Raw genomic sequence first — 72,089 nt, 5'->3', positions numbered from 1 at the left:
CATCTCGCCTCAAGATCGCCATCCTAAAATTTCAATTTCCTCTGGGATCATATTATATACTTTCATTTTGTTCATTTTTCTGTTTATCTTTTCACTAATTCATCTAACAGTAACCAAGTACCAAATTTGTGTTGAAAAGAGTGAAATTAATAAGGTAGGTCTTGTCTTTCAGAAGATTATAATTGATAAGGATGGGCACCCAAAGACATTAATAAGTAATTATAACATCATATGATGAGTTAAATGAGAGAGGTAAATATGGAACTAACTTATAGGAAAAAAGGAACAGAGAGTGGGAGATACTGGGGAAAAACACAGTCGTAGGAGAAGTTCCTGATAGATGTTAAAACTAAATCAAAAACTAAAAAGCAAAACAAAGAATTAGTAAAAATTAGATGCAGAGGTGGGGAGTTAGCATTTTATGGCTGCATAAAAAGGCATCCCATTCACCTAGACACATAAGGAAACAAATTTCCCTTCCTTCTTCACAAAGCACTTAAACTTGCAGGCTATAGACCCAAAGTCTTGGCCAGCACTCTCTCTAGTGGTGGACCTATGAACTACCCCTCTACCATTTTCTAAATTATAAGAACACCAGTAAGATCATGCGCATGAAGATACCGAGGACCTAAACAAGTAGGTAATTGTTGAATCTGGGTAAGAATAAACACTTTAACACTATAGAAATATATTCTCCAAGTAATTCCAATGAATAAAACACACTATCAATGAGATTTCACCAACTAAAAAGCAAACTTCCACAGATATTCTGGGACCTTAGCAATTCACACAAAAGTAAAGGATCTGACACGGGAGAAGTCTGAGTTGAATCCCAGCTAATTTACTAGTCATGGATGCTGATAAGTCATTTCAACAATCTACACCTTATTCTCCTTAACTGATATAGCTGCGTTGACTGTATACCCCGGTTGGCCTGGGACTGTTTTGGTTTATGTCAGTTGTCCCAGGTAATTGTTAATAGCATCTTATTTCACTTCCTAAAGTGCCCCATTTGGGTTATAAATTACACAGTCACCCTTAGTCCATGATCTAAGGGTAATGTTCCTTTACCTTTATGGGGAGAATAACATGAGCCTGGGGGAAAGGCAGTATAGTGATGACTTAGGTGCTGGGTTCTTGCTTAGTGTTTTTTTTTACACTGAAACTGTCCCTTTGGGGATAATGTCTCACAAATGACTCTGATGAGTGTTTCTTTCTGTCTTCATTGCGTCACATTAGGAATGAATGGAGACAGTGTGGGCTGTCTTCTCAGAAAATTAATAAAGTAAGCTGGCTACCCAGGAAATAGGAAAGCCCTCCTGAATCACGTATTTCTGTGTAAACTGTGGCCTCTTGGAATCTTTTTAAAAAAAACTTACATCGTTCACAACTAATTGGGAAATAGGGACATTTCCACTAAAATCTGGAATGGCATGGAACATGGAATAAAAACAGGATGATGAAGGCCCTGTATTTTACGTTTGTGTTAAGCTGGACTTCCCCACAGCTGCGCATTCAGTTCTTCTAAAAACACAGATATGAAACGACCTTAAAATTTTAATAGTGAGTGACTAGTGGAGTAAATTATAGAGCATCCGTCCAATGGGACACGCTGCAGTCCCCAAAAATGATGGTATGGAGCTATATTTATTGGCATGGAAAATTGCTCGTAGCCTATTATCAGCTGAACAATACAGTTACTGAGAAACAGGTGCAATATTCTTGTAAAATCATATAACATATAGTTTAGGTGTTTATGTGGATATAGAAATGTCTGAGATGCTCATCAAAATATTAATAGTGGTTTTCTCCGGGTGGAGTGGTTTCTGAGAGCTTTTATCTCCTTTCCATTTTTTTTAAGCAGTATTTCCCCTCTTAATAAAAACAAAATATGTGCTTTGTAGGAACTTATTAAAGAGATATCTCTTAGATTATAGTCTCAGAAGCTGGAGTGACTGGTATGTAGATGATGCAAAGAAGTGTTGACATAAAATAGGTAATTAATTAAACCTACACAGACCTACAGCTCTTTCCTCCATCAGGACTGAGCCTTCTTGCAGTCCCAGTTTTTATAGCCACCCCTGCCCCCAACCAGGAAGCAAACAGGACACTCTAAGCACTAACACCACAGTTCCTGTGACTGCCGGCCTCAAAGATGATCCCCATGGCCCCTTCCTTCTTGGTGGGAATGTCCTTGCGTAATCCCGTTCCACTGAGTGTGGGCTGGACGTGGGGAGGAGAATAGAATGAGACGAAAGGGATGAGACCGGGTCGTCAAAAGCGGTATGGGATTGCCTTCTATCTCAGTACCACTCACTCTGTGGGAGGCCAGCTGTCCTGCCATGAAAACACTTAGTAGCCTAGAGAGAGGCCGAGGGGGTGAGGAGCTGGTCTCCCACCAACAGCCAGAGAGGGCCTGAGGCGTGTCAACAACCAGATGACTGGCCAACTGCCTGACGGCAGTCTCATGAGAGACCCCGAGCCAGAAACCACCCAGCTGAACCATTCCTGGATTTCTGACCCTCAGAAGCAAAGCGGGGTAATAAGTGCGTGTTGTTAAAAGCTGGTACTTTTTTTTTGTTTGTTTGTTTTTTACATAATTTGTTACAAAGCAATGGATAAAAAATATAACTCCAAACACACTTGACAGGACTTCTGCCTTGGAAGCGTGTGGTTCGGGAACCCCAGTCTCAGCCAGCTTGGACTTCCATGCCAGGCTCACTCCTTCCTCTCCTGATAAGATTCCTTGAATTGGCCATTTTACATGGGTTTTTTTTTCAATATCAATTAAATTTCTTGTTCCCGGCACTGGATATCTAAGTCAGATAGTGCAAAAACATGTGACCGGTTGATTTTAGGTTGAAAGCTTGCCTGGAATTGGGATTCTAGATGCGTTGCTTGTTCTGACCTTTGACCCGGGTTCCCTCAGGGCCCCTTCTTTCAGAGCAGGTCCATAATCCAAGTTTCTTTTCCACAGGTTCTCCTAACAGCTGATAATTCAGAATGTAAAGCACATCTCTTCCTGGGATAAAAGCCCAAAGATTATGGGGTACTTTGTCATTGGAAATGTTGATGATTTACTATTAAATTTCAAAACAAATAGGAAAGCGCTTCCATTTGGGTTATGATGGATAATGGATATCTAAGTTATTCTTTGTTTGTAAAAGCAACAACAATGACAAAAAACTGGATAAAATATATGAAAATGTTTTTAGGACTTGGCAACAGAGATCCCAGGCAGTGGTTCCTAAGTGAAGCAAAACACAACAAAGACGCAAAAACAGATGAAACAGATAATGAACAAATAGCAATGTGAAAGACTTAAATCCAATGGTATTAATATCTACATTTTATGTAAATGGATTACACATTCCAGTAAAAGGCAGTAAGTTAGCCGACCGGATAAAGAAACAAGACCTAATATTGTGCTGTCATGTGAAACCTACTTTAAATAGAAAGATACAAATAGGTGGAAAGTGAAATGATGGGAAAAGATATACTTTGTAAAAATTAATCATCAGAAAACTGAGTGATATAGTAATATCGGACAATGGAGACTTCAAAACAAGGAATGCTACCAGAGATAAAGCAGAGGATTTTATGCTAATAAAAGTGTCAGTTTTTCAGAGAGATATAAGAAGCCTAAAATGCATCTAATCGTAGAGCTTTAAAATTCTGGATTAGGGACGCCTGGGTGACAGTCGGTTAAGAGCCGGACTTCAGCTCAGATCATGATCTCACGGTTCATGGGTTCAAGCCTGTTGTCAGGCTCTGTGCTGACAGCTCAGAGTTTGGAGCCTGCTTCGGATTCTGGGTCTCCCGCTCTCTGCCCCTCCCCCGCTGGCACTCTGTCTCTCTGTCTCTCTCTCTCTCTCTCCCCCACAAAAATAAATAAACATTAAAAAAATTAAATTCTGGATTAAAAGCTGCTAGAACTAAAGTCAGAAATTAAAGAAAAAATTGGGGCGCCCCGGTGGCTCAGTCAGTTAAGGGGTCGACTTCGGCTCAGGTCATGATCTCAAGGTTTATTTGTTCGAGCCCCACATCGGGCTCTGTGCTGACAGCTCAGAGCCTGGAGCCTGCTGGGGATTCTGTGTCTCCTCCTCTGTCTGCCCCTCCCATGCTCATGCTCTGTCTCTCTCTGTCTCTCAATAATAATAAATAAAGGTTAAAAAAAATTTTTTAAAAAAGAAATTAAAGAAAAAATCAACAATTACAGTTTGAATTTTTAACATCTATCTCAGAAATTGAAAGCAGACAAAATATCAGTAAAGATATAGCAGAACTGAGAAATATTATTGGCTAACTTCATCTAATTGATATTTATGGAATAACCAAAAGTATACTATGTATGGTGTTTTCAACTGTTATAAAAATTCACCAAGTTAGTTTATATGATGGACCCTAAAACAACTCCCCACACATTTGATAAGTAGATGAAAAGTCTTTAAAAGAACCTATGAGATCAAAGAAATACCTTTTAATGTTTAGTACTATTTACTATTAAGTAATACTGAAAACAATACATGATAAAAATAATTTTAAAATAATAAATATGGCATAATGTATATTGTACAATGAATGTTTATAACATTAAGACACAATGTGTGGGGGACGCAGCTAAGCATTGGTTAAAGGAAAATCTGGAGCTTCCAATAATTCTATTATAAAAGAACATCGGTCTAAAATTAATGATCTAAGCTTAACCACCAAGAAGCTAGAAAAGTAAAAGTAAATCAAATGCAAATGAGCTAGAAGGAAGGAAATAATACAGATAAGAGTTGAAATACATGAAAAAGGAACAAATAACAAAGTGAACAAAAATAAAAAGTGATTATTTGAAAGGGGCAGTAAGATTAACGGCCCATTAGCTAGACTGAGCAAGAAAGACAAGAAGTGAAACAGAAAGTTCTAGTTTCAGGAATGAAGGATTGGGCCTCACTAAGAATCCAAACAATAAGAAACTAGACTTAAGAGATGATTATAAAGCCCTTTATGCCAGTAAATATTACTATTCAAATAAAGTAGGATTCATTGAAGACACATCTTGCCAGAACTATCTCAAGAGTAGATCTGAATAGCCCTATCTCTGCGAGAGAAGGTTAATTGGCTTTAAGTGTATTTCCACAAAGGAAATTCCATGTATAAATGGCTTCATTAGCGAGCACTAGCGAATCCTGAAAGTATCATACAAATTCTTTCAGGAAATAAAGAAAGAAGCACTTCCCGACCCATTTTCTGAGGCATGGTTAACTGGGACATCCCAACCAAACATACCTTGCAAGAAATAAAAGCTCAAGACTGATCTCTCTACTGCATGGACATAAAAATCTCTAACAAAATAATTATTCACAAATAATTTCTGATAATATATAAAAATTATAATACAACCTGATCAGGTCAGATTTATCAAAACCATGCAGGACCCATTTAACATTACAGAATAAATCAATATGCTTCACCATTACTGACAAATAGAACAGGAGAAAAAACAGAACTAAATAATCATCTCAATAAATGCCAAAAAAATTGATACAAACTCTCAGCAAATATAGAATATGCCATTAAAAGAACAATGGGTGGGGTACCTGGGTGGCTCTGTCGATTAAGCATCTGACTCTTGATTTTCTCTCTCTCTCTCTTTCTTTCTTTCCCTCTCTCTCTGCACCTCCCCTGCTTGCTTTTTATCTCAAAATAAATAAATAGACTTAAAAAAAAAGAAAAGAACAATGGATAAATTGTGATACATTTTTACAGAGAGATACGATTCAGATATAAATATGTATATACATATGTATTTCTGAGTGATTTCACTGTGTGTGTATATACATATATATATGATTGACAAACTACTGATACATGAGATAACATGGATGAATCTTAACAACATTATGTTGAGCTAACGAATTCAGACAAAAAGGAGTACATATTGTAAGATCCCAGTCTATTATAGGCACAACTTACTCTATACTGATGGAAATCAGACCAGTGGTTGCCTCAGAGTGGGGGTTCAGGTTAGATTTTCTCAGGAAGCGGTAGCTGAGAATTTTCTGGGTTGTTTCATATGTGCTCTGTCCTGATTAGGCAGGGGTTACATGCATATGCGTATGTTAAGAAATATTGCAATGTCCCTCTAAGCTTCTGTATGTCATTGTATGTCATTGTATTAGTTAGCTCAGGCTGCCATAACAGAATACCACAGACTATGTGGCTTAATCAACATAAAAGTTGTTTTTGTTTGTTTGTTTGTTTGTTTGTTTGTTTTATTTGTCACATTTCCGGAGGCTAGAAGTCCAAGATTAAGGTGTCTCCAGAGTTGATTTCCGGTGAAACCTCTCCCTGTTTGTAGACAGCTGCCTTCTCCATGTGTCCTCACATGGCCTTTGCTCTCTGAACGTGGAGAGACAGAGCTCTGGTGTCTCTTTCTTTCCTCTGAAGGAGACCAGTGCTATTCGATTAGGACCCCATTCTTATGACCTCATTTAACCTTAATGACTTCCTTAAAGGACTTATCTCCAAATGTAGTCACATTGGAGATAAAGGCTTTCACGTATGAATTTGGGACAGTTGTCACAATTCAGTCCACAACAGTGGCTTATAGACTTAAGAAGCAACTAAACCATAAGATTGGGAAAAGATACATTTATATTCTTTGGGAATTTGTGTTTCTAGGGATATAAAGACTTTATAATATTCAGGGTCACGTTTTTATAAATGTGTAAAAAATTACTATCTGAAGTATCGATCAAACGAAGCAGATTTAATGCCTGAAATTCAACACAATTGAGTTATGTCACTACACTGGCCGTACCAGCAGTAATATTTAGTTGGGGAAGGAGTCAGGTATGAGGTAACTTCCCTTTAAATAAGGCTTTGATTTGGCTGGGTTAATGCAAAGCCACCTTCACCAGTATAAATAATAATTCGCGCTAATCCATTTGTCCTTCTGACAAGTTAGAGTGATTTTTCAAATTCCACATCCATCACATACCTCCACGTACTACACATGTGAAAAATTACTATTTGATAAAATCGAACTCAATTCTTTAGAGTCAAAGGTGCACAGGACATCGGCTCTTGAGGGCTGGGCAAATTAGTGAAGTTCAAAATATTAGTACTTATTATTATTTTTTTTTCCTTCATCGGGATCATTGTGTAGAGGTCCATGAGAAATGCCTTCCCAGGCCTCCTACCGCGAATAGGTCCTGTGCTTCCACAAGACAGGCAAGATCCTTTCTTCTAGTCTCGCACTAAACATATCTGGAGCCTACCTTCTGTTTCTAAGCATTATGGTGGGTGATGGAGGGGATAATGAGTATGTTCTCTGCCATGACAATCCTCCATGTGAACAGATCATGCCATGAGGTGTGTGGGACTCTGCCTCGGCCTGACAAGGAGAAGGTATGTGTGACTTCCTACTGTTCCCGTAAACTGTAGTTTGCTTGGTGGGGATAGACTGAAGAATGGTAAGAGAATTCCAGGGGTGGGGGAGAACATGAAATACTGCAAGGTTTCGAAAGAGCACGGCCCATGTTCTAGAACTCAGCAGATCAGGAAGCCTCACTGGCAGACAAGAGAAGGGAAGACGAGGAAAGTTAGGCAGAAGACACTCTATGTTATCAGTGTTGAATATCACGCTAAGGAATTTGAGCTTTTTGTTTTTGTTTTGTTTTGTTTCGTTTTTCCTTTAGACTTTAGGGAGCTCAATGGAATTTTAAGCAGAATCCTGTAACAAGGTTTATCTCTCGGAAAGCCTGGGGTGTCACCTATGTGGAGGGTAAGTTGAAAAAGATCTAGCTATGAAATCATTGTCATTGTGCAGTTGGGTTATAAGGAGGCCAACTCTAGAGTTGTTTGCAATTATTCCATTAATTGATTCAATACTTCACAGAATATAGGGACCAGCTAATGAGATAGATACAGAAGGTATATCAGAGAATGTGTTAATATCTCTGTCCTTCAAGAATTTATAATCCAGCAGAGGGAGGCAGACAGGTGATGGGTGCTTATACAGGTCAAGGGCTCCCTGGCATTTTTCACGGTGACGCCCATCTTCAGTATCTTTAATGAGCAAAATAATCAAAATAATAATAACTTCTCACCTTTATTAGGCATTTTGTAATTTCCAAATACGCATATCCTTACATGTATGTGAGCCGCACAAAAGCTGCTGTAAAGGGGGAAGACATCCTAGGAAGAGGCTGGAATTTAGCCAGAGATCCAGGTCATTGCACAGCTTCTGTTATTAACTGCTCTCCGGTGTCTTTATTTTCTGTGAATCTTCAGATCCTGAATCTTTACCCAGCAGGAGGTCCATCTGACTTCTTTCCCATGGACGTTCTGGTGACCGCCAGCCTCCTGGTTGTTAAACAGCTCCCTTGTCTGTCTCACCAGTCTCTGACCCATAGTGGGTGTGCCCCAATCCTGGGGGCCCTCTTCTGCTCCTTTCGATGATCTTCCTGTGACAACTGCACTTGAACTAACTGGAGAAGACTGTATAACAGATTGGAGGATTTCTTCTCAAAACCAATATTCCATTTAACTCTGAGCATAGGTCCTTGGATTATACTTATGTCTTCTGTTTCTTTTTATTTTTTAATGGGCCTCAAGTGCAATTGTATTACTTATAATCCTTGGCCATGGACTTTGTCATTGGTCCATGGATTACTCTCTAAATCTAAAAAAAATTATAATAATAATTAAGTTTATTTATTTATCTTGAAAGAAACAGAGACAGCGTGAGTAGGGGAGGGGCAGAGAGAGAGGGAGAGAGAGAATCCCAAGCAGCCTCTGTATTGTCAGTGCAGAGCCTGCTGAGGGGCTTGAACTCACAAAACTGGAAGAGCATGACCTGAGCCGAAACCAAGAGTCAGACGCTTAACCAACTAAGCTACACAGGTGACCCTCTCCTAAAAGTTTTAAAAAAGTAGTTAGTTACCTTGAAATAGTGTTGTAAGCATCTATGAATCCATAAGTCAATGCAAGACCTTCACGATAACTTTAAGGAATCTTCTTGACTCCTTTTCTTACTTCACCCCATACAGAGTAACCACCATCCAAAGTCTCTTACGTATCATTTCTTTACTTGCCCATTTTATTTTTTATGTATTCAAGAGATTACTTACTTTTAATTATTTTCAACGTTCTAATAAAGAATTTATTTATGCTATACACAAGATTGTGCAACTAGTTTCTCATTTAGACGTATTGCTATAGTTCCTCTATATTGTTTTTGTTGCTGTACTACATTTATTTTTAGGGATATGGCGCCATTAACTAAATATACAACAATTTATTCGCCTGTTACCCTGTCTATGGGCACTGGGTTGTTTCCAGTTTTTGTCAATTTCAAAGATGCTATTGCGAATAATATCAGACATGTTTAAAATGTTCCCTTGATTCTGCATGGAGAACTAAAACTGCTATTTTGCATGGTATTTAAATGTACAAATTTAACATAATTTCCAACTATTTTTAAGTGATTGAACCAATTTATACACCCATCGGCACTGTATAAGAGATCTTGTTGTTTGTTTGTTTGTTTGTTTGTTTTTACTTTCCAACAACTGACGTTGTCAGAGTTTTTAACACTTGCTAATCAAATGAGCATAAAATAATAGCATATTCTGGTCTTGAACTAATGGGATTGAATATCTCCTTGAATTCTATAAACATATGAGTTTGCTATTTTATTACAAACCTCTTTAAATGGCCCATATTTCTGTTGGGCTGTTGGGCTTTTCTTATTAACTCGTACAGGTACCTGGTATATTTTTTGTTGCTCATACCAAACATAGCTTCTCTCAACTTGTAGCTGATCTTAAGGGGTCAGAATGGTATAGTGTAACCCGCATGAGTTTGGAGACAGACCGACCTGGTAAAGTCTGGTGTTGTCACTTAACTCATTGTGTGAAACAACTAGGCTGTGGTTAATCTGCCTGTCCGAGCTGCTCATCACGCACAACGTGTTCATATCATAAACAAAGCCTTTCTTATCACACGCAAAGGCATCATGACATCATGCTGATAATGACAACTAGGAATCAGAGCATATAACTGATTATATATCAGATACTGTCCCAGGCTCTTGGGAGACAGAGACGACACACCCTTGACCTCACAGTGAATACAGTATAGTGTGAGGAGGACGAATTGACAGTTATTATCAGGTGTAACAGTAACGGATAAGCCTGGGTGCTTAGACATTCTCAGAGAGGCATCCAACCTAAAATGGCCTTTGCCAAGAAAGGCTGGCATTCCAGTCATTCAGTTATTCAATCATACGTTCATTCATTCATCAAATATATAATGAATGCCAACTATAAACCAGTACTTTGCTAAGTACTATATTACTAGTGTTATAGATGGAATTGACACGACTTAGTAAACGTTTTGCCTTGGGGAAGAGAGAAAATAAAGAGTCAAAGGACCCCAAAGTTTACAACTGCATCAACTGGATTTACCAGGAGGATTGCCACTGGCGAGGCTTCACTTTCATCTCCCTTAATTCAGAGAACCTAGCCCTAGCAAATTGTGTGCGCTTGATTAAAATACTATGGCGGATTTTTATTCTCAAGTCTCCACTCTCTTCCTGAAATGGGATTGTATGTCCCACTGACTGTCACATGACTTCGCCGTGGCAGGACTATACGTCCATGGCTTTCTGACATGGGCTTGTCCACGTGACCTGCTTTGATCAATGGGATGTGAGTGGACTTGACGTTTCCATGTCAGAGGAAGCATGTTAGGTTCCATCTTCATTTTTTGGTTCAGTCCTCTTTGCTTTTCTGTCCACAGTCCAGGTAGGGAATGTTCCTGTGATCTGCGGGACGGGTGGAACAGATATATGGAGAAGAGCTGAGCAGAACTGTGGCCAGCCTACAGCCAACTGGCGGAAGATCCTGAAACCCTAATGGACCCCTACTCGTTCTTCATAGCAGCTCAAATATCACCTCCTCCAGAAAGTCTTTGCCACACTTCCTCTACTCTCTCATCTCACGGTATTCTCCTTAAAGTCAGTAACCCATCACTTTCACTTTCCTACCATTGTCCCTTAGCATGATGTTTGTTACGGAGGTAGTTCTCAGCGAAAGTTTGCTCACAAATGGATCGGTGAGTGGATGAGAGGCAGGGTTGCCCATAAGAGAAGACGTGGATTCTCACGGACAAATGTTCCAGTGTTGTTTTTTTATACATATTTAACTCTAAGTGTTGAGTTTCCTAAACGACTCAGTGATCCACAGGAGAAAAGCAAATGGAGACTGGGCTGACCGAGGCAGTATAAATATTTACATAACAGAGTTTGTTCTAAAAAAATGTACACTCCCAACAATTTTGTCATAACAGATGCACATCGTGGCGTGCTGGTTTCTTATACTTTTACTTTATGATCATTCATTGGGTCAGCCACCAAATATTCATGAAGTGACTCAGGTACCGTAACCCAAGTTCCTCTTAGAGCGGAGGTAACCAATTACCCGAAAGGAAGAAAGTCTGGTCTTGTTCAAAATTAACGACCCATGACCAGCAGATCAATGATCTTCAGGGGATAGAGACTTCCTGGAAACAAAAGAAGTGGTTGCTTGTCTGGAAGGTCCTGGCTTTTATTCTTTTGGGTTCAACATTGACAAAAGAGAGCAATTTCTGCACTGGGAAGGATCAGAAGTTTTCTAGAGTGTTTGGACATGTGTGTGATTGTGTATGTGCGTGCAGCTGTGTGTGTTTGTGCCTGAGAAGGGTATGTGGGAGTGTATCCATGTGTGTGAGGGAGAGAGATCCCAGACCCAGGAATTTCACCTTGTGAACCAAAATCACACTTCACCAGTATCGACGGACACACACCAGTGATATCTGAGGGGTCCTTTGAGGTTGGCAATGTCTTGTAAAATCTATTATTTTATGCTGCCACATATTCATCCTTTTTCGAAAATGTAAGCGAGGTAAATATGACGGACAGGGATTGAGGAATTTCAGCGCGACCGCCTCTGATCAAAGTGCTTTATAGATTTTTAACTTGGTTAATCCCGACATCAATTACATAGTGTAAACTCTTTTAGTACCTATCAATATTATTTCATCAATATTACCATCAATTAATATCATCAGCATTAAAGAGCTGAGGAAATTGAACCATTGGGTATTTGAGTGACCCACATAGGGGCCACACACACCTGGCGATTTGTGGCCTTAGGGTTTGAACCTCGGCACTTTGGATCCAGAGCCGAACTCTTACTTACTCCAAGATACTGATGCTGTCTCATCCACTATCACCCAAGCTGTAAGTGGAAAATAGAATTTTTACTTCTCAGTCAAAATCTGGCTGATTTTTATCATTCTTGTTTTTAAGACTCACATCCCTGGCAACGGCTGTAGGTTACGAAAGTGCATGTATCGTTATTTCCTTATTTGCAGCCCAACAGCTGGGCCAAACAAGTAAAATTACCATCCTCCACTTCGCAGACCGAAAACTGGGGCTCAGGCTCGGACTGTTCAAGAGATTCACCCAGGGTTACACCAACAGTTAGCAACAGACCCGGGGCTGGAAACCGAGACTCCAGACTCTTAAGTTGGTACGAGATCTATGGGTCAGGAGTTCATGCGATGCTTAGCGAGCTCTATCTACGGACACAGTGTCATTTCTAACCTCATCTTAACAAAATGGTCAATTAGATAAACCAAGGCGACCCAAAGTTCCTCTACAAACCAGCCACGATCACAGCCCCACTTACAGTGCTGGGTGCAGACAGCTCAGAAACGGACAAGATTTGGGGATACGAAGGTGAGAATTTCACCTGGTGCCCACGTGGGTCAATACGTTGATACATCGAAGCAAATGGAAACAACGGAGTGTTGACCGTGCCGGGAGCCAGGGAGATGAAAGTCCACAGAGGGAAATGTGCAGCCCTTGTTGGAATTAAGTGAGAAAGACACCGATAGGTGCCATTTAATTACAAGTGCTGTCTCAACCTCATGCTTGTTAACTCTTTCATAAGTTAGCCTCACTTCTGTGTCTGGATAAATACAGCCCTCCTTTGCACTGAGGTCCCAGACTGATCCATTTCACATGTAAATGATATACGGTGGACTTTCACCGGGCTGAGCTCTGCTTTTGCCGAGTTGTCTCAAGTTGAGGGCCTATTATATAGCCTTGCTGAAGGGGCACAGAACAACTTAGGGGCCGACTTCAATAGCTGATGAGTTCAGTTCCTTCTTTTCTTTTCAGTCAGTTTTCGCTCACGCTATTAGCCTTCCAACTGTTCCAACTACAAATCCCAAAGCTGGATCTGCTGGTTGTCTGGCATTTTCTAGAGCTCACCCACACATATTTTTTTTTTCCCCTGGTTCCCTACAAAAGTAATAGAATTAGTATTACTGTTTCTGTTTCGGGGAGGAAGATACCAAGGCTGAGAGAATTTTAGATACTTGCCTGAGGTCACACAGTGAGGCTGTAGGCCGTGCCAATGAGAGGGCAGGAAATTGGAGGCGTTCTCTTCTGCAGGCTACTGGGTCTCGGTAAGAAAGCTGCAGATATGGTAGCGAAAACGCTGAATTTACAAGGGTCTGAAGTAGGATTCCACGCTGTCGTGCACAGGTTATTTCAGAGCCAACTCTCCTAATGCCGTCACCTCCTGGTAAAATCAAGCTGACTCTCCTCAAGATGTGCTCTCCAACCTTTGCCCATTCCAACAATCTCATCCCCTACCTTTTCCCTGTATGCACCGGACCTTCTGTCACATGGAACAACTTGTAATTCCAAGCCACGGCCATGTTCTCTTTGGCCTCTGCATTTACTGTTCCTCCTGACTTCCCTACCATCCCTATGTCCTATGCGTGGTGAAAATCTTCTGTTTGTGGTTATTCAGATTGTATGTCAACTAATCAAATACGCCCTCTTGATTTTTGCTGTCCAGGTGTAGCACTATGTTCTGGAGGCGAGATGGAGTGACCGGTTGACCCAGTCTGCCAGGGACTGAAGTGTTTCCCAGGTTTTGAGACTCTCAGTGCTAAAAAATGGGATGCTCCTGGGCAAATGGTAGCTCATCTAAGATCTAGAGGAATAAGTTGACTCCACAGGGACAACCTCTCATCCCCAGGCATTTAAACATAGCGTCTTCTGGGTTTCCTGGTTCTTACCTCCACATTTATCTCATTCCTCTAATTGCTTATAAAAGTGTTTCCTTGAAAATTTTCCATCTCCTAAAAAGACTGTGAAACCTTGTTGGGGAGGGTGGAAGGTATGGAACATGTTTTACTCAACCTAGGTCCTGGCTCTGAGCCCAGTACATAGTGAGTGTTCTGTGAATGCTTACAAATGATTTTATAGGAGAGACCATACATCCCCCCCCCGCCCACTAGGGACTCAGGAATTAGACAGTGGATGTTTTAATAAGACAGGAGCATTCAGAGTCCTGTGACTACTGAAGGACTATTTCCTGAATTCGTATATGCTCCATTCTCTAAGGTCCCAGAAATTTCTTTTGGAAAGCAAATTGGGACAGAATCAGATTGGACAGTAATATAAAAAAGATAATACCTAAAAGACACAAGAGGAAGGACTGTCAAGAGAGTAATTCTAATGCATAGAGACAGAAGGTATGTGTGGAGGGGTATAGAATAAAGAAGGGTCTCATTAATGCATTTTTAAATTTAAATGCTTCACTATTACAGCAAGGATATAGTGATTATCAGTAAAGGAATGGCTATAACTAGACACAAAAAAGAAAAAAAGAAGGCACCCTGCTCCGATTTTACAGGCAAGTTTCAGCAAAATATCAAGAGTTGGTTTCAAGCTAACATGAACTGTCCCAGAGAACTGGTAAACGGGTCATCCCCCTAATTTATTTCATGAGACTGAGATACTCCTGGCATCAATCAGGCACAGACAGATGATAAATAGAAATTATGTGGCAATTTCACTTATGAATGGAGATATACACATTTTAAACAAAATATTAGCAAGTCGCAATTTGGTCTTTTCTCAGCCCGCTGCCCATTGGAAATAAATTCTTCACTCCCATCACAGAACTTAGATATGCACATCTGGGCTGTTGGATAAATTTGCAGAACTTCACCTTCATTTACCCAGGAGCTTGGAAACTTGAATCTGGACCCCTATTAACCTGAGCTGACAGGCAGGAATTATGCAAACCTAAGTAAAGGGTTTAGATGCTGGGCAACCAACAAAATGCCAGATGTCCACTACATAGCCCTTCATCTTTTGACCGCTGAGACTTTCTTTTTTTTCTAGGTCTAAGGGTGTAGTTTGGAGAAGAGAAAGATGTTCTCAGATTCCTCTTTAGAATCTGGCCTCAGCAGCAACAGGCTCAAAGCCCAGAGGTTCTTGAGATGGATGGTAATTCCTCTGCAGGAAGCATTTGGAAATGTGTGAAGACTTGTTTCAATCCATCGTGAGAACTTACTAGAATTTGACAGCAGGAGAAAGCTAAGTGAAAGGACCCTCAGTGCACGGAACAAACAAGTGGAAAAAATTGTCCTACTTTATGCCCACCCTGTCTTGAGGAATTGTTGGACCTCACCATCCGTGAGGGGACATCTGTCAGTGCAGCTGGTGCCACACTCAACAAGGGGGCCCAGAGCCAGGCCAACCGGGCCCTTGGGGGATGTCAGGGACACACTTTATCTGCCCCGGACAAGATGAAGGGAGAAGAGATTGAAAATATTCCCACTACAGAGACAAATGTGGACCTGGAATCTTGTCTATTGCAGTTAAATTTCTCCTGAATTAAAGGGGCCCTTAGAGGGTAGACTAGGCCTCAGTCTAGAAGAAGGCCTGAGGCTCCCCAGTGTCTGACCCATCCCCCTGTGTTGGGGGAAGTCTTACCCTTAGCTGAACTCGTAAGCGACTGCATTTTCTGTTCTTTTTAATGATATTTCCTGTGCGTGTGTTAACACAATACTCTCTAGGTATTATGTAGCTAGGAAGATTTTATTTCATACAGTTCCTTTGCATACTGGGCTGATATGTGCTGTATAACAGTAATAGTCATTGTGTTTACAATTGTGGCCAATTTTAATGACCATATTATTGGCTCCAAACAATATACATAGATATATGTATATATATATATCTTATTATATATATATATATATATATATGTATATATATATAAATATATATATATATATATGAGTGTGTGTGTGTATTAAACATAAATATAAACTCTCTTGAATATGTATGATCCTTATTCTTAGCATTTAAGGCTTTTCATGATATTGTTTATGGGACTGTAAAGTAACTAGAATTCGTAGTTATAACTTTCAGCACTCTTTTCCCTCTAGATGTAATAAAAAAGTCATAACAATAATAACGAATGTTTGCATTGTGCTTGATGCTTTATGGAACATTTTCAAATCTTACACACCAATGAAGTAGGCATTACTAATAATGCCACTGCAGTTCAGAAAAAGAGCCCTCGGGAATATTTACTTTTTATCCATTGACTATCTCTAAACTGGAAGAGAAAACACAATAAAAGCCTCACGTAGTTACATTAGAAACCTTGTGATTTCTCTCCTCCCCGTTTACACAGTCACTTGTTGGAGAACAGGAGTCCAGTGTGAGATGACAACATTGAACCTGAAACAGCATGAATAGGTACAAAAACGGTCAAAGGGCAGCAGTGGACACATTAATGTGTGCAGTGGCCATTCTCCGATGTTCGATGGTTTTCTGAGCTGCTGGTGACTTGAACAGCACTTAGGAAGAACAGGCTGGAAGAAAACACAATAGCTATGTTGACCTAACTTCCAATAAAGGGATTTTCAGAATCCTTCAAGAAAGGCTGCAGTAGATGATGGGCATAAAATTAAATATTGTTCTGATGAAGGCAACACACGAGTTGTGGCTTTTCCCAATCTAAGGGGCATATCTGGAATCTCTTTGTTTTTTTTTTTTTTTAATTTTTTATTAAAATTTTTTTGTGTCTTTCTTATTTTTTATATTTGAGAGAGAGACAGAGAGTGAGGAGGGGAGGGACGGAGAGACAAGAGACAGAATCCGAAGCAGGCTCCAGGCTCTGAGCTGTCCGCGCAGAGCCCAAAGTGGGGCTTGAACTCACAAACCGTGAGATCATGACCTGAGCCGAAGTCAGACGCTTAACCCACTGAGCCACCTAGGCGTGGAATCTCTTAATGCTTAGATCTGGTCTAGTTTGCATCACCAATGGTTGACATTCTCAATGGGTTTATTATATGTTTAAATGGTGGCCTTCTCTACAGAGTTTCTATGTGTAAAACATTAGTATTAAAAAAAAAAAGGTCAGCCATATGTGATTCATCACTGTTTAGTGCTTATGTTTATTTGTGTCCACATTCTTTAGATACCAAGCAATTTTTATGCCTTTGATCCTAAAATAATCATTGAGGCAATTTTATACATAATATTATTTATACATATACTATACTATACTATACCATACTATACTATAATATAATATTATATATACATATATATAATATTACATATATATACATATATGTATGTACATATATATGTATATATATGATAGCAGTTATACATTAGTTCCTTCATTCTTTATGTTATATATATATATATATACACATATATATAATTTATTATTATTACTCTCACTTATGCATATCATTGAGCCTAGTGGCAGTTAATTGTCTGCCTAATATAACTCAGCTTGTAAGGAGGAAAGCTGGGCTTCAACCCCACCTCTTTGACTCCATATCCGAGATTTGCAGAATTATTGGTGTTGCCTATTTTCAACATATCAGGATTTGGTCACAATACAAGGCAATCCATCTGCAACCTTTCTTGTCAGTTTTCCTTTGCATCCTAAATACACTGCTTCCAGAAATGCAGAGCCCCTCCCTGCCACCCCCTCCTATAGGTTTGGGTCCAAACAAATCATAAATATCATTCCTGGGGAATATCGGAGAAAGGGATTAGGTATATAAATATCTTAAAACTACAAAGAGAGGGCTAAGTCGATTTCAGAATTTTCTCAAATGTAGGATCTTCTCCCCTAATTTCTTTTAAAAAAATTTTTTTTTAATTTTTGAGAGAGGGAGAATGAGCAGGAGAGGGGGGACCGAGAGAGGGAGAGAGAGGATCCAAAGCAGTCTCTGTGTTGACAGCGAGAACCCAATGTGGGGCTCAAACTCACTAACCATGGGATCATGACCTGAGCCCTAAGTCAGGCGCTCAACCAACTCAACCACCCAGGTGCCCCTCCCCTCATTTCTTTCTAATAAGTTATCTCCTGTTAAGTCTCAACAAAGGCTAACTGAATGCATATAGAGTAACGTAAGCAGACATCAACAACTGCAGAAACAAAAAGAGTAAAATCATCCCCCTAACTAACTTGTCCCTCGATCCCATTATAATGGCATGACTTTCATATTGCATTCATGTATCATAATCACATTTTCTGATAGTCAACACTTTCCTATTTTAGGTGATGAATTTAGATGTGTTATAAAATCATTACATCACAGAGTTCTATAAAGAGACCTTGACTTCCAGGAGCGTTATCTCATAAATGAGTTCCTGATGCACTGAACTAGATATGAAAGGTCTCCCGTGGCGGTAATGGTTTATAGTATGCAATGTGTTTTCTGAAATCAGGACTGGCCTAGCAAATCAGTCAGATATGATAATCTCCCTGTGCATAAATTGAAAGCGTCGAAGAATAAAGACGCACGGAATATATTCAGCAAGACAAACCTCAGGAGCCGAGAAGTGGCTCCTGAAACATGCCTGTACTTTTTTTTTGCAAACAGCGGAACTCCAAAGCATCTACGTTTCTGGGCATATGGTGAACGCTTATGAGAAGGTGGTAACACTCCACCTGCTGCTCCAGAGTGAGTTACGGAGTCTGTGTTCTGTGCCACACAAGGTGCAAAGCACAGCACGGATCCCTAGGAGCATCTGTGGTCCTGGGTCGTGTGCCTGTGTGGCACACGTCCTCTCACAGGCGCTGCGACACGAGCACCCTGTACTCCATCCTGTGCGTGTATTCGTCAGCTCAAAGCTCCAAGGGAAGAGGAGGAGACTGAAAAGTCAGGGTGGGTGAAAGTGTGGGGACTGGAAGCCGAGAAGCCAGATAGAGACTCTTGTAATAGTGAAGGTGAGATACGTTAAGTGTCTTGACAGAATCAGTGGTAGTGGGTTTGAAAAGTTTGAAAGTGGGTTTGAAACTGAATCAGTTTTAGATGATAACACGACATACTTTCTGTCAGATAAACTATGGGCAATTAATGGAAACACGCACTTTAGTACAATTTTCATAAGAAGGAAGGAAGTATCGTAACGGAGAGTTTGTGGCAAAGCAAAGCTGGTTTGAGATTCTTGACCGGAGGCGCTTGAGGGACAGAGGAGGTGAGAACTATGTGAGCAGAAGGGTGTCTCCCCTGGAGGGTGCCGGTCAGAAGTGTTAGGATCCCTCTCTCCCCTGCACTCCCCTTCTGCTCTCTTTCCAAGTCAGGATTTTCTCCAATCGGCCACGTTCCTGGAAAGGGTAATAAATTCTCCCTCTCCCACCCTAGACTGAGGTATGGTGCTTGGAAATTAAACACGTGAAATAGAATGCTTCAGAAGGATGGCCATGGTTGTATGTCCATTCTGTGTAGAGCCATCCTGGCTTAAAGAGTTGTCCCAATGTAATTATTAACACCCACCTTCTTGCTCTTTCACAAATGTCCTGAGTTGGTCATCTTTGCCATTATCATTATCATCGTCATCATTATCATTATAATGATCCTGGGTACCTTACATGGTCTCTATTAGCTCAAGAGCGTGTTCACTGGCATCATCTACCTTGATCCTTACAACAACCTTGTGGTGAGATGGTGGCAGAATTTGCCCCCATTTTCCAATAAAAGTGGGCTTATATGGCATTTCAACAGCTGATCATTGCATTGGATCTTTGGTGTAAAAGCAGGGCTTGAGTCTGTTTTCTGAGTGTATGTCTAAGTGAGTTTTTCCAACTATATCACATTGTTTTCCTAACTTGATAATCTCATAACCTTTTGACTTTATGATTGATGGGGAAAAAAATCCAAAAACAAACAAACAAAAAAAACCAAACCAATGGGAGATTACCTGGCAATGCAAGGCAAATACTAACAGGAACATCTAAGAGGCCTGCCCTTAATTCACAAATCACATGTCTGTGCCCAGATGTTTCCTTTTGCTTACCCTGCCCTCTTCCTTCTTATCGGCCGAAAGGCTGAAGTCAGCAAACTGTCTTAGGGCAATAGGAAATTAAAAAAAAAAAAAATTCAAAGAGGTGTCAAAGTTAAAAGGAAATCCTATGACAGGGAACGAATTGTCTAGCAAAGAAACAAAACTTTGAGTTGGCACTGAACGACCTTACAAACACGTATCTGTGTTTCTTGCCCAGTTTGTGCAGCATAATGGCTAACGTTCCCTCATTTACCTTGTACACTGTCCAACAGGGTCACTGACAAGTCAGAGGGAATCTGGTGCTCTCATCAGTTCTTCAGATTCTGAACTGCAAACCTTCTCTATGTGAACACCCATGTTCTCTCAGATGAAACTATGTTCCTTAATGGCACATTTAGAGAGACATCCATCTTGGTTGCCCCAAAGAAGTCTCTGGATCTCATCTCATGTTGAACTGGGAAAATCCAAGACCAATCTCTTCCTTCGAAAGGTCGAGAGCTATTTGACATTAAACATAATATTCATTTTCATTGAGTCTCAGTTTCCTTATCAGGGCTTGACAATCTTACAGTGTTTCGGTTTTGCTTTCCACATTTTCTCTTTTGTAACCACTCAACTAGGCCCTTGTAGCTGAAAAATAACCATAGGTCAGATTTAAGTGACATGAAGGTGGCTGTGTTCTAATAAAACTTTTAAAAAAACAGGCGGCAGGCTGGATTTGGTCGATGTGGCCATCAGTTGTCCACCATTTTCAGGGCAAAGTATGATCTGCTTCACAAGGTTGTTCTGAGAATTGCATTTGAGGATGTGTGAAGTGCTTGATGGAAGGTCTGATACTAAAAATTTATTTCTTCTTCTCTTCCAACTCACACCAATTCTCTTTCCATGAGCATTGTAGGGAAGGGGTGGGGATTGGCTGGCACTTCCTATCTGCACCAAGTCTTTTTGTTTAATTTTAATATTATTTGTGAGAAAAGGGTAGAGGGTTGAAGATATTGAGTCATTGATCCAAGAAACTTATGTACAAATTTGAGCTCCATTCAGTGTCATTTTCCCACACATTTATTCCTTTAAAAATGTTACTTAAGAACAGCCCTTTCAGTGAAATTCACAATACATATATAAAGAAGCGTGTGGTTTGGGCCAAAGGTCCAGGTAACAGCTGTGGGTCTTTGTTTGAATAACAATAATAATGAAGAATCAGCCTCGTAAGCATCTATTATTTTAAGCTTGACCTCTTGTGCCTGCATTTCATGTCCTTCCTCGCCAGCCTCCAAAGCAGTCACTAGACCTGCCCCTTCGTTTCTCTGAATTGGTGTATTTTTCTTTAAAGATTCTCCTCTTGACCCCCGTTTTTCAATTACTTTTTAAATACGCCTGCATATCTCATTTTTGTGTGCCTGTTTTTTTTTTCCCCCCAAGTACCTGTAGGGTATTAAATGCAAAAGACAAATTACTTTAAATGCACTAAAAATACAGTAAATTGGAATAAAAGCACGGTAAGTTTGCAGTCAAATGTCCCCAGTTCAAGGTCCGACTGTATTGCTGATTGTTTAAATGACATTGAACAGACCCCCTTCACAGGGTAAGTCTTGGGCTTTTCATCTGTGAGTCAGGATAGGAACTGTTATTCTTCCCACTTTTCTAGCTTTCTTTTGTGAATAAGTGCACAGCAGCTATGAAAACAAGATACCGTGAAATTGCTGGTAACTTTGTTCTGCATTATAACCATTAATAACGTCACAATAATGGTTGTGATTTAAATAACACTTATTGTGAGCTAGAAAGTATACAAGCGTTGTTCATAGATTAGCTGATTAATCATTAATCTTCATAACATTGTGTGAAGTAATTATATTTCTTTCCATATTACAGATGGAAAAAAAATTAAGAAGTCTAGAGACGAGGTAATATGCCCAAATCTCATAGTAAATGAGTGAGCTAGGGTGGAAACTGGAATATTAGACCCCAAAGTTCTTCCTCGTAACCAAAATGGAACTTGAAGTGAACACAAAAGTTTACATCTCCTTTCTCAGACCAGAGAAGACCTAGGATTTCTGTGTTTGCCTCACACATTTTAAAGTTTACATCTAAAAATCAGGCCCCGAAGGACAGTTTTCTCTTTTTTGGTCACACTTCATTCTAAAAAAAATAACTCAGCATACACAGATAATTTACAAAGAGGTATTTTCAAAGATCACCATGACACGATCCAGACCACAGTTTCTACAAACAACCTTATCCAAAATAGTTATAACAAGCAAAAAAAAAAAAAAAAAAAAAAGTAAAAATATGGGAAAATAAAATCCAAGGGCTAGAGCTAATATTAACAGAGAAATACAGAGGAGGAGAGAGAGATAAAGCCTTTCACACAACGAATAAAGAATTTTTGTCCTTTGGGGATATTTATAAATTATTTGAAGACTAAACTATAAAGTAAGCCTCTTTTATTTTCTAAAAATAAAAATTCCATGGATCATGTCCAATAAGCACAATGAAAATTGAATTAGGAATGAAAAGAAAACTAATATATATTATGTAAAAATCTAACAAGATAAAGGCAAAATTACAAAAGAAATTGCAAACAATGTTGATTAGAATCACAGTGAAGACAGCATAGCAAATCTGCAGTGTGCAGTTAAAATGGTATCAAAGAACAAGTGTGGGTGTTTAAACGTACAGAAGAAGAAGAAGAAGAAGAAGAAGAAGAAGAAGAAGAAGAAGAAGGAGGAGGAGGAGGAGGAGAAGGAGAGGAAGAGGAAGAGGAAGAGGAAGAAGGAGAAGGAGAGGAAAAAGAAGAAGGAGAAGAAGAAGAAGAAGAAGAAGAAGAAGAAGAAGAAGAAGAAGAAGAAGAAGGAGAAGGAGGAGAAGGATGAGGAGAAGAGGAAGAGGAAGAAGAAGAAGGAGGAGGAGGAGAAGAAGGAGAAGAAGGAGGAGACAAAGAAGGTGGTAGAGGAGGAGGGAGAGGGGGAGGAGAAGAAGGAGGGGGAGGAAGAGAAGAATGAGGAGGAACAGTAGGAGGGGGAGGGGGAGGAGGAGGAGGGAGAGAAGAAGAGGAGCAGCAGGGAAAGAAAGAAGAGGAGGGGCAGGAGGAGAGAGAAGAGAGAAGAGGTGAGGGGAGAGAAAGAGATAGGACTCAGAGCTCCTCCTAGGTATGGGAGAATAGTCCTTCCACAGACACAGTGGAAAGTAGGAAAGGATGCAAGTCATAGGGGTCACATTTTATGTTTGGAGATCAGTAGTCGAGGCAGCTTCCTAACGTTCCAAGGGGCAAACTGGCCTTATTTCTGGGCACACTGCTGAGAGTTCCAGGAAGGTAGGAGTTCGGAGTGAGGTTATTGGATGTAATGTTCGGAGGCATTAACTGACTTTCTCAAAAGCGTGTGGCTCTCATCAGGGTTAGTGTTTAAATATGACTTTCTGATCTTCCAATGAACTTTAACATATCTTAATGCTTCTCTCAAAAAGCATAAATATGTAAGTGAAAATATGCATATATACATTATTTTGATAATGCATCCCTTAAACATGTCCATGAGCAAATATACACGGATAATCAAGCAAAGTGTTTTTCATTTTCTTTTAAGAGTGTGGATATTTTTCTGCAGTCTTCACTTGACTCTTTGTACAGATACTCATAAAGAATCTAGGAGGTGAAGTGAAACATAGAAGACAACTGAAATTGACAGGAAGTAAATGAATATACATTAGCTTTTAAGACGTTCTTATTAGCAATGTGCCTTTCTGACTCTTCAGTTGCTTAAAGAGTTGCACTTGCTGTTTTGTAGAAGGGGCCAGGGTACTGAGTTACAGTGGAAAACACCCCAGGAAATGAGGAAACTTTGTCCTTTGAATTCCTGTTGTACTTTATAAAAATACAGAGTTTGATAACACATCCTTTTGCTTGGCCTGGTCACCCCAAGTCCTTCTTTTTCCGTGAAGTGAAGGCACATTATAAACATCATCCTATAATGGTCCTCTGAGTCTCCAGACAGACCACCTCCTCATTTTCAAGACAAAGGTCTGGATATTTAAAGAAACATGACAAAAGAAAGGTTTTGGTGAGGGGCGCCTGGGTGGCTCAGTCAGTTAAGCCTCTGACTCTTCATTTTGGCCCAGATCATGATCTCATAGTTTGTAGGTTTGAGTCCTGTGTGGAGCTTTGCTGGGCACTGACATTATGGAGCCTGCTTGGGATTCTCTCTCCCTCTCCCTCTGCCCTCACCCAGAAGATATATATATATATATATATATTATATTATATATATATATATAATATATTATATATATATTTAAAGACAGGTTTTGTCAGTCCAGTAGTCCTATTGTATTTCTTAAAGGTTTAATTCAGCACATTTTTTAGCTTTGAAAAACTGGAGAAGGGATAGCGTTTTGCCCACCCTCCTTTTTTTTTCATATCATTGAGGTATAAGTACATAGAAATGTTTATAAAGACAAAAAAGATACTCAAAACAGTGGAGGGTAGAAGAACATGGGGAGAGTCCACAGAGAAAATGAACTAAGTTTGGGTGGTTGCTGGGTTGAGGGTCAACCCTTTTCCCAAGACCATAGTTCAGCCAGAAATAAACTAGGGCACATTCAGAAGGGGATCAAGAACCCATAAGCTAAGGCCTGGTTGGAATCCCATACTTTTATACACTGTCACCTCCCTGTCATTGTTTAAGGTTCTTGGACAAGCTCTCCCGTGGACACTGGGGGCCTTCTCTCTACTAGTTGGTGGGTCATAAGGGCTTTGAAATTAGATTGCACAGAGCAACGGAGGGAACCACCAGACACGGGCTCTGGTCACCAGTGAATTAGGAATCACCTCGACAGGCGGGTGTTCTGAACACTTATCTCAAAGAAGGGCACTTACATTTTTTTTTTTGATATTTATTTATTTTGATAGAGAACGAGCAAGCAGGGAAGGGACAGAGAGAGAGGGAAAGAGAGAATTCCAAGCAGACTCCGTGCTTGATCTCACGAACCATGAGATCATGACCTGAGCCGAAGTGGGACGCTGAACCAACTGAGTTACACAGGTGCCCCAAGAATTTTGTCTGGTCTTTAGCAATAGCTCAAAACTGGCATTCTCCTTCTGTATTTTTACCTTTCCTAAATGTGACATAGTTGATTTCCCGATGAGCATCATGGATTCAGAGGAAGACCAGATTGGTTTAATAACAGAAAAGAAAGACTAGCGCAGCACTTGACAGAATAGGTCGTCAGGATCATTCTTTTCTATAGCATTCTGGGACCGTCCCTGACCGCTGCATTGCCTGAGAGTCTTTGGAGTTCTTAATTTTAATTCCTGGACCCTTTGAATCCTCACTTCAGCAGTATTCGTTTCAATTTTTGATGACTTTGCAAATATCCTTTGATTTCTGGATCTGTGTGAATACTTTTTGGCATAATGGTATCGTCTGAAAACTACATTGTGAATGCTTAACACTTCCATCTATCACGGCGTGCGTTGCTGGGCACAAATTCTGAGTCATTAAGCAAGTAATTGTCCTGCTAGACTTATGTTACACTTAACGTTTGTTCTGGGTCCTTTAGGCACATCTCAACTTAATATGTTAAATTGCAAATAATCTCCCATCCTCTTAAAGGATGAAAAATATTCAAATATATATATGAGCAGCTTTGCAAGGGGAAATGCGACGGTTACAAAAATGCCTGGTTTAGAGCAGAGACCCTGTTTCTGCAGTCGATGTGGATTCTCTGAAATGAATCCCCATTGTCAAAAGCGATCAGCAGTTTTTGTTGGTAACGTCCGCGTGAAAATTTGGCATCTACATATTTTTCTAGTTAAAGAAATAATCCTAGAGCACTAATTTACTCTAATGACATAGACATCATTTGGCTTCACAGAAAAAAACACACAAAAAAATGAGCTAAGGTCCATTTCCTATTTATGGGATGTAATATACAGAATTCAGTTCCAGTGTTCACTGAAGTTTAAGAAAAGAATTCAAACAAATGTAAAGCACGAGGACACTGTCACAAAGGCTCTTTGCCCTGAAAGGAAATTTGAATTTAATTACAAATAATATCTATAAGGCTTTTCTGTAAACATTTAGAAAAGCACTCAGCCTTGCTGCCTTCTCTTCTATAACACTTCTACATCTTATTTTTATTTTATTAGTGCTTAAACCAACACTTTCGCAGTTATTTCTGTATCAATCTTTCTCTTCCACTAGAAAGATGTTTAGGACAGCAAACATATCACTTTTGTTTCTGTATCCCTAGGATCTAGCCCAATGGCTTTCAAGCATTGTGTGGGTATTATATGCATGTTGAATTAACTGAATTGCTTTTTCCTTCCTACAGTTGGAGATTACCTCACTTCCCTCCGATACCGATTGTATTGACTGTTTTTTTTCCTCTGCAGATCTCAAAGCACTTCATTTCAGTAACCACAGAGACAGTGTTTGATCATGTAGTATGTATTGTTCTTTAACTCTTTTATAAGTGACTCAGTTGATTGATTCACTCATTCACTCACTAATTAATTCATCTATGAATCGGATATTCCAGAGTTTTAATTTTTTGATTTTTTAAATTTTTATTTATTTTTGAGAGAGAGAGAGAGAGAGAGAGAGAGCACAATGGGGTAGGAGCGGAGAGGGAGGGAGACACAGAATTCGAAGCAGGCTTCAGGCTCCGTGCTGTCAGCACAGAGCCCAGGGCAGGGCTCAAACTCACCAAATGTGAGATCATTACCTGAGCCGAAGTCTGATACTTAAGCGATGGAGTCACCTAGGCACCCCTAGAGTATTCATTTTTTTTAAGAACAGAAGATGCATCTGGTATATAACTTTTGATTTCCAGAAACTCCTACTCCAGTGCTAAGTATAGACATTAGTTGTATAATTTCTGGTCAAGTTACTTAATACCCTTTGCCTCAGTTTCCAGTCTTACCAAATGGAAATCCAACAACATGTTGTATTTGTGGTACAGATTAAATAAGTTCTGTAGGTAAGGTGAAGCCACAGAATACGTACTGTAACTGTTAGTGTTATATTAACTGACCAATAAAACCATGCCAACCTGCCTGATCACATACTTCATGACCAGAGAGAAAAAGATTTAACAGGAGTGAGTTAAGAAAATTTTTCTGTTTTCTGAAGCTCATAAAGGAGATTTTTTTTTCCTCTTATGATCAGAAAATAATTCCAAATGTAAAAAGAAAACCATATAGAGCATGGTGTTGTATTTAAGCTCAATTATGAGGAATGAATGAATGAATGAAAGTTTACTCTCTTGTTCAATACAGGAAGTTATAGTGTAGTCTAAAATATTAATAAAATAGGCAATAGATGAGTAAGGAGTGATAAGTGCTCAGAAGAAAAATAGAGAGAGTAGTAAGGTATATGAAACATTGGGGCAGGGGTATTAAATTTTAGATAAGATATACAAGGATGACTTAGGAGAAAAACGATATTTTAAGAGACCTGGAAGATGTTGGGAAGGAACTAGATTGATTTGGGGAGAAAGAACATTTAGGCAGTTGGAACAGAGAACATGGGAGCCTTGAAGTAGGGTCTTGGCAATGATCTCTCTTACAGCAAAAATCGATAAGTGTTAATATCTATTTTTCTGGGGCGCCTGGGTGGCGCAGTCGGTTAAGCGTCCGACTTCAGCCAGGTCACGATCTCGCGGTCCGTGAGTTCGAGCCCCGCGTCAGGCTCTGGGCCGACGGCTCGGAGCCTGGAGCCTGTTTCCGATTCTGTGTCTCCCTCTCTCTCTGCCCCTCCCCCGTTCATGCTCTGTCTCTCTCTGTCCCAAAAAAAAAAAAAAAAAAAAAAATCTATTTTTCTACAGCAATGTTTTGAATTTAACTCAGTGGTCTCCAAAGTTTTATTGATCATACCCAATGATCACATGTAGATCATTTATCCCAAACTATTTGTATTACATATTTTCTTTACTTGTTTAAAAGTTATATACATGTAGTATTATACCAATACGGTATGTATGATATACAATAAAAGCAAAACAAAATTGAAATAATAAGGATGAGAAAATAAATATATAAATGGAGATCCAGATATTGTCTTCTAAACTCAGAAATATCTGGGTGCCTGGGTGGATCCGTTGGTTAAGCGTCTGACTCAGCTCAGGTCATGATCTCACCATTCATGAGTTCAAGCCCCGCGTCCGACTCTGTGCTGACAGCTTGGAGCCTGGAGCCTGCTTCCGATTCTGTGTCTCCCTCTCTCTCTGCCCCTCCCCTGCTCACAGTCTGTCTCTATCTCTGTCTCTGTCTCTCAAAAATAAACATTTTTTTTAAAGAACTATCTCCTTATACACTCTTAAATGCCAAATTGTAGCCCAGTGGATGTAGTTACAATGGGTCACCACCTTTATCTTTTTCTAAACTTTTATTTTTAAAACTGTCATTGCACATGTTTCTTTAATGTTTTTGAGATGAATTGTCAGAAGTCGAGTGATTTAAAAATGTTACCATCGACTCCCCAGATAAAATTTGATTTCGTTCCTTTACCCATCCTCCTCTGAAATATCAAACACAACCCTATATAAAGAGTGAGTCTTACCTTCAAATCGGAATTTCTGAATTAGACTATTTAACACATCAAACATTCCTTTTGCTTACTGAAAGGCCATGTGCCTGAGAGAACTAGGTGAATTTTACAGAAGGGTCTTCTTGCTTTTTCTTTAAGATCAAGAGCAATCAGATTAGATTAAGAATTGATATTTCTCTAGCAAGATTGCTTGATGGCATGTATTTTGACCTCTCATGTTTCTAGTAAGAAGATAAAATATGAAGGAGTCAAATTTTGCCCAATACCACCTTTTGAGTCAGGAATGAACCCAAATCTGTGGGTACCCAGTCTGTATTTTGACCCTTTTCCAAATTGGTAGTTTTATAAAAGACATTATCTTCAGAAAGCCAGTAGGATTTAAAGAAATAACTTTATGGAACAATGACTGCCCTGAAAAGAAATGATCTCTCTTTTTTAAATCTTTATTTACTTTTGAGAGACAGAGAGAGAGAGATTGGAAGAGAAGCAGAGAGAAAGGGAGACAGAGAGTCTGAAGCAGGCTCCGCACTGAGAGTACAGATGTGGGACTTGAACTCACAGACCATGAGAATCTGAGCCGAAATCAAGAGTCAGATGCTCAACTGACGCCACCCAGGCACCCCAGGGGTTTCTGTTTTTAAATATTTGCAAAATGTTGTCAGAGAAAAGCACAAGAGGCCCCAGAGGAGAGCCTCCTAAAGACCTTCCCAGTGAGGACAAGTGTTTCAAGGAGGATTTCCTTGGAGACCCTCTTGTCGCCCACATTATAACGGAGCCACAACTATAAGCTCACTCCCCCAAGTAATCTAATCTTATTTAATGAGATTGGGGGGAATTCACCAAAAAAGTGAAACATGAATGATTTTGTGTTCTCAAAAGTTGCATAAAAATGTCAGAACCACCTTTCCCTTTCATAATTGACAGAAAGGAGGCTAACAATGTCTGATTGCTACCCTACAGCTGACTACATTTCAACTATAAATTCCTTTAACCATCAAACCAAAATTGAGAGGAAAAATGTATTATTCACACTTAGAGATGAGAAAACTGAAGCCGAAAAGTTAAGTACATTGTACTCAGAGTCACTTAACGACTTTGTGGTCTCATGGTTTCATATCCACCCCCCAAATATTCAAATAGATATGCCCACCCTTCTTTTCCTTAACTGTGTTTGCTGCTTTTTAATTTGACACTTTTACTTAAAATTCTTTATTCTTCCTGATAATAATTTTTAGAAACTGGTTGCAAAATAAAGTCTCCACGTCTTTCAAATGACGTATGTCTCCCAAACTTAACGGGTCACTACCAAACGTGATTTGCTAGAGAAACAACTCAAAAACAAAAGACGAAGATAGCATTTTGCTACCTAAATCATATTTTGGAGTCTATTTTACTTTCACTAGTATCTAGTAAGAGAGCTCGTTAGAGAAGCCCAGTTGACATAATGAGATATAATTATCCTTCCCAATTGTTCATTTAAAATTGTAATTGCAACTCAAATTACTGTACAATTTAAAAAGAAGCATAACACATAATTGTCATCTTTCAACATGTATATATTATAAAGTAGCAATGTTTTTCTTATGTGTATTTTTTGCCCTAAAATTCTCTTGTCATCCAAATAACACTTTTTTTGTATGTGTATGTTTTATGCTTTTGGTAACATATGGCCTACATTCAGCTTGATAGCCACTCTCCAAAAAGCCACCATAAATGTCTGTGCAAACAAAATCAACATATTCTGGTGCTTTAACATGCTAGTTTACAGATACAGTTTATTCAGCATATATTGGTTGCTTAGGCCAGACAGATAAATTATTTACCTATAAGATTCCTTTTCTTATCCTATATTTGGGAGAGGTTTTAAACCTAGGATGTATGTTTTCAAGTAACAGATTCTGGAATTGCTTGTCAGGAATTTCACACGTTGGCAAAGTCTACAAAAAGATGATGGGGTTAGAAGCTTCAAAATACAATAGTGAATAATGTATTGAGTTCAGAGAAAACAAAGGGCTTTCCAACGAATGGCCCACATAGTCAATAAGGTAACTGCATGAGTTGGCTAGAACTGCTGTGACAAAGTGTTACACAGTGAGTGACTTAAACCATGGAAATTCATTGTCTCACAGTTCTGGGGGCTGGAAGTCCAAGATTAAGATGTTGACAAGGCTGGTTCCTTATGAGATCTCTGAAGAACAATCTACATGCCTCTCTTGTAGTTTCTGGTGCTTTTCTGGTAATCTTTGGTATACAGAAGTATCACTCTGACCTCTGTCTTTATCTTCACATGGTGTTTTCCCTATGTGTGTGTCTCTGTCTCCAAATATCCCCTCTAATAAGGACCCCAGTGACATTGGATTAAGAGCCCAACCATGGCTCATATTGGGTTAAATCTTCATCTTAATTAGCTACAATTTCAATGACCCAATTTCCAAATAAGGGCACATGCTGAAGAACTGGAAGTTAGGACTTCAACAATGAATTGTGGGGGGAACAAATATTCAATCTGTAAGATTAACTTACTGCTTTAGTGAATGGATAGCACTCTCAGGAATACAATATAACAAGGGGAACATCTTTGTTTTCAAGGTTATATTGAGTCCAAAAAGAACATAATTTGATATTTAATTCACTAGTTTTGAACTTTTCTTCTCTTTTAATGGACACCATTATGGCTATAAGTCTCCCTCAAAATACTGCTTTGGCTGTGTTTCACAAATTTTATTCTAACGTATTTCCTTCAGTTTTCCATTATAAACATTTTCTAAGTTTCTTTTTTAAACGGCACCTCAGCTATTTAGAAGAATGTGGTATTGTTATTATTGGTTATCAGAGATCATAATCCATAAGATAGATTTTGGAATTTGTTGATAGTTGCTTTCTGAAAAATACATCTAATCACATTTTGTTATTGTTTTATGGATGATTAAAATAATGTACGTCCATCAGGTATATACCATTCCTCAGTTGCACCAACTCTCATGCACAATGTTCTACATTTGACAATTAGATCAAAGTTATTAAGTATTTTGTTAAAATCTTCTATTTTACTTTTTTAAAAAATTTTTTCCCAAATGAAATAAATTTCTCCTAGAGTGATCCCTGCCTTTCGAAATGGTCTGAAAGATAGTTTAATCCACCACATGGCAGAAAAGAACCATTTAAAAAACTCAATATTACATATTAATTTTAAGAGAAATGGCTCATATAGAAGTCAGGAGTTGATGGACTTTTTGCCAATTTTATATTTTAAAAAAATTTCAGAAGACATTAGAGAATAATGATTTCAACAGTATATCCTTCACCTCAATTGATAAAGTTTTAGTATCAAAATGTTTTTTTCAGAATAACTTGAAAATTGTAGGCACTATGATATTTCACCACTGAATCTCGTTAAATGAGCTAAAAAATAGCAATTGTACAATATCACTGAATATACAGTAGGGTTGCCAGATAAAATACATAATACCCAAACTAAATTGAATTTCAGATAAACAACAAATAACTATTTGATATTACTATGTCCCAAATATTGAGTGGTACATCCTTATACTAAAATACTGTTCATTGTTTTATGAAATTCAAGTTTAACTAGATGTCCTGTAGTTTAATTTTCTAAATCAAGGAACCCTATCATACCCTCTGTATTCAGGTTGCCACAGCTCACAATATCTCTTACAGATGTTTTTATCTTTCTAATTTCTGGATCTAACTAAGGTTCACATATAACATCTGATTGTCATGTCTTTGAGGTTCTTTTAATATATAAATTAATTCTAGGATTCAATTTAGATATTTTGTATTGCTTTTTTTATAATGACTTTTTTAAAGACTTAAGGACAATCGCCTTATAGACTATTCCACAGTCTGAATGCCTATGATTGTTTCTTTTTGATTACATTCAAGTTAAACACTTTTGTGGGACTAATTCATAGGTGATATTTTAAATTTCTTATTGAATCATGTCAGGAGGCACATGATGTTAGTTGGCTCCATTCTTATTGGTCTTGATTTTAATATCTCAGTTAAGGTAAATTTGTTGATTTTTTGTTGTTTATTTGTTTTATCTTTCAATTACTGAAAATTGTATTAAAATTTCCCACTATTATTGTATAATTATCAATTTCTTTTTGTAGAAAGATCATTTGTATTATTTTAACCCATATTTTATATATATATATATATATATATATATATAATTATATATATATAATTATACAAAACTTAATGTATTTGGTAGTTTTTTTTTATTTTTCTAAATATTTTTACTCTTACTAATATGGCTATTTCATCATTCCGCTGGCTAGTATATAACAAGCATCTTCTCCAATTGTTAGATTTTCTACCTGCCTTTTTTAGAAAGTTAGTTTCACTATTATAGAATTTTAATGTGAAAGTTACTTTATCTCCCAATTGAATATAATTACTCACCATCTATTGTTTCTTCCACCAGTCTAAATGCTTCCCCACCTCCTTATCTATCTATCTATCTATCTATCTATCTATCTATTATCTATCTATCTATTGATTTTTATTTTGGAGGATCACTCTTTTCTTTCTATTTATTTTAGAATCTTTTTCTCTTCTTCCTCTCTTCCTTCCCTTTCCCTCTTCTTCTTTTGCATCTGTGGATGTATTATATCCATGCCCTTTAAGTGATATACCTTAAGATATTTTTACATTATTTTGACATTTCAGTTTTGTGTGTTGGATGGCCAATCAGATATCTAGTATGCCATACCTATGTAAATGAAAGTTTCTTTTTTTTTCTTTCTTTGTTTTTGTACCTAATTTTATTCCTGCTCTTTTTTTATCCTCTTTTTTTTCCTTTTTAATATTTGTGTACCTGTACTATGCTTGTTCGTTTTTTGTTATATTTTCTTGGGTTGAGTTTTGTTCTTTCTGGACTGCTTATTTGAGTGAGTGTTGACAGGGAGGAACAGGGAAGCTTTCTCATCTCATAGGAGAAGAACTATTCCAGGGAATTTCTTTAAGGTACAGGGTTTTAAGAATGTGAAAGGGTCTTCATTTCCTTTTTTTTTTTTTTTTTTCCTTTCCAAGAGTTGATTTAGATTCAAGTTAGATAACATATAGTTTAATAGTGGTTTTAGGAGTAGATTTCAGTGGCTCATCACTTACATGGAACACCCAGTGCTCACCCCAACAAGTGCCCTCCTTAATGCCCAGCCCATCCCCCCCACCTCCAGCACCCCTCAGTTTGTTCTCTATAATTAAGAGTCTCTTATGGTTTACCTCCCTCTCTGGATCTTGATTTCTTTAAGCTGATAACATTAGTCATTCTCCAGGGCTTCTTACAACTTGCAGGTTATTCTCCAACTTCATTTAAATTCTAAAAATACGAAGATGTGCATTTCCTTATTCATCTTATATTCTCAGTTAGCCCTTTATTCCCTACTGCTTTATGACATCAAAGAACATTCAGGAAGCTTCCAAAGCACACTTCTTCCCTTTATCCCAGTCTTGCTTCAAAACGATATTTGGTGTTGCCCCTGGCTTGTGCTTTGCATTCTCTCAGCATCACCTCAGGGTAGAAAAGACCTTTTTCACTATGTCTGATGGCACATGGAAGGAAACATAGGAGTGGGTAAGAAGAGTCCCTTCTCCTCAGATGTCCAGGTTGTTTGAGTTGGAATATGGAGGGAAGACTTCCTTTAAATTAAGATTTGTAAGAATTCATCTTATTTTGATGAAGCAGAACATTTTGGTAACATGACATGAATAAAATACCTATTATGTATTGAATCTTTTGGATAATTTATTCTACTTAATTCTCAGAATAACTCTTTAAGACCAGTTATATACTCTCTTGGACCACCTCAAATATTTTGGCCATGTGACTGCTTGTTCCATCCCGGTCACTATTTAAGCATCAAACTCTATGAACACTTTCCATGGACCCACATCAAACTCTATGAACACTTTCCATGGACCCATTGCTGTTGCTATATGCCTCTTCTATGTTGTCACCAAGGTATAACAAGCCTCTCTCTGTACTCACACATGGGCAATCCAGAAGTTCACCCGAATTAACACCCTGTGGAGTTAACTTGACCAAGAGGAAATTGGAGTCTATGGATAATTTCTTCTTCTGTGGATAATGTCTTCTATCTCTCTTCAGATGGACTATTCTAAGAAGTGGCATTTCATTACACCTGTTGGAACATGGCCGCATATATAAGCAATCAGTTGAGTTTAACACCAAGTAAAACATCTTTCCTTACCTTGCTTTGTCTTTAATTCACATCTGTGTCCCTGATACTTCATGCCTCACTGAAATAATTGTTATAAGCTTTGGCCTCAGAGTTTGATTTCAGAGTATTCTAATCTAAGACAGATGAGAACAATGCCCGGGAAATCATGTCACAGTCCAGAAATTAGGGGGAAAAATGTCAAGCTGAGGTTTTATTTCATTTTATTTTTTATTCTAGGACTCTTTCATTTTAAAATTACTCCTCTTTCCACTGTAGCAAAATCTCCATAACGTAGAAAATTCAACTTTTCGAAGTTCTTTAAATTTGATTTTGAGATTTTAAAATGTTATTTGAGCTTCCTTTTTAAAAACGCTTCTTAATGAGCGCATGGAACATAATAAAGAGTCTGAAGTCCTTTGTGTCCTCTTCATGCAGCTGGGCCAGAGCAGTAGCCCCTTAAATCTTCAGGGGAGGAAGAACAATTAGGTTGTCATCATAACCTCTTGGTGTCAAAGGAAAGTTGGATCCCATTGTTAAATGCTGACGTTTGTGCTGTTAACTGCTGAGTGTTAAGAAGTTCTGTCCTCACTGCCAGAGGCTTCTTAATGCTAAACTCTTGCCAGCCCGCCTAATCATAAGCAGCTTCAATGAGGGGGGAGGGAAACCCCGATGTTTCCAAATTTGAACCATGTCTATTATTTAAAGGAAAAGGATATGGTAATGACGCTTCTCTAAGAAATGTTCTGCCCAGCAGTGATGGGATGTCTTAGATAATGAGTGTAAGCAATCACTGGGAACTGGATGAGTTATCTTGAAGGAAAAAAAAGAAAAAGGAAAAAAAAAAAAGACCTGAAGTCATTGTAAAAAACAGTAGATAAAAAAGGCAGGAGGCATACCTTTGGGTCTTCCACTCTTAAATGAAGTCCCTCTCTGCTCTGGTATGAGGTCAGGCCAAAGTCAGGTGGAACTGTCATCAATAGATAATACTAACTATTTAATTTGATGTGTGTGTCTATGCCATCATACCCAATTAATGACAGCATGGATACACTTTTGAAATAGACGAGCCTCCCAACGGCTAACCAAGCAGTTGGTCCTTCAGCAACTCACCTTTTGATTCGGGGCGAAAGCCACATGCTTGTTGACTCCTCAATTTTCTCGTCTGTAAAACAATGACAGCAGGCCCACACGGTATTCTATGTTCTTGCCTAGTTTTTAAACGCATTTTATAGCATGATTTGCAAAGTGAAGACACGTACCTACAACACAAGAAACCCATCGGTGCACTCTTCAGTAACCCATGGATGTTCTTTCAGTTGACAGTGACAAAAATCCAATTCAACTGGACAAATACAAGAATGGAATTTTATTAGCTTACATCACTGAGAAGGATGCGGAAGATCCCGCCTCAGGCAAAGGTAGATAAGTAAATTCTAAGGGAGGCGGTGTGATGGTCGGTTTTCTCATAGCTCCGCCCTTTCCTCCATGCTGGGCTCTTCCTCACCTGTTGCAGGTTGATATTCCCCACATGGTAGAGAATGAGGACAAATGCCTTCGAGCTTCACATCTGCCTGATGCCCAACAGAAGAGGTTTTAAGAACTGTGGCTAGAAAAGCCCCAGGGTGGACTTGAACTGACCTGAGCTGGGACTCATGACGCTCCCTCAAGCAATAACTTGGGCTGTGTGGTCAGCGTTGCATCAGAGTTTCCCTCGATGCTGGGATAGGAGATTCTCTTCCAAGCTCCCACAGCACCCTGGGATTCTCTCCGTATTGAACCTACCCCACCACATAGTACATTTTCTTCACTGACCCTACTGGACTTTTGAATAAATAAGGGATATGTTGATGGAAAATGGCAGATGTAAGTATGTTATTTAAAAAGGAAATTATATCAAAAGGATCCCAGGAACTCCAGAATTCTAGAGGTCTGTCTACGCATCTCTTGCCTTGGATGACTTTGTATATCTGCCTCATGCTCACCTTTTCCAGACACGCTGAAATGGATGACCGTTGCTAAGTCCCAAGCCACTTGCCACGTAGCTGTCGCTACGGTAAAGGGTTTGCCTCTCTGTCCTTGGTTCCACTTTGAAAATCCCTAAGCGATCTTTCGGGTATGTGTGGCAGGGTTTGGACCATACAAAAAATACATCCCTGTTGGAGGATCTACACTCTGTATTTAAAATAGTTGGCACATGATATTCAGTATATAAATTAATTCAAAAGGGACATTATCACACTGACACTATCTCGAGCTTAAACAGTGCGAAAAGTTTCCCATTTCAGGCTCCTCTAATAGTTCCCAGTAGGTGCAAACTTTGGCTCCTCCCTCCTTTGGAGAATCTTTAGGAACCATTGACTTTTCCAGACATCAGTTCCTTGTACTTTCATCTGTACATAAAAGGTATATTTATTGTGGGAATGTGGGCAAAAAGCCCAATTTCAGATTAATTGCGCCAAGCTTTCTTACGGGTTAATACCATAATTATTAAACATTTTTTTCCTACTGTACTTTTTCTAATATTTTTCCTCCCAGCCAAAAGAGGGTTTAAGAATTTAAGGGCCAAATTGGATGTGGAAACACAACTACAACTACAGGCCAGCATACTGATCCTTGTCATAATATTCATGAGTGAATTATTAATAATAAGCACTTGCTTATAAATAAAAAACGTTGAAAAAAATTAAAAAAAAAATAATAATAAGCACTTGCAACATGTTCATCTAAATTATCTTGGACATAAAATTAAAATACAGCAATTACTTTCCATCACATTAACATACAGTGAATAAGAGACCAAGTTTGTAATAATTATAACGAGCTCCAAATTTTTGCCTTGCACTCAATTTGTCAAATTTTAGTTTTTCTTTTTGTGGAACCTCTGTGCCTCCATCTGTCATTCATACAATAAGGGTTTAATACGTTTCCGACATAAGTCAAAGAGTTGATATAATAACAACATACATTTTCTTCTGTTTTAATGCATATATAACACAGGGCCTGGTCTCCCATGCTAAAATTGTTCCTCACGCTCAAACGAGGGTATTTTCAAAATTCCTTATAGGAGGCGCAAAGAGGAGACATACGGTTGGATCAAGATTTAGGGAACTTATCCTGAAGCTCTATTTGCATATCAAGCACATTGTTGTAACTTAGTGTGTGACTTACAGATAAAACAAATAGCAAAATATTCTAATCATTTTTCTGTGAGCTCTGCTCATAATTAATGCATTATCTTTTCCTCCCATCAAAGTATAAATTCACCAAGGGAAGTTTCTTGATGGACTAAAGGAAATTTGAGGGACATGGTTAAAGCCCCCAAATCTTCCTTAGGACCACCATAAGCCCCATATCTCCCCACCCTCTGTATTTGCTCCCCCAAATTTCTGGGATCAATTCCCATCAAAAACTTCTGGAAAGAGTTGCAACATTTCTGATCCTCACTTCTTTCTCACTTCAGAATAATGATGCCTTTTCCAACTATACCATTTTGTTACCTTATCGGTTTCATTAAACATATGACCTTTAAATTAGACCTTGAAGAACAGGTCAGTTTTATCTCGGTAAACAATGGAGAGGACCAAACAGAGAGTGCTATTCAGGAATGTAAAACATGGAATCATGATGTCTCTGACAAGGATTGAGAACAAGGTGGATTGGGATGTGATATGAATTAGTTCACTAACTCAGTATGTATCCATATGGATTCCATGATTAGATACTGGAACCACAACAAGGAATTATACATGATCCTGCTCTCATGATGTTCAGTGAAGGTGCTGTCCCTGGGGATACACATGTAGTAGACATTGAGAGGCAGATTTATTAATTATTGTGAAACATCTTCATTGACAGACAAAGGAGTTTTGAATTTGATCTTGCCATTACTGATAACAATTATTTTGTCAATAGTCACAAGCTAAGCACTATTCTGACAACTTTACATATATTCGCTGTTATTAATTATTGGAACAACTTTATCATATAACTTTATGATATCTGTTATCTTCATTTTAATGATGAGGAAACTGAGGAATGGTAAGGTTACTTAACTTGTCTAAGGACTCAGAGCTAATAAAAGGCAGAGGCAGGTTTTGAGCCCAGGTAGGCTGGCCTCGGAATCTATAGCCTTAAACCGTTTGCAATTACAAATATGAGGCCAAAGCGATTCTTCTTATATATGAAAAAAATAAAGGCTTACAGACATTATGAAATTCACTGGAAGAGAAGTAGTATGTATCAGAGCATAGACTAGAGTCCAGCAGAGAGGTGCAAGGGTTCCATTTTGCTTAGGGCTGATTTTCAAATACACCAGCCAGGGCCTGCAGTTAATGTGTTTAAAGGTAGAAATAGATTGTCGTTTCTCTAAATGAGTTCAAACCTGGGCAGAAAGGCATTGCTTGGTGAGGATGGCCCAGGTATTTTCATGTTCTTTTACTAAGCATGGTGTGTGAGGTTGTACAGTCACAAAGATGTCTTACCATGAACTGTCTTACTGGGGCTGGTGGTACCTCCTCTAGGGAAATGGTAAAACGCACACAAGGATAGGGATTGATGGTGACACGGACTCAGGACTCATTTCTCACTAAAAGGCAGCCTAAAGTGATGCCACACATAGAAATTAAATTAATTCAGCCCCATTCCTAAAATTGTTCCAACTGAGCCTGACACATAGGGACAATTGATGCTGACTCAGAGCTATTTCCAGATGGAAAGAGCTTTCAGAATGATCCCATCCCACCCAATTCTTATTTCCATCTACAGGTATCCCTAGACCCCTATAAACCTTACTCCAGGGAAAGAAAACCCTGAAAGGCATGACATCATGGAACAGAAGAGAATTTGGTCTCTTCTGAAAGGAAAAACCATCATGCCAAGAATGTAGAGTTCCTTATTTCCCAAATTACTCCAAGATTAGTTATGAACCTCTCCATGATGTAGTTAGTAATGGAACAGAGAGAAGCTGGGAGGATTTCACTAATTGATTTCACCCCACAAGGAAGGACTCATGAGAACAGGGGGGGAAGCATTTCCCTTCTGCCTTCATCCATATTTTCCCCTCTTAGCTTTGTATTTTCCCTGCCCCCGGGGGTGGGGGAGGGGAGAGCAATTTAACTATCCAGTTCTCCCCTCTCCCATGTTGACACTGCCCTTTGGAATACCCTTCATGAGCACCTGTGAACAGCTCTGACTTCCCCCAACACCCAAACCCAAAAGATTCTAAAATGGGTTAGAAGACCACATTGGTTAAAATAACTCCAAGGCTGAAAATGTAATCTTTAATTGATTGTCCAGTCCACATTTTTTTCTAACATGGCCCAGCACAGCCTGTTATGAGATGTGTTTTGAGCTTGATTAATAGCGTAATTATTCTCCAATAACAAAATGTCAATAGAGACGGCCCAATTTTGAATATAAACACTCTGCTACTATAACGTTACCAGGGAAATATTAAAATAAGGAGGTTGAATTCTTTTGCAAATTAAAGTTGAAATATATGAAATTTCCAGCGAATTAGGAGCCCACACTAATTTTCCTTATGCTTGTGAGGTAAAATTCCAAAGATTATAAAATACTTCCCAATTTTGTTTTTCGTCCATTCAATCTCAGTCGGGAGGATTCTCAACACATTGGTAGAGACAGTGTTCTTTCAGCTTTTGGAGGCTGAATCTTTCTCATCGGAAGGAATGTGTTTCCTCCTATGTGGCTTCAGAATTGTATTTGTTCAATGCGGAGCCTCTGATGTTTCTTACTATTTGAAAAATTCCTAAGAGTTATTATGAAACGTGAGCTTCTCACAGAACTGGCATCTTATCCCCAGGATTGGAAAGCAAAGCAGTTTCTGCTCCTAAAAGACGTATCTCAGACAAAACTATTTCCAAGCCAATCCTTTGTGTTGCCAAAGGCAATGGCAGAAACTTATTACTACCCTGCAGGAAAATGGCTATTTTGGTGGGTGCCTTGCTGGGAGACCAGACAGGTTATGCCCATTTTCTGATAGCTGAGATTTGGAATTTAAGCTCAGTTGGGAAACTCACTCAGGAAGAGGTTAATTTTGGTGCTATTTACTGTATCAATCAAATCTACTTATGGATACTACCTAGAAGTTCAGGATCATATTCCCCTTGATTTCTTATGTCTGCATTGAGTCACGTGATTCAAGCAAAAGGGCTTAAATGAATGTGGGCTCTACAAAGTAACGCGGAATGCACTGCACTCTCTCTGGAGAAGGTGTTTTCAGTCCTGCCATACTAAGGCTCTTTCTCCTTCACTTAGATTTGGAATTTTTTTTTTTCAACATTTTTTTATTTATTTTTGGGACAGAGAGAGACAGAGCATGAACGGGGGAGGGGCAGAGAGAGAGGGAGACACAGAATCGGAAACAGGCTCCAGGCTCCGAGCCATCAGCCCAGAGCCTGACGCGGGGCTCGAACTCACGGACCGCGAGATCGTGACCTGGCTGAAGTCGGACGCTTAACCGACTGCGCCACCCAGGCGCCCCAGATTTGGAATTTTTAAGACCTAGAAAATCTTACTTTTTACGGCACTACAGAACCAGCCTGACACCAGATAGTGTTGGGAACTGGGAGGGTGAGTGTCTTGATACTTGATATCATGGATACACCAGTGCTGGTTCTAGCCTTGACATTTCCCTCTGTGGCCGTGAATTCTTAGTGAAATTGGGGGTACCCAATCTAGCTTCCTCCAAAGGGCTGGTGCTAACAGCTAAAAGCTAGAACTTCCCTTGTGCTCTATAACATACTGAAAATTCACTCCCTTGCAGAACACATGTTACCTATATTCCTCAGCCACCGATGCCTCAAAGGTCTGTTGTGATAATCAGTTGTCTCCAACCACATTTTGGCCTCAGCTTCCCCCTTTCATGGGAGCCTCTGAGGGCAGCCTGCATTCGCCATGGTCCCTGTTCTCCCCACACATAAACTAAGTGAGGTGTTGGAACTTGCATCCTGAGACAGTATACAAATTTGTTGGGGTTTGGGAAGACCCCTGCACATTTGCTGGGGCGTCCTTCTAAAAACCTGCCACAGAACCCTACTCACTGCCACCTGCTCTAAGCTGTGGTAGCCTGCTAAGGTCAAAATACTGCAAATGTCTTAAGGTTCAAAGTGTCCGGCCCAAGCCACACGTTCATGAAGCCAACTTTACAGCTGAAAAATCAAGTGCATTGTGCAATGCTGCTACAAATCACTAAGATATAAAAAAAAAAAATTAAAGGCAGCGTGGTCTATGCTTAGGAATTCACTACCAAAGCCTATAGCCATCTGTTCAAGCCATGCCAAAAGCCTAAATCATTCCACACATGATTTGTTCTACAAAATTTTACACCTAGCTCATTTCTCAAGGTCTACAGCTCGCCTATCAGACTTACATGAAAAAAGCTAAATAAATAAGACTCCTCTTTGCTATGACCTGGGTCATGGACTGAGAAATGAATACAAATGGGAACCAACATATTACCTTTATTAATAACAAAGAGTAGATGGGAGGACAAGGCTTGCAGATGTGGACAATTGGACTTATTCTCACTCGGCTTTGAATCCGCCATACTTCCTGATCCAACCATAAATCACTCTACATCCCAGCAAACCCTGTAAATGTTACCGCATGAAGGAATAAGAAAGACTGTTTGAGGGGCGCCTGGGTGGCGCAGTCGGTTGAGCGGCCGACTTCAGCCAGGTCACGATCTCGCGTCTGTGAGTTCGAGCCCCGCGTCGGGCTCTGTGCTGACAGCTCGGAGCCTGGAGCCTGTTTCCAATTCTGTGTCTCCCTCTCTCTCTGCCCCTCCCCCGTTCATGCTCTGTGTCTCTCTGTCCCAAAAATAAATAAAAAACATTGAAAAAAAAATTTAAAAAAAGAAAGACTGTTTGAGATAGCTCCTCCTCAAGAGTTTATTCTTACCCAGTGTTTTAGCAAGAGAAAATATTTCCCCAGCTCAAGCATAAAGTGAACTGAAGGCAGGCATCGGAGTGCATCTGCACACGTTGTATACTGCGTTATTCCAGTGGGCATATTGAAATCAAATACGTTATGACTGGTGTCCCTAGATTTGTGCAGTGGACAAAGCAGACAACCACACTCGGTGCACTGGTAAGGAGGTAGAAAGAGGCCAGGGTGTCATGTTACTTGAGCTACCTCAAAAAGGAAGGGAACATCAGCAGTAGGAAAGAAATGTTTCTTGCCAACAAGAGGTACCTAAATAATTCCTGATTACAAAAGTTTCACGCCTGGTTTATTATAAAATCCTACCTTTCCTCCTTCCCAGGTTTCCATCAAGATCAAAGTAGACTGGCTCCAGGATTCACTTCTACTTAGTTTATTTCCTAATTTATCTGTGACTCATTATTTTTATTATGTTCTTATTATTATGGGGACAGTGACCTTTAGCCGAAACAACTTAATTGGACTATTTGATGGTGCTTCAATAATGTTATTTGTACCTTACTCTTGTCATGGAGGAAATTCAACAGTATGCAAACCCCGCTCCTTTTTATCTGCTTCTTAGGCATTTCTGTTGATCTATGTTTTTCTGAAGTTTGTTCACTGATTCTATATCTAACAAATATCGTGGGCACATTTCATTTGCCAGTAATAACTTTCCCCTGGTCTCTGCCTTTCTGGAACTTTAAGCACCATATATATATATATATATATATATATATATTTTTTTTTTTTTTTGATATATATATAGATAGATAGATAGTGAAATCAATATATCAATAAAGCTTAAGGTAATCAATAATTACCTTAAGAGCAGAACCATTTTCTATTTACTCAGTTCTAATTTTATCCGGCACATTAATGTATAATATTGTAACTTATCATTTTAAACAAAGCCTTGCCCAGCTTTGTTTTTTATTAGACCGCTTTAAAGATAAAGAAAAACTGCCTCAGAGAAAAGAAGTTGGCTTGAGTCCATCCAGCTGGCAAGCAGGGGGGACCCACAGTGCTGCCTTCACACGGTTGTAGAATGTCAGGAAAGGAAATCCAGGATGTTTTTCAACCGATTGTCACTTTATGGAGGGGAACTTGAGGCCAATTACATGAAGATCGTATATGCGCTTCGCATGTAATATCCAACTTGCGAACTATATGATACAGAAACTTTATGTTGAATACATGAAAGTGTAGAAAGACAGACCTCCATCTGTGATCCCTGGTAGCAGCTAGCAGAGCTTAGCAGAGCTTAGCAGACAGCGCCGAAAGGAAAGGTTCTTACTTACCAGTATTCATGGAAGTTCTCACTAAACTTACTGTGATACTCATTTCACCATATATGTAAGTGAAATAATTATGCAATATACCTTAAGCTTATACAGTGCTCTATGTCAATTACATCTTGTTAAAACTGGGACAATTATACATATATATACATAATTTCTCTCTCTATATATATTTACATACATATATAATTATATATTAATTTATATATATATAAATTATATATATGTGTGTACATATATATATATATATATATTAATTTCCACTTGTCCATTTATCTATTTGCATCCCTGATCTCCTGGTTAAGCATCAGTAGTCTGTATTAGGTCCACCAGTGAATGAGATAAAGTGCTCAGAATCTAGCTAAGCCCTAGAAGGATGAAGCTACACCATAATTTATGAATTCATCAGGACAGGTGAGCCCATACATGAATTTTCAAGACACGTGATTTGCACACAGAAGAGCATTTATTCTGCTTTGATGGGGGGTTATAGGGCTGGCCTCTCAGAGAAGGCCGGGAAGGGAGATCTTCGTGTGAGTTGGATTCACCAGCTTTAGTAGGTCCTTTCCAGGTGGGAAAATGAATGGGTGTGGGATTCTAGGATTGAGGAACACACTATGTAAAGGTAAAACACGTAAGAATAAGTAATTTGTTATTGGAGAATAAACTATGAAGGGAGAAGTGGAAGACTATGAAGCTATAGTGATAAGGAGGCATTAACTTATGATACCCCCCATGTAGAGGATAATTAGGAGTCTTCGGGTGCCTAGGTGGCTCAGTTGGTTAAGCGTCCAACTTCGGCTCAGATCATGATCTCACGGTTCGTGAGTTCAAGCCCCACATCGGACCTGTGCTGACAGCTCAGAGCCTGGAGACTGCTTCGGATTCTGTGCCTCCCTCTCTCTCCGCCCCTCTCCTGCTCACACTCTGTCTCTTTCTAAACACTAAATAAATATTTAAAAAAATTTAAAAAAAAGAAGGTAATTAGGAGTCTTACAGGTTTTAAGCAGGAAAAATTCATGATAGTACGTGCTTTGTTGTTTGTTGCTTCTGTGTTCACTATTTCTGACAATATAAATTGTAATGCCTGAAGCAAAATTAAAATTAAAATAAAGATGACACTTTATTGAGTACTTACTAAGTCCTGTGACCTGTTCCCAGGACTTTGCATGTGCTGTCTCATTTATGTTTTATATATTTTTTTAAAGTTTATTTTGAGAGAGAGAGAGAGCACAAGTGGGGGAGGGACAGAGAGAGGGGGAGAGAGAGAGAATCCCAAGCAAGCTCCACACTGTCAGCACAGAGTGCAACGCAGGGCTCGAACCCACAAACTGTGATATCATGACCTGAGCCAAAATCAAGAGTCAGCGGCTTAACCGAATGAGCCATCCAGGTGCCCCTTTGCTGTCTTTTTTTAATTTCTTAAGCAACTCTATGACAGAGAGGCTAGTGTCATTCACATAACACACAGGAGTTACCGAGGTCCCTGAGAAGTCAAGGATCTCTGAGTTTGCATAGTTAACAAATGGTAGGGACAGGAGCCTGGGTGACTCAGTCCTTTGAGCGTCTGACTCTTGATTCCCATTCAGGTCATGCTCTTGTGTTTTGTGAGCTTGAGCCCTCCTTTGGGCTCGACAACGGCAATGCAGAGTCCGCTTCAGATTCTGTCTCCCTTTCTGTCTGTCTGTCTGTCTCTCTCTCAAAAATAAATAACATTAAAAAAAAAAAAAAAACTGGTAGGGTTAAGGTTCAAACTGAAGGCTTCCGTCTCCAAAGCCTAGACTCTCAACCACCGCTCTTCACCTTTGTTTATAAACTCTGGGTTCCCTTACCATGTCTGAAAGCAAAAAGCTTTACATCAAGGGTGGTGGGGGAAGAAAGACATTTGCAATAGGAGGGGTCACCTGGGCAAGAAGCAGTTGCAGAGTTGAAATTGAGCTGGGTCCCATGTGAAGGAGCTTTAAGGGAATGGACTGATTCAAGTCAGAGAGGTCCCTGAACCAGGACCCAAGAACTGAGAGGGGAAACGTTGATCAGACACCAAACCTCAGGGACAAGTAAGCATCCATTTGGATCCAATTCTGGAGAAAACCGAGACACCAAGGGAGAAAAGGGCTGGGTTCAATCCTGGATAGGAAGATAAACACCAAGGTCTAGTTCAAGAGATAACCTGCTCAAGGCTCAAGATAGGGTGAGATCAGACATGTGCAAAAAAGACCTGGATGTTGAGTACGTTAGTTGAGATAGTGTGTGCCTATCGTAAGAATTTATAATAATAATAATAACAATAATAATGTTGCTTATAATTTTATGGAGCTAATAGATTGTAATGATGGCATAGACTCTGGAGAGAGATTGCCTGGGTTCACTTCTTTGCTTTGCAGTTACTAGTGCTATAATCTTATACTAGTTACCTGATCAATTTCTGTCTCAGTTTCCTGATCTGTAAAATGGGGTTAATGATGATACTTACATAATTGTTCTGAGGATTAAGTAAGGTAATATATGTAAAGCACTTATTATAGTGGCTGGAACAAGCCGTTATGCTTACTATCATTATTCTTAAAATGGTATTAACATAAGAAAACTGAGGCACAGAGGGCTGTGTGACTTTTCCAAGATTAAGCAGTTAATCAATAGTAGAGGTAGGATTTGAACCAAGGAATTATGGCTTTGTAATCTGTGTGTTCAATCACTAGTTAATGCTGCCTTTTTCTATACGATATGACTTAGTCTTTCTTGTTTTACAAAATATGACTATCTCAATTATAGTATCAAATAATGTTGTAATGGCTGAGTCTTATTGTTTTTCCAGTCATCTATCCCATAGTTTTAATAAGATTTCTTATTTTAACTAATGGCTATCTTTCTATATGTGTATGTATATATATGTATGCATATGTATATGTATATATGTAATATATGGTATACCATATATTATATATATTTACTATATATTCTATCTATCCATTTATATATATAATACATATACTATTTGTCTATCTATCTATCTATCTATCCATCCATCTATGTACCTAGATATCTAGATAGGTGGATAGATAGATAGATAGATAGATGGATAGATAGAATGTATATATAGTAAAATGTTTCACCCATGTGATTGCTCATTGCATTTGAAATGCCATCTATCTCTGGTGATAAGTTGCACTAACTTTGTTATAAATTTGAAATCATGGAAAAGAAACGTAGACCAATGCAGCTGTTCACTTCCTGGAGCGACTTGTCTCCATCTGTTGTGATCAACCCGTTCTAAAGCCCCCAGAATCTCTGCCAATAAATTCATGTCCTTTTGCAAAGGTGGCTTTAGCCCTGGGTTCTGCCATGCAGCTTTCCTCATTACAGGTGAGACTAGTGACGCGTCACAAAGCAGAGAATGATGAAACAACTTGGCCAGTGGGTCATTTTTAACAGTGTAGAACTCTTTCTTCTCTTGCCGGGAGGTGAGTGGTTCCTCTTCACCAGTCACTGGCTACCCTTTAATATCTGATTCTTGGCGTAGAGCTCCAGATTCGTCCAGACACTCCAGCTCCCATTCTGTCCCCCAGACAGAGGGAGAGAGAGAGATTTTGGAATGTCTCATGACCTCTCTCTTATGCTCTGAATTTTTGCACGTATTATTCTGTCTACTTGGAACACCGTTCTTCTCCTAATGTGCCTACCTTGATAGTCTTGGATTTGTAGGCAAACTTTTACGGTCACTTCCCCTCTGGGTTGGTTTGCTATGGATGCTGCAACAAAGTGCCACAGACTGGGCAGCTTCAGTAACAGAACTTTATTGTCTCACACTCCTGGAGGCTTGAGGTCCAAAATTAAGGTGCCAGCGGCGTTGGCCTCTTCTGAAGCCTCTCTTCTTGGCTTGTACATGGTCTTCTGTGTCTTCATGTGTTCTTTTCTTTGTGTATGTCTGTGTTGAAACACCCTCTTCCTTAGTGACATCTGTCACACTGGGTTAGGGCTCCACCTTCACGACCTCATTTTAATGCAATTACTTCCTTAAAGACGCTAGTTTTAAATACAGTCACCTTCTGAGGTGTAGGGCGTGAGGATTTCAACATATGGATTCAGCCCATAACACTCTCCAATGCTAGTCAAGTCCCTTCTGCTCTGATGCCTGGCAAGCAAAAAGAGCTGGCATCATCAGGGTTCAGTTTACCCGTTACCCGTGTTGTGACTCTCTGTTCACTTGTCATCCAAAGACAGCGATTTCTCTAATCATGGCCTCGGTTATGAAGCACACTTCCTGACAGTGTAGGTGACTAATAATACATGTTGAACTGCTGAACAATCCAGGGGAAAAGAGGAAAGTTAATTTCAATATAAATTGATCTATCTTCTATGTACTACTTAACCACCATTATTTAATTAGGAGATTTGATATCAATCAGTTGTTCTATACCTGGAAAATGATTTTTTTGCCACCAACTTTCAAGATGACAGTCAGCTTCTATTCTTGCTTAAGTGTCACTTCCCCCTTCCTTTCGTGAATGATTTTCCACGTGAGCCATGGCCTATCCTGGCAAAGGTAGGGGCGTGGGGGGTGCAGGGAGGTAAACTAGAAAAAGAATAAAAATCTGGTTTATGGAAAGCACAGTCTGGTCCCTGATCAAATGCAGCTTTAGGAAAAGGGGCCATCGAGTTAGGGGATTTCTACACCTCTGTGTTGAACAACGTATTTATCCGATGTCATCAATCGCTAGGAGTCCTTCCGAGGAGATGGAAGGAACTAAGAAACAAACAATGGACGAGTAGGGCAGGAGGTCCGGGAGGAGAGTAGGGGTGGGCCGGGAGAGACAGAGAGGATGCGTGATGGATGAGATCTCCGCTCCAGCTGTAAATCTCCCGCGCAGCCGCCGCTGCCCTACCGGCACAGGTGTTTAATGAACTGCTGTGGGATCAATAGCCTATGACAGACAACTTTGAAAAATGTCCCTTGATTCACTCCAGTGTCTTAATTCCTCATTAGTTCCGATGATGTAAGCCCTTTGTGATGAGCTTGGTTGTTAAATGCCCACTCACGAGCGTTGATAAAGTGTTGGGACACTTCACACTCTTGGACCTCTGCCCTCCACGTGGGGTTAGCAAGTCACTGGGGCTGAGTAACTATGAGAAATTACCTTTGCAACCGCCCCACTGGTACCTTCCCCAGACTCAGAGAGGGCATTTTTTAGCACCTCTGTCCCCCAAACGCTATATGACCCATACATAGATACACACACACATTAAGTATTGGTTCATTTATTATAAATGTACTGTGCGGCTAAGATGTATCCAACATTGAACTCATTGTTTTCCTTTTATTATTATTATTATTATTATTATTATTATTATTTTTGTTCTCAAGTTAGCTAACATACAGGGTAGTTTTGGCTTCAGAAGTAGAACCCAATGATTCATCTCTTACATACGAAACCCAGTCCTTATCCGGAAAAAGTGTCCTCCTTAATCCCCTCACCCATTTAGCCCATCCCCCCCACCTACCTCCCCTCCAACAACCCTCAGTTTGTTCTCTGTATTTAAGAGTCTCTTATGGTTTGCCTCACTCTCTGTTTTTATCTTATTTTTCCTTCCCTTCCCCTATGTTCATCTGTTAAGTTTTTCAAATTTTACATATGAGTGAAAGCATATGCTATCGGTCTTCTTCTGACTGACTTATTTCGCTGAATTTTTTCAAATGAAAAGATGAAAAATTAAGATCTGAATCAGTCCAAATGTGAGAAGCATATATGCGACCAAGCATGCAAAGCCCGTTTATGGTTCTGCTTGAGAAGGCATCCAAAATACTAGCTTCATTCTTTCTTCACTGTTCCTTCGAACCCACTCTCTGGGACGATGCTTTCTCTATTTCTGTTTGAAAGTTTAGGAAGATTCCACAGCTTTGCTAAACGCTCTTCGATAGCATCCCGTCTTTCCACCCTTTTTGGCATTCAAAATCCACTCTGGTTTAGTAATTAAATAACCCCAGTTTAGGCTAATGCAATATTAAACGTTCAGAGCTCTTAGCCATTGGAGAGCCCTGAGTCTGATTCAGCCTTGGATGTCTTAGTGGGCAGTGGGTCAAAGCTGGCTTCTCCTCTTTTTCTCGTCCACCTCGTACCATTCAGCTGCTGTGCCTGATAATTTCCTTTTTTTTAAAAAAAAAAAAATTCTTTCTTTATTTGAGAGAGAGAGAACAAGCAAGTGGGGGAGGGGCAGAGAGAGAGGGAGAGAGAGAGAGAGTCCCAAGCAGGCTCTACACTCTCAGCACAGAGCCTGATGCAGGGCTTGAACCCACCAACCGTGAGACCATGACCTGAGCCTAAATCAAGAGGTAGCTGCTCAACCAACTGAGCCATCCAGGTGCTCCTGTGCATGATAATTTCAGAAGGAGAGATAATTTGCAGTAAATGGCTGGCAGGGGCATCAGCCAGCATCACTGCCCGTGAGGTGTCAAATGTCCTTTGGATGGCTCCTTTGCTCATTGAGTACTTTTGTAGGTCTCTCAGGGATCCTCTGCCTGGGACCTCAAGTATAGTTTCTGGGATCTGGGCAATACTTTTCTTCTCATGAGCTCCTTATTCCAACAGTGCATGAAGGAAGTGTATCTTTTTTTCCCCCTCCAAGATTTTATTTAAATTCAATTTAGTCAACATATCGTGCAGCATTGGTTTCAGGATAGAATGTAATGATTCATCACTGACATACAACACCCAGTGCTCATTACAACAAGTGCCTTCCTTAATCCCCATCACCCATTTAGCCCACCCCCCCCCACCTCCTTCCATCATCCCTCTGTTTGTTCCCGGTAGTTAAGAGTGTCTTCGGATTTTCCTCTCTCTCTTTTTTTGTCTTATTTTATTTTTCCTTCCCTTCTCCTATGTTCATCTGGTTTGTTCCTTAACCTTTGCATATGAGTGAAATCATATGACATTTGTCTTTCTCCTACTGATTTACTTCACTTAGCGTAATCCCCTGGAGTTTCATCCACATCGTTGCAAATGGCAAGATTTCATTCTTTGCCATGGACGAGGAATATTCCGTTGTGTGTATATACCACATCTTCTTTATGAATTTGTCCAGGAGATGGACATTGGGCTCTTTCCATAATTTGGCTACTGTTAAGAGCACTGCTATAAACATGGGGGTGCATGTGGCCCTCCAAATCAGTATTTTTGTATGGAGGAAGTGTATCTTGGTTGCAATTCTCCTTTTTGCCCTGACCTCGGATAGGGGAAGCTTCTGGGCTTTCTGTCACATTTAGACATTTCTTAGCCAGAATCAAACAGCAGTCTATCTTCTGCTAAATCCAGAAAACCTTTGTCAAACCCTCTGGGAGTTTTCCTCATAACCACCACGTCCTTTGTTTGAGGTCATTAATGGGCATAGAGACTACCAATGATGTTCCTTGGAACAGTCCTCTCTTTGATATCGTTTCTAACTCAAGTATCTCCCTGACAGGGCAGACTTTCTGTTTTGAACAGGTGCTGATGAAAACTGATGCCATGATTCTAGATTCTGTGATCTAGAGATCAGATACATTTCCTGACATTTCCAGCTTTATTTCTCCTCCACTATCCACATGCATCTGGCGTTAGGCTTCGAAGGACGTGTTTATGTCACTGTATGACTCCTGGTGCTTCCTTTGTGAGTCATAATGCACACCAGACTTATTCTTGAAAGACCTTCCTCTATCGAAGTAGTTGATAAAAATTCCACCTGGAAACCACTATGCATTTCATAAATATAATCTGCTAAGATCAAGTGCAACAAATCCTTACTTTATATACCCATTGTCGTATCCCAAAGTACCTGTGACCACAACAATGCAATTCAACACCAGGGCAGTTACAGCTATAGAGGAAGGAACTTGTGGTTAAAATATCTTACTTTTGCAAGTTTACCAATATATACGAGCTTAGGAGCTCTTTGCTAGCATCCTTCCCAGAGCCTTAGTAGGGATCCATTCCAAAGAACACTCCTGAAGCTTGAGATTCCTTAGCTCAACAGTCAATCTACCTCTGCGCCCAATAAGCAGCCACAGTTGGATATCGCAGAGTACATCAAACTTAAATTCTGTGGCAGATGCTCTGTTGTCCTGCCCAGATGACCCCTTCAGGATCAAGACACTCACCCCCCAGCACCTGATGGCTTTCAGAAGAATCCCTCTCTGGGAATGGTTTTGAACTGAAGAGGGTCCTCTTGGGAGATCCTTCTTCACTCCTCTAATATAAACTGATCTTTCAGATATCAGGTTAAAAACTACTAAATCAGAAAGCCCATTTCAAAACCCTCCAGCCTAGGTTATATCTTCTGGCTATTTATCAACAGTTATGGCTTATTGACCAGCACCATCATTTAAAATCCCATATGATACCGCCCCCCCCCCCACACACACACACACTTAGAGTTAGAAGCGTGATGCCTGCTACCTACTTACTCTGCACATGGGGGAGAAAAACACGTGCTTGTTCATCACTGTGTCTCCAGGACATAGTACTTGGCTTAGTACATATAGAAGTTTAGCGATATTTGCTAAATTTATTTATTTTTTTTTTTTAATTTTTTTTTTCCCAATGTTTTTTATTTATTTTTGGGACAGAGAGAGAGACAGAGCATGAACGGGGGAGGGGCAGAGAGAGAGAGGGAGACACAGAATCGGAAACAGGCTCCAGGCTCAGAGCCATCGGCCCGGAGCCGACGCGGGGCTCGAACTCACGGACCGCGAGATCGTGACCTGGCTGAAGTCGGATGCTTAACCGACTGCGCCACCCAGGCGCCCCGATATTTGCTAAATTTAGTAAATATTTGTTACACTGATGGAATCACAGAATTGTTGCTGTGGTTTCAGCCAGAAACTGTCTACTTTGTTAGTCATTCGTCAGGTGGAGGTCTTCATTTCCTACCATCCCACACAATTTGATCAAAACACTTTTCATGATTTTTGCAGCAAACCCTCTTAGAAATGATCAGAAAAACACAAGTGAACAAAATAAGCAACAGAAGAACACCTAAGTAAAAAAAAAAAAACCATCTCCCATTGTCTCTGATAGCACCGTCCAACGTAAATACGACAGGTATCACAAATGCAAGCTACATGCGTGCTTCTTGCTTTCAGGAAACCCGAATATTCTCCTGTGTGTATTAAAGAACAGTTCTCAGACAGTCTGGTTCGAAACATAGATCAAACTTTCATTAGAATTTTTTGCATGAGAGATTTTTTTGAATGTTTTATTTATTTTTGAGAGAGTGAAAATATGCATGGGCGCATGTGACTCAGGCAGGGGCAGAGAGAGAGGGGGGTACAGAGGATCAGAAAAGGGCTCTGTTCTGCCAGCGAAAAGCCCCATGCAGGAGTCCAACTCACAGGCTGTGAGATCATGGCCTGAGCTCACATTGGACACTTAACCGAGTGAGTCACACAGGCACCCGCACCTGGAGAGAAAAATCTGTAGCTCAGGTCATGATCTCTTATTCCTGAGATCCAGTACTGCACTGGGCTCTGTGATGACAGCTTGGACCCTGCTTGGGTTTCTCTCTCTTTTCCCCTCCCCTGTGCACGTGGACACAACAGTCTCCATGATCTCTCACTCTTTTTCATTCTCTCTCTGTGTGTCTCTCTCTCTGTCTCTCTCTCTCAGAATAAATAAAAGTTTAAAAAAGATCCCTTAATGGGCCAACTCAGGGGTTACTCTTAGTAGGTATCTTACAGGGCAAGAGAAAGAATGGGTAGCCTTGTTGGATTATCTATTAAATACAGACAATCACGTTAGATACAGAAAGAAAAGAAAATCTCCTTAAAGGTCATTGGATTCTTGACTGACAATTAGCTGACAGTCAACTGGGTAGGTAAAGTTCCCAGAATAAGACTTAATCCTGTTAAAGTTCAAGGGAAAATCACTTAGCATTTGTCAGGAATACTAATTTCTCCCGAGGAGGAAGTTTCTGTGAACAACACCCCTCAAAAATATTATTTCTCTTCACCAGGAATGACACTCCTTCCTCTTCTAGAGAAATGGTGTCACGACCAGCTTCTGTAGGCTGTTTCCGTTCCTGATCCAGTTTGGGACAATTCTTATTTTTGTTTTTTACTTTGTATTTTTACTTGTTTATTTGTTTGTTAATTAATTATTTATTTTACATTTTGGAGTTCTTTATCACAAACTTGAAATGGAATCAAGTACAAGTGAGATTTCCAGCCTCAAACAAGCTGTAGGAACACAAAAATACATTGCAGGATGCTGGTTAAATGTAGTTTTGATATAATTATACACATATAAATATTTGAGAAAGGGGAAGTTCTTTGCCATCAAATGTACGATCTTTCCAAACGTAAACATTACAATAACCACACAAAGGGGTCATTCTCTTACAAACAAAACTTTCTGTGTTAGGAGTTAGTTGTTCTGCTATCCCAGGCAATGTATCTGGAAAGGATGTCAAGCACAGTGAGATCATGACCTGAGATGAAATGAAGGGTTGGAAGCTTAACCGACTGAGCCACCCAGGCACCCCCAAAATGAAACATATTCTTTACATAAGATCCCATTGTGCTTCTTGGTATTTATCAAGACAATTCTTAGTTTTAGTTTTTTTGCAAATAGTTCTACTGAAAAATCTCACAGGGTAAATAAACATGAAATGTGTGTAGAAAGTAGGTGGACCGACAGTCCCAAATAGCATGCTTAGAATTTTGGAATTTAGGAGCCCCTGGGTTAAGCCCCTGGTTAAGCATTCAACTTCAGCTCAGGTCATGGTCTCAAGGCTCGTGGGTTCAAGCCCCGCATTGGGCTCTGGGCTGTCAGCACAGCATTTGCTAAGAATTCTCTGATTGCTTTCTATTTAATTACACACTCTGGTCTATTTTCTCTAAGACATCTCAAAACCACACCTCCCACTTAAAAAAAGGGATATTTTATAATTTAATGAATCATTCAAGAGAGTTGCATCTGCAGAGGAGAGTTGTTATCTGCTGTCTGCAGAATAGTCCGGTTGAAAATTTTTTCCTTGGCTATTATGGACCCTGTGTGAGATGATAGGATTTAGACTGGCAGGTTCATCCAAATGCTCACATTCTGCTTTTGTGTTCACAGTGTGTAGCCACTTAATACTGTGGAGTGAGTCCTCATTGCCTCCAAATGGAGGATCCTGGGACCAAGGAGCTCCTTGGGGCTGTAACCTCTGCTCAGGCACATGCTCAGTTCAAATGTACATCATTAGCATTTCATCACCTTCTTTTTGCAGTTGAGTTTGCTAGGAGTCAAAAATAAATATTGTTTGCAAAGCCTTGTGTAAATTTTGAGTTACCAGTCTTCTTTGTTTCTCCTAAAATTAGAAGAAGAAAGAAGAAGAAGAAGAAGAAGAAGAAGAAGAAGAAGAAGAAGAAGAAGAAGAAGAAGAAGGAGTTGGAGGAGGGGGAGGGGGAAGGGAGGAGGGGGGAGGAGGAGGGGGAAGGAGGAGGAGGAGGGGGGAGGAAGAGGAGGAGGAGAAGACAAGGACTACAAATGAGATCTTCTTTCAACCAGTCAATCCACAACATATCTGAGTAAATGGACACATGCCTCAAACGCCCCTCCCCTCTTTGGTATTTTATCATCACCTACAACAACGTAAAATTTTATTTATTTTTTATTTAAAAAAAATTTTAATGCTTATTTATATTTGAAGGAGAGAGAGAGACAGAGTGTGAGTGGGGGAGGGGCAGAGAGAGGGAGACACAGAATCCAAAGCAGGCTCCAGGCTTGGAGCTGTCAGCACAGAGCCCGACATGGGGCTCGAACTCACAAACCGCGAGATCCTGACCTGAGCCGAAGTCGGTCGCTCAACCGACTGAGCCCCCCAGGCGCCCCACAGTGTAAAAATTTAAAAGTGTAACACAGATGCTTTACTTCAAGTTGAGATGTTTTGTTGGAATTTATCAGACAAGGCTAAGGAGGTTTCTGTATTGGAACGAAAGAATGACGTGTGGAATATGACTGTCCCTGAAACTCTTGGCATTTCTGCTTGAAGATGGAAATGGGCCGCAATGTTTTTGTTTGTTTCTTTTGTGATTTTGGAGTCTTTACCATTTGTCGAATTAACAAACCATTTCATAAGTTAGAATATTCTAAACATTTATTAGTAAAGAAGAGGACAGAAGGGAAGGGAAAGAGAATTAACATGCGTTATACTGCATTTTGTCCAGATACTGTACTAAGCACTTTACACGCTTGAACATTTAATTTTTACAAAAACCTCATGATGTGGGAGTTATGTGCCCACTTCACAGATAAGGTAAATAAAGTCTGAAACTCACAGTCCCATGGAAGTGGTATAGGGATCTTAAACCACATTTTACAAAGATGAGGAATTATTGTGTCCCATTGGTGTCAAATAAGGACCTTCGAGGAGAGGAATAAAAATAAGAAAGAAGGGCAAACATGCTGGCAATATTTATCTATTATTTGGTGTAGCCAAATTATATAATTAAGAAGAGATTTTATATGCATTTGCTCCAAGCACGTTATGAACCCTGCATTTGGCCCTGACATGAGACACAGGTTAGAAGCCACAGAGAACAATAAAGCCTCATTATGTTATAGTCACACTGAGTCATTGGTTCCAAGCAGTGTCCCAGCTTCTCTGCAAGCCATCTTCATTAGTCTTGGTTCCAAATGCTTTTGGCAGTTTTGAGATGTTCAGTCGACTCTCAAAGGACCAAGATTTTGCCAAGAGTTGTCACTAGTTAGTATAGGGAAGAGTTAGCACCAAAGGCAGTTTCAAAAAGAACCGTTTCAGAAATATTTTCAGCAATGACAGTCCTGTTCATAGGTATGCACAGCCCCCTATAAGGATAGTTAAAAAAGGGATGGCCCTCAGGGTGCCTGGGTGGCTCAATAGGTTAAGCACCAGACTTCGGCTCAGATCATGGTCTCACGGTTTGTGGGTTCCAGCCCCGCGTCGGGCTCTGTGCTGATGGCTCAGAGCCCTGAGCCTGCTTCAGATTCTGTGTCTCCCTCTCTCTCTGCCCCTCCCCTGTTTGTGCTCTCTCTCTCTCTCTCTCTCTCAAAAAATTAAATATTTTTAAAAATTTAAGAAAAAGAAATGGATGGCCCTCATTCTCATTCAGATGCTAAAAATATCACATATATTGCTTTCTTAAATCATACCTGCCTATGTATGGATAAGTGTGCCTATGTATGTTTATTTCTGGAAATTACTTTTATATCATTAGAAATATCATTGAAATATCAGGTTATCATATCCAGTGATAGGTAAATGCAGGGGTTTCAGCGACTATAAAAGTGTCTTGTGATTTACCATGTGTGTGTGAGGCTGAAACCTGAGATGTGTGTGTGTGTGTGTGTGTGCGTGTGTGCGTGTACCTAGAAGCCAAATGGCTATAATTCACATAATTGCAGTGATGGAGATACATTATAGCACATATTTGTTAACTTGGCACTGTAGCTCAGGGGCAGGAGACAAATAGCAGCTTCTGAGGGAAAAATATTTAGGAACTTCTGTTTAAAAAAGAAAAGTAAGATGATCGGTTAACATGCCAGAAGTTCAAGGAGCTCATTGACACCCAGTCTACTAAGAGATTTCAATGTCAAAGTAATATTTTAATTATAAACCTGATGCATCTTTCACCTGTTTGATATTTGCTGCCAAGGACAAGCAGTATATAATTATGTCCCGTTACACCATACCAGTTCGAGAACCCGAGGTGTGTTATTAGCTTAAAGAAGACAATCGGCTACAGGCAGGACAAAACTTGGGTCTCTGGTTTCTGTTCTTAGATAGCAATTTCGCTGGTAGTATACTATGTCCTTTCATTTCTTTATTCTAAATTACTGTGACTGGGGGGCACCTGGGTGGTTCAGTCAGTTAAGCATCTGACTCTTGATTTCTGCTCGGGGCATGATCCCAGGGGCGTGGGATCGAGCCCCATGGTGGACTCTGCCCTGAGCGTGGAACCTGCTTAAGATTTTCACTCTCTCTCCCTCTGCCTCTCTCTCTGGTTGCACTCTCTAAATGAACAAATAAACATAAATACATGCATACATAAATACATAAGTAACTGGAGATAGGTACTCCGTATCAAGGAAGGAACACAAGTCACACAGCAAATGTGTGGAATTAACAAGGGCGACGATCTGGAGGCAGTAAAACAGTTAACCACTATCACCTCACGGATTCTTTGGGCCCGATTTGAACTAGCATCTAGATTATAGTCATTTCAACTAAACAAGATGATGCTTAAAAAATAACTTCATTAAGGTAAAATTTGTGTACATCTAATTCACTCACGTATTTTTATGTATTTAAATTTTTTTAAAAGTTTATTTATTTTGAGAGGGAGAGAGCAGGAGTACAAGTGGGGTAGGGGCAGAGAGAGAGGGGAAGAGAGAAGCTGACCCAGGCTCTGTCCCATCAGTACAGAGCCCGATGTGTGGCTCGAACTCACGAGATCGTGACCTGAGTTGAAACCAAGAGTTGGACACTCAGCCGACTGAGCCACCCAGGCACCCCTCCGTCCTTTTAAGTATCCCATAAGGTTTGATGGGTGTATAAACCTGTGTGACCACTACCACAACAGACACACTACATAAATTTAAATATGGTCTTGACACACATACAAGTACACATTTTATACACACACACACACACATCATTATTTAGATATAAATTAAAAATACTGTGTGTATATATATACACATACATATACATAAAATATGTTCATTTTGTTTACGTATTCAGTTATAGAATACATAGTGGAACCCTAGTTTCGAAGTGACACTGTGATATTGTGTGAATCACATTTAAGTGGAAGGCAGGAAACCTGAATATTGGCGTTTCTGAGAGCCTCGTAAATAGACTCTTTCTCCAGAAGCTTCAGGTCTGTTCGTTTGTTTGTTTTCTTTGGAGGGTTGGTTGTGGAACAGTTACCAGGATTGTTAAGTGTTTGGCCTCTGGTTATAAGACCGAAATATTGCTGTTATTACTAATGCAGACAGTATTGGTGAAATGCGCTTTCGAATGCTTAACTTTTTCTGTAGACTTCCCACAGCTAATTAGGAGTGCTGGAGCACTGAATCCCTCCTCATGGTGGCTGGGATCTCTCACGAGCTCACTGTTGAAACTCATACTCTACACAGGTCAGCCTGTTCCAAAGAAAAAGAACCTGAGTGTCTTGGCTACATATGTCCTGTTCTTGCTTTTACAAGCAGCAATCAGATATGCAATCCGTCTCCCAAGGGGGCAGGTGAGGGGGTCAAAGACGGGATGGAGATTTATGATAATGGGCCATATCACAGGTGGGGAAGTCTCCTTCCACCCCTCTGGTTCACCCAGTGCTGGATCCTGGCCACTTTTGATCCTTAGTGGTTTTGGGGCACACCATCAATGCTTTTAGAAGGGTAGTTTCCACGACTTTACAGTAATTTGTAAAAATTGCCTCACAATTTCAGAGGACCCTCAGAGCTCCGCATTTCTATTATTTACAAGTCTAGGTTTCTACATCTATAGTTTGACACAACAAAAGCTTGCATTTTAGTGCATTTATAAATTCTAAAGAACTGATCCTTTCCACTTGGCAACCCCACCTTTCAGCAGGTCACTTTTGAAAGCTTTTAACAGAGAGCAAATGGAAAGAAGGCCCTGATCTTCTTTGATATGGGGCTAAAGTCAGAATGAACAAATAAACAGTTACACTAATATATATATATATATATATATATATATATATATACACACACACACACACACACACACACACACACATATATATACCCATATATATATATATATATCTATATATATCTCCATAGAGATATATGGAGATATATCTATCTATTCTCTATCTCCATAGAGATATATATATATACACACACATATGTGTCCTGTTCTACCTTACCCTTTAACAAGAAGTAACATCCTTTTTTTCCTTTCCTTTTTTTTCCTTTCTGAGTTGATGGTTGGAAGTAATTGCGTTTTCACTTCAAGGAATTTCCAGCTGCATTCTTGTTGATTTGATTGTATTCAGCAATTGTTAAGGGGGTCAGAGACCCTCAGGCACATGACTGTTCATCTTCTTTGCTTCTGTTTCTTTCATAGTCCTTATCAGTCTCTAATGTACCTGTTTCTCATCGACCCACAATTTCCTTGAGAGCAGGGGTTGTGCCTTTCATCTATATCCTTAATGTCCATTTGAGTTCTTGGCAAGTGATGTTTACTAGATGGTTCAGGGGAGGCATGATGAGTGATGGCTTTGAAGTGTTGACTTATCCCCATGGCTCACGACATGTGTGCATGCCAAGACTAAGCCACCTGGTTTCCATGCCTAGATACTCCGGGGTTTCAGGACAATGTCAACATGAAGCCGAATGAGAAAGCAATCATTGTGTGTTTTCGCTAAAGGTAACCCCTTCCATCTCAACTCAATTCCCTATTTTCATATACCACCTCGTGTCCTATTAATGGAATTACTTCCAACATCAAGAGACATGCGCACGATTACAGTGACTAATGCAGAAATCGTTTTGTTTGATCTTCCAAAGTGCGGGAAGTCCCCTCTGCAGGAGGCAGGGCCTGCCTCTTCCCAGGGTAAGGACTGCTGAAGGTTATTACTGCTACCAAATGAGAGAAACCCGAGGCAGCATAATGATTTGCAAAACCAAGTTTTAGTTATCAAGAGAAACCCAATTTGAAGAAAAAGCCAAGTTTCCAATTTTGCTTCTACTTAACTAGAAGCAGGGTTAAGTAATCCCATAAAAATTGATTTATAAAATTATACAACAAATATTGGTGGATCTTCCTGCTTATGCTAGTAACTGTTCAAATCAGAGAGGCAGAAGTACCATATAGATGGCTGGTATAAAAGAAAAATTTTGGACTGTGACACGTTAAAAATAGCAGGCCAGATTTTACTCAGACTACTGTGGAAAAGAGAGACCACTTCAGTATAAACGGAGGTCAATTCTGCTGAAACAAAATCAGGCCTTTTATATGCTGGGGTGTGCTAATGGAAAAGTCCCGAGGGACGTTGCGGAAGGGGGTTAGTCCATGTGATCAGATCACCAATGTTTGCTAATCTTGCTTATGAAGTTAAGCTCCTACCCTCCCACAAACACTGGGAAATTAGTAGCACCATCTTTTTTTATTTATTTATTTATTTATTTATTTATTTATTTATTTATTTTAAAGTTAATTATTTGGTGAGAGAGAGAGCGTGCAAGCAGGGGAGGGGCAGCGTGAGAGGGAGAGAGAGAATCCCCGGCAGGCTCCATGTTGTCAGCACAGAGCCTGATGCAGGGCTTGACCCCACGAACCATGAGCTCATGACCTGAGCCAAGATCAAGAGTTGGATGCTCCACCACTGAGCCGCCCAGGTGGCCCAGGGTCAGCATCTTTCTTGACGATTACATTGACACTGGAGGTTGATGTTGACTATATTTACATCGACTAGGAACTTGAGGTTTCCTGCTACATTCCAGGAATGTTAGATGGGTTGAGTGTCTCCTCGGGTGTATTTGGTAAATATTTCTCACATCAAGAGACCAGAGAAAAAAGAGGTGAATTTCAGTGATGTGACAGAAGGTAAAATTACAAATATGACTTAATAGGAATCTCTACTGTGAAGGAACTTGTGTCTTGTTGCAGCCCTTATGTAATCAGGTACGTGTTATTATACAGATTAGTACCAAGTGTTGTTTTCCTGTTCAGGACAGTGTTAATTTAAAATAGAAAACCAAGTTAAGTTTTCCTCCAATGCCTCTGATTTTTTCTTTTTTCTTTCGATCTTTTTTTTTTTTTGGCATGGCCTGATCTTTGTCCTTTCACAGTTTTCTCTTTTATTCTCAAAGGAAACAGAAAACGGATGTGGACTTTGGATCCACATTCACCCCAGATAACCAAGGGTGGGCCTTACTTACCACAGTGAAAGAAACATAACAAACTCTTGGTTATGTGAAAATATTTATTACTATCTGACTAGGGTAAAGGCTTTATCATCTTATTACAGGTTTCCTATGATTAGAGGAGGAAGCATTCTCTACTAAATCTCCTGTCAACATTAAACTTTCCCAGTTATTATTTTTCTTCCTCTCTAGAAAAAGCTGACCAGACACAGTACTTTTAGTTGGGAGAGAGCATTGTCTGACTTACTATATATTGAGGTCACCACAAACTCAGAATCATTGAATAAATATTCACTGAGTATCTTCTATGTTCCAGATACAACATTGGGTTGTATCTGATACAACATTGGGTGTGGTTGAAGCAGTAAACTTTGGTTCAGTGTTTCTTATAGTCAAGAAACAGTCATGCTTATAGAGTGGACAGTTCTATAGAACTGTCTCATTTATAGAAATCTTCAGTCAGATTTGACGTGTGGTCCGTGTCCAAGAAAGAATAGATAACACAATCTCTAGAAATTTAGAAGAGGCTTTGGTCACTGGGGTTATGATCTTCATTGATTAAAGGACAAGATAATGTAGTTGAACACTGAACATCGACTTGCAGTCTAATGGAGTTTGGGGATGCCACATCTAATTATTTTTGCGATTGAAATGAAAAGAAAAAGGCAGAGGCACCTGGGTAGCTCAGTCGGCTTAGCGTCCGGCTTCAGATTTTGCTTCAGATTGTGATCTCACGGTTGGTGAGTTCCAGCCCTGTCTCTGGCTATGCACTAACAACATGGAGCCTGCTTAGGATTCTCTCTCTCTCTCCCTCTCTCTTCCCCTCCTCCTGCTCACTCGCTCTCTCTCAAAGTAAACAAACTTTTAAAAAAATAAAGAAAAAAGATCAATTTAAGCCTAAAGAAACTAAGAAAATAAATAAAAGAGCAAAAATCGATGAAATTGAAAGCAGGAAAACAATAGGGACAATCAACATAATCAAAAGCTATTTCTTCCAAAAGATCAATAACATTTATAAACCTCTAGCAAGGCTAACCAAGGTGGAAAAAGGAGAGAGAGAAGGCTCTAATTGTCAACATCAGAAGTGAAAGAAAGGATCATTGCTATTGATCTCATCAACATCAAAACGAAAACAAAAACAAAATGCTGTGAACAACTTTAAACCCACAAACGTGATAACACATGAGATGAATGGATTCCATAGAAGACACAAACTACCAAGATTCACACAATGAGATAGAGATCATTTGTATGGGATTAAATATCTTAATGGAGATGAATCAATAATTAATAACTTTCCAAAAGAGAGAGAGAGAGTGAGAGCGAGAGAGAAAGGGCACCAGACCCCAGATACATTCATTTCCCAACTTTTTCAGTGAGTCCAGTATTACATTAATATCAAAACCACAGAAAGACATTACAAGAAAGGAAAACTGCAGACCAATATGTCTCATGAACATAGATGCAAAAACCAACCCCAAATATTAGCTACTTGAACATAATAAAGAATGCATAACAATGACTCCACATTATGACCAAGCAAGCTTCATTCTAGAAACGTGACATCTGGAAATCAACTAATGTAATTAATCACATCAAGAGGCTACAGATAAGAAATAAGATGCTCCTATCAATTGATGCATCAAAAGCATTTGACCGAAAATTAAACACCTATTCATGATTAAAAGAAAGAAAAATTCTCTCAGCAAACTAATAGAGGTGAACATTCTCAACTTGACAAAGAACATCTACAAAAAGTCGACAGATAACATCTTATTTAAGGACGAGAAACTGGATGCTTTCTATGATTGGACACAAGGCAAGGATATCTTCTCTCAGCATTTCTACTAGACATTTAGCCAGAAGCCCCAGGTATTACACTATGATTAGAATATAAGATACAATATACTGGGGCGCCTGGGTGGCGCAGTCGGTTAAGCGTCCGACTTCAGCCAGGTCACGATCTCGCGGTCCGTGAGTTCGAGCCCCGCGTCAGGCTCTGGGCTGATGGCTCGGAGCCTGGAGCCTGTTTCCGATTCTGTGTCTCCCTCTCTCTCTGCCCCTCCCCCGTTCATGCTCTGTCTCTCTCTGTCCCAAAAATAAATAAATAAATAAAAAAAAAAAAAAAAAAAAAAACGTTGAAAGACACAATATACAGATTTAAAGGGCAGGAACAAATAACATGTTTATTCGCATACATGGTTGTCTGTATAAGAAATTTAAGAAGCTGGACAAAAATGCTCCTGGAACTGATAGGTGAAGATAGTAACATTGCAGGATCAAAGGTTCATATAAACAATACCACCGATTGCTTATATGTTAGGAAAGAAGGATTTTTAAATTAAATTAAATTTGAGCTTGACTTTAAGGTTATTTATTTTTGAGAGAGAGAGAGAGAAAGCGAGTGAGCATGAGTCAGGGAGGGGCAGAGAGAGAGGGAACCACAGAATCTGAAGCAGCCTCCAGGCTCTGAGCTGTCAGCACAGAGCCTGGCATGGGCCCAAACCCATGAACTGTGAGATCATGACCTGAGCCCAAGTCAAACGCCTGACCGGCTGAACCACCCAGGCACCCCTGAACTTGACTTTAAGAGAAACCAACACCAATGCCTCAAACTGGAACAATTTGAGCAGCAAAATAAAGCAATATGGAATTATAGCCCGTAAGTATACAATAAACATCTGTGTGTCCGCGCTGATTTAAGTAGATGAATGAAGAAATATATGGAGAAGACACAGATTTCCCAAGCAGAATTCCAAGTAACTTATGCAGATATTCCATGCTTCTAAGGTGCAAGATACACTCCTAGTTCAAGTGTGGGCTGCTCTCTTCCTTCTGAAGAGTACAATGTAGAAAGTGGGTAGAAATAACTCTACAGTAGAGATATCTGCAAATGCTGCCTCAGGCAAATGATGGAGGTCAACATCAACAGTGACAGATCATATTGAAGCCTAAGAAGGTATCATAGCCAAGGGAACCCTTAAGAGACTAAATATAATGTGGCATCCTGGAACAGAAAAATGACATTAAGTAAGAGGTAAGGAAATCTGAATAAAATATGGACTCTAGTTAATTATAACATGTCACCATTAGTCCATCGATTCTAACAACTTTCCATCCTGATGTGAGAAGTTAATCATAGGGGAAACTATGTTAGGGGATACATAGGATCCTTTGTATTATCTTCCCAATTTTTCTGTAATTAAAATTTTTTTGAATGTTTATTCATTTTGGAGAGAGAGAGAGAGAGAGAGTGCATGAGAGTTAGAGATAGAGAGATACAGAGAGAGAGAAAGAGAGAGAGAGAGAGAGAGAGAGAATCCGCAGCAGGTTCTAGGCTCTGAGCTTTCAGCACAAGAGCCCGATGTGGGGGTTGAACCCACATACTGTGAGATCATGACCTGAGCTCAAATTAGTCGCCCAACCAACCGAGGCACCCAGGAGCCCCAATTTTTCTGTAAATTTAAAGCTGGTCTAAACATAAACTCATCTGATGGTCCTGAGACATAGTCATGGCTTAGTGCTACGAATGAAGCCCTGAAAGGATCCTGAATTTTGCAGTAAAAAAAATGTAACTTCTTTTTTCCCTTTCTGTTCCTTAAGCCTGATGACCTTGGAAAAGCTATTGAATATTTTCAAGCATTTCTTTCCTCATCTCAGGGATAATAACTACTTTCCCACTTCACATGACTGTTGTCAGGATTAATTTATATAGTGAATAGGAAAAGTCAGATGTGGTCCTGTGGAGACAGATGGATGCAATAGAATACAAAACCCTTGAGGAAAATGAACACAGAAGGATATAGCACAAGCACATAACAGTAAGTGTGAGTGAAATAGAGGAGCACCCTAGCCTCTAAAAAGAAACCTAAAGAAACTTCCCAGCAATTGGCTATGTTTAAGAATAATTGAACTGCTGTGTGAATGAGCTTGTTCTAATTTAACTTCTGCCCTAGACTAGTTTGATGACCTTCAGCAAATGAATTACCTTCTTTTGGTTTGCTTTTCTCATCTGTAAACCGGACATGAGAATATTTTCCCCTTAAGTTTGTTGTCAAAGAGCCGATCACTTAGAACTTATGTAGCGCTGGTGTATCTTCTCTGGCCAATAAAAATCTGTCCCCGCTCTTCTTACGAAAACCTCATCAACTCAATTCTCTTAATTTCTGAGGAATCATGCTCATTTTCTCAAGGTGTCCCTGCCATCCTTCGTTTTTCTGCATTTTGTGTGTGATCAGTGTGATAACGAATCGTTTTTGATCCGTAACATTTTTTAAAAAGTGTGTCTTCATTCCATTCAATTGGATAATCTGCTTTTTTCAAATGAGTTATTAAATTTAAAACGCCTTAAAAGGTAAGTCGATCTTACAACCTATTATATGAAATCATACAACCAGTTATATGAAATCACAAGCCTGGAATATTCTATCGCTCCAGTGAATGGAATTCAACTTATTCTTCCATGCTAAGCTTACATATCGGCATGTTCAGGATACATTTCTCATTTAGCCCAGTATATGAAGATCTTACCCAAGACCTGTTGTAGCTCTACACCCTTGCTGGAAGCCATCATACATTGTCTCTATTCTCCCCACGAGGGGACAATTCAATGACAGAGTGGGTTGGAACTATTCCATAGCCTCAACCTTCTTTTCTCACAAGAAATGATGTCTAGCACCTGGCGTGCTTTCCACATACTGGTGTTGTATTTGTGGCCTAAGTGCTTGTTAATTAGATTCCCCAAGACAGGCACAATGATAGGAATTGTGCTTTCACTTATTTGTTTGTTTGCTTTTATTTATCCAGTGCTCTTTAGTGTCCTTGGCGCATAGCAGTCTCTCAATATACATCTAAGGGATAGACGGAGATGAAAAGGCAGCAAGAGAGTGAGGGAGAGAAAATTAAAAGCAAAGGAAGGCAGTTGCACTGGGACTGGCCCATCTTCTTAGATGTGATTTCTGCAGCACCAAAAACCAAGCCAAGAGGGCTGCTTTGATCCTCACTTTGGGCTGAAGGCTGGGAGACACTTTCTTAATGGGAAGCTCCAGTGGAGGGATTGATATAAGAGGGAACAACTAGGAAACAAGTCAAGCAGGGCTGACCATCAAAATAACTGGGCAAGAGAAACTGTCATAGAAAAAGCCACACCTAAAACCAAGACGGAAGCTGGGGAAGCTAGAAAAGAGTGAATATTCTCAACAGATCACGGGTCAGGGTCTGTGACAATCCCAAGCTAGCTTGCCTAGCCCTGCAGGGGCATTTACCAAATAGGACTCCAGAAACCTGGAGGAAGCTGCCTTAAATCTAATGATACGGGTTGAGAAACAGCAGGGGCATTGACAAGAAAGCATATCAAGAACTGAATGAATTGGGAATGGACAGAGTAGTGGTTAAGGTGATTAGCGACGGGTGACACACGGAGCCTCCAGGGGAGGGTAGCATAACCCCACATACCTACCTGGAACCACTAGAGGATTGTAACGAACTTAGCCTTCCAACAAATGTTAAGAAAATTTTCAGGTGATATGTTGCAAAGGTGATAGATCATTTCATACTCTGGGAAACAGAGCCTGAGGACACACACAGCCTGTTTAAAGCTGAAATCGTTGTCCCTTTTATCAGGTCTAGAAAGTTCCACTAGCTGTATCTGCCACCCTTCAGAGGGATCTAAAAGGAAATTAGCATTCTTCTCCAAAGCAGGAGGGTGTAAGGAATGTCAAGAAGCCAAAGAACTTCCAGGACCCAAAGGTTGGGTATGGGATGCTCTCTCTCCACAGTGCTCTTCAAGTGTTGAATGGGGGTTGGTGTAGGGCCTGGAGGGACCCCACAGCTATAGGTGAAGTTCCACCACAGCCACTGTGCATATCACTATGAAGAGAGAAGCTGACAGATGGAAGTTTAGTTTCGCGTCCTTAGTGGTGTTGAGACAAATTGTTTCTTCATAAAACACTCATTGAACTTGTCATGGGAAGCAGAGAAAACAGGAATGGTCTTGGGCCAGAAGACTTACCATCTGAGCATATTCATTCTGCTAATTAAATACTCGTCCCCAAAGTCTATGGAGATTCTACTTGGCAAGGCCATTGAAGTATGCAAATCATTATTCATCCATAGTTAAAATGTTTACCCCTTCCCAGCTGCAGCAGTGGGACCTTGGAAAAAGACAGATCGAAAACACTCTCCCATCCTTTTCTCTATTTTTACCTTCCAAAAAATGAACCGAGTATTTTCAGACATAATCCATCGTTCTTGTCAGATGTCTGAAATGCGAATCTTGGCTTTTCTACAGGTGCTAAGAAAAGCTTTATTTTACCTTTTAATGATTTTTTTTCTTAAAATTTCAGCTTGATGAACACCTGTTCCCTGAGTCTTGAATCGTTAAATCATAAAATTCAGTCCCATTCCCTTCTAAATTTTAAGCTTCGCGTTCAAACCAGAAGAGAAAAATTGACAAATAGACCCTAAGACCCAAGGTGCAGAAGGATTATTAATTATTTTTTCTATGTCTCAAGTGAATTACCAAGCACGGTTTCAGCCATTATGAAAAATTTTGTTTATTGCAAGACAACTGTGAAATGAAGTATTTTTGTAAGAATGTAAACATTATGGCTATCTTTCTTCTTTAGTAATAGCCTTCCATTCCAGAGAAATCTTTTGGTGCTGTAAGAATGCAAGGAAAATATAAAACTAAGAGGAAAAATACAAATGATGTTTTTGCCCACTGGGCTCAGTTTAAATAACAAATCAGTTGCACAGTAAGAGCAGCATGTTGTAACTCTCCTATTGTTATATGTGCTGCTGTGAAATCCTGCTTGTATAATTCAGAACACATGACACATAATTGACAGAGAGACATAAAACAGGCTCATAACAGGGGGAATCACTAACAACAACAGGAAATATGGAATTCTCTCTCTCAAGCCTGTCAAGGCACTTCTTGACTTAGTATTAAGAGGCTCCCTTGGAGGTAATGCCAAAGACTTTTGAAGAAAACAAGCTTCAAATCATCAAGTAGTAGGTGGTGGGTGATCCAATAAAGTGTGCGGGCTCTTAAAAGGGAGAGAGAGAAAATATGAATATTTTAAGTAAATCCTAGAATTTCTTTTTTCTAGATGTACTCATCTCCTTTCCTTTTAAATTAAAAATAATTATTTGGGAAATATTTATTGGCTGTGTTATTCGCAGCACCAGGGAGCAAAATGAAGGGTGTAATATTTATTCCGAGACTATTTTCAAAACGCCTGCCATGTGCCAGGGATCCCTCTAGACTCTGACAATGCAGTGTTGAAAAAGTTAAATAAAAATACAAGTAAAATAGGGAGCACATGAAAGTATATTGAGCCCAAACCTTCTAGTTACTTCTTCCTCAATTCCCCACCATCTTATGTTAATCCTGTGGAACATTTTGCTGACTTGAAAACAGATACTCAAACCAATCCTTATACCCAAATGTTCATAGTACTTGGACTTGACACACTCCAAGGTAGAGAGGACTCAGATGTCCATCGACAGAGGGAGAAACAAAATATCTATCCGTACAATGAACGCTGTTCTTCTGGAATAAGGAAAGCGATAACAATACATGCTACGATGCCGATGAAGTTTCACAACCTTGTACGTGGAAGAAGCCAGGCACAAGAGACCACATGCTGTGTGGAGTCATTTATATGAAACTTCCAGTAGGTATATTTTTAGAGACAGATGATGGGTGGCTGCCCCGGGGCTGGAGGTGGGAGTGAGGAATGGAGACACAATGCCTAGTGAATAGGTGACTTTTTTTTTTTTTTTCAAGAGAAGAAGATGTTCTACAATTTGATGTAGGTGGCAGTTCCGTAACATCATTAATATACCGAATGCTGACCAGTTGCGAACTTTAAAATGGTCAGTGTTGTTAAGTGAATTTAAGCTTCACTGGGCTCTGTGCTGACAGCTCAGAGCCTGGAGCCTGCTTCGGGTGGTGTGTCACCCTCTCTCTCTGCCCCTCCCCGACTCATTCTCTCTCTCTCTCCCTCTCTCTCTCTCTCTCCTCTTTCTCTCTCCCTCTCTCTCTCAAAAATAAACATTAAAAAAATTTAAACTTCACTAAACACGTCTACTATTAAAAATAATGCTGTTATCCTCCTGTCTGGAGGTGCTGAGAATATAAATTTCTTTGCCAACTAAAGTAGATCGTCACACAATCGATTTGATTAAGGCAACTGTCAAGATGGCCGAAATCACTGACGTAGCCGAGTCCGGTTGGGTAACCATGTCTAGACGTTGTCCCAGCCAGGGGTCTCCTTACTTTAAAATCATTACCATGGAGGCCGTTTCAGGGGGTTGGCCCTTGGTTGACTAAATTTGCCTGGTGAGGAGAATGTTGCACAGAAGCCAGGAGACAGCAATTCAATTGTAATTTAGTTGACGACTTCAGAACTTGACTTAAAGCTTGGAAAAGAAGCAGTGGTTTCCAAGAAAGAACCAAACTATAACATAATTTGGGAGGCCCTCAAATCCCTAGTTTGAAGTAAATTAATAAACTATTCATTCCACATGCTAAATAAATATGCAGAAGAGATAAACAATCTTTAATTGGAAATTAAAAAGTCACTGCTCACCTTGTCTTTATCCATATAAATCATATCATCAATTATTACTTCTTCCCACTGTGCAGACTCTTAATATCCGTAAAGTGGAGATAGTCACCTTCCTCACAGGGATTAAGATGCATATTGGAAATGACTAAGTTCTTGGAAATTTGGAAACTAAGTTCTTGGAAAGGACAAGTCCATAAAATGATACTTAAAATCCAGGGTTTTTTTCTTTTTTTTAACTTTATTTATTTATTTAGAAAGAGAGAGAGAGAGAAAGAACATGCTGAGGAGGGGCAGAGAGAGAGGGAGACAGAGGAATTGAAGAGGGCTATGTACCGACAGACTACAGTCCAGCACAGGGCTCTAATTCACAGACTCTGACATCATGACCTGAGCTGAAGTAGGATGCTTAACCAGCTGAGCCATCCAGGCGCTCTGAAAATCCAGGTGTTTTAAGAGATAGCAAGATAGGGGAGAAACTGTATAAGTCAGACATAACTTGGGAACTGAAAGAGAAATGGGTCCCACCCTATTGATGTCTACATCTGATTTGTGTTAGTTTTGCCATAATTAGATGGGAATTGCGTTTGAAATCCATTTCTTCCAGGCACTTACGATCAAAATTTGAACACCTTCTTCAGGCTTCTTTTTATTGACTACTCTTTCCACCTCCCTATCAAATCAATTCTTCTAAGGTCTGCATTTTAAAAGATTTTCTAAATGAATCTGTCATCCATTTCTTTTTTTGTTAAAATTCCATTATCATCACGGAAGGCATATTAGGACTTGTCAGAGGAACAGAATCAGTAGAAGATTTTGTATATATATATATATATATATATATATATATATATCCTATATATATTATATATAGGATCCTATATAGGATCCAGAATATATAATATCCTATACATATATAATATATAATATGTAATATGTAATATGTAATATATATAATATATATATATAGGATGTAACCTATATACTATAGGAATTGGTTCACAAGATAATGGAGCCTGAGAAGCCCCACAATCTGCCAATCTGTTATATGCAAACTGGAAAAACAAGAAAGCTTGTGGTATATTTCAGTTTGAGTCTGAAGACTGGAAAACCAGTTCCATTTAGGTGCCCATATTGGTGAAAGCATCAATCTATACTCAGTCTACCAAGTCAAATGTTAATGTCTTCTCAAAGCATCCTCATAGATACACTCAGAAATGAGGCTTTACCAGCTATCTGGGCATCACTTTGCTCAGAAAAGAAGAGACGTAAAATTAACCATCACGATAGGTAAATAATCTTTACTTAGAAATTAAAAATCAGTGCTGAAACATGTCATGGTTTACATAGATCACACCATCCATTGCTGTATTTTGTAAATATTAATTCATTTTGTCTATAAACTGGTTGTAAGTGCTTCCTTCACAGCGATTTTATATATGTTATAAT

General features: G+C 39.6%; 1 long non-coding RNA gene across 1 annotated transcript; it reads right to left on the bottom strand.

The window, feature by feature from the left end:
• Positions 1-16,330: 16,330 nt before the first annotated feature.
• LOC131507820 (uncharacterized) lies at positions 16,331-34,125 on the bottom strand. Its single transcript, XR_009259732.1, has 2 exons — positions 33,976-34,125; positions 16,331-16,731 (listed from the first exon to the last, which is right to left on the bottom strand). It is a non-coding gene; the product is annotated as an uncharacterized LOC131507820 (long non-coding RNA).
• Between the last annotated feature and the right edge of the window lie 37,964 nt (positions 34,126-72,089).

The sequence above is a fragment of the Neofelis nebulosa genome, chromosome 3 (genome assembly GCF_028018385.1).
Source record: "Neofelis nebulosa isolate mNeoNeb1 chromosome 3, mNeoNeb1.pri, whole genome shotgun sequence".
Classification (NCBI taxonomy): Eukaryota; Metazoa; Chordata; class Mammalia; order Carnivora; family Felidae; genus Neofelis; species Neofelis nebulosa.
Note: the sequence above shows the minus strand (reverse complement) of the source record. Positions and strands in the feature narration are given on the sequence as shown.